At 34.6% G+C, this 69,334-nt stretch overlaps 9 protein-coding genes across 13 annotated transcripts; 5 read left to right on the forward strand and 4 right to left on the reverse strand.

Annotated features, from left to right (window-relative positions):
• The first annotated feature begins 3,395 nt into the window (after positions 1-3,395).
• Positions 3,396-4,601, forward strand: LOC107019792 (U-box domain-containing protein 26-like). The gene has a single exon (XM_015220164.1). It carries the CDS (start codon positions 3,396-3,398, stop codon positions 4,599-4,601), a length of 1,206 nt encoding a protein of 401 aa, XP_015075650.1.
• A 1,745-nt stretch (positions 4,602-6,346) lies between these two features.
• On the forward strand, positions 6,347-11,704 carry LOC107020765. Its single transcript, XM_015221257.2, has 4 exons — positions 6,347-6,795; positions 8,292-8,530; positions 10,924-11,113; positions 11,227-11,704. Exons 1-4 carry the CDS (start codon positions 6,415-6,417, stop codon positions 11,443-11,445), a joined length of 1,029 nt encoding a protein of 342 aa, XP_015076743.1. The 5' UTR covers positions 6,347-6,414; the 3' UTR covers positions 11,446-11,704.
• A 2,161-nt stretch (positions 11,705-13,865) lies between these two features.
• On the reverse strand, positions 13,866-26,588 carry LOC107018683 (carnosine N-methyltransferase-like). 3 transcript variants are annotated; one of them, XR_003578684.1, is made up of 19 exons: positions 26,394-26,588; positions 25,951-26,023; positions 25,820-25,863; positions 24,483-24,525; positions 24,113-24,325; positions 23,932-24,006; positions 22,361-22,432; positions 21,771-21,815; positions 21,594-21,673; positions 21,426-21,490; positions 21,281-21,347; positions 21,090-21,203; positions 16,389-16,462; positions 16,128-16,237; positions 15,667-15,764; positions 15,502-15,561; positions 15,324-15,392; positions 15,190-15,243; positions 13,868-14,229 (listed from the first exon to the last, which is right to left on the reverse strand). XR_003578684.1 is itself a non-coding variant. In XM_015219227.2 (18 exons), exons 1-18 carry the CDS (start codon positions 26,489-26,491, stop codon positions 14,173-14,175), a joined length of 1,401 nt encoding a protein of 466 aa, XP_015074713.1. In that variant the 5' UTR covers positions 26,492-26,585; the 3' UTR covers positions 13,866-14,172. The 3 variants fall into 3 exon arrangements, 2 of the variants coding, with proteins under 2 accessions (XP_015074713.1, XP_015074712.1); XM_015219227.2 differs by lacking the exon at positions 16,128-16,237 and having other exon boundaries at positions 13,866-14,229; positions 26,394-26,585; XM_015219226.2 differs by lacking the exon at positions 16,128-16,237 and having other exon boundaries at positions 13,866-14,229; positions 15,190-15,392; positions 26,394-26,587.
• A 3,260-nt stretch (positions 26,589-29,848) lies between these two features.
• LOC107018733 (DDT domain-containing protein DDB_G0282237) lies at positions 29,849-38,871 on the forward strand. Its single transcript, XM_015219293.2, has 11 exons — positions 29,849-29,999; positions 30,925-31,046; positions 31,145-31,317; positions 32,360-32,784; positions 32,863-32,908; positions 33,734-34,077; positions 35,025-35,449; positions 35,558-35,786; positions 36,015-36,176; positions 36,253-36,341; positions 38,384-38,871. The coding sequence occupies exons 2-11, from the start codon at positions 30,934-30,936 to the stop codon at positions 38,529-38,531; spliced, it is 2,154 nt and encodes a 717-aa protein (XP_015074779.1). The 5' UTR covers positions 29,849-29,999; positions 30,925-30,933; the 3' UTR covers positions 38,532-38,871.
• Positions 38,872-39,445: 574 nt separating this feature from the next.
• Positions 39,446-45,026, reverse strand: LOC107020835 (alcohol dehydrogenase 1B). Of its 2 annotated transcripts, XM_027917103.1 has the most exons (9): positions 45,008-45,026; positions 44,560-44,870; positions 44,168-44,303; positions 44,010-44,079; positions 43,815-43,908; positions 42,539-42,752; positions 42,055-42,196; positions 40,968-41,138; positions 39,446-39,845 (listed from the first exon to the last, which is right to left on the reverse strand). In XM_027917103.1, exons 2-9 carry the CDS (start codon positions 44,837-44,839, stop codon positions 39,654-39,656), a joined length of 1,299 nt encoding a protein of 432 aa, XP_027772904.1. In that variant the 5' UTR covers positions 44,840-44,870; positions 45,008-45,026; the 3' UTR covers positions 39,446-39,653. The 2 variants fall into 2 exon arrangements, with proteins under 2 accessions (XP_027772904.1, XP_015076834.1); XM_015221348.1 differs by lacking the exon at positions 45,008-45,026 and having other exon boundaries at positions 44,560-44,960.
• Positions 45,027-46,899: 1,873 nt separating this feature from the next.
• LOC107018664 (serine/threonine-protein kinase SAPK7-like) lies at positions 46,900-48,944 on the forward strand. The gene is made up of 7 exons (XM_015219202.2): positions 46,900-47,126; positions 47,194-47,424; positions 47,510-47,602; positions 47,676-47,768; positions 47,924-48,028; positions 48,121-48,219; positions 48,426-48,944. The coding sequence occupies exons 1-7, from the start codon at positions 47,007-47,009 to the stop codon at positions 48,750-48,752; spliced, it is 1,068 nt and encodes a 355-aa protein (XP_015074688.1). The 5' UTR covers positions 46,900-47,006; the 3' UTR covers positions 48,753-48,944.
• Positions 48,945-48,962: 18 nt separating this feature from the next.
• Positions 48,963-53,305, reverse strand: LOC107018665 (protein OPI10 homolog). 2 transcript variants are annotated; one of them, XM_015219203.2, is made up of 3 exons: positions 53,057-53,305; positions 49,818-49,950; positions 48,963-49,713 (listed from the first exon to the last, which is right to left on the reverse strand). In XM_015219203.2, the coding sequence occupies exons 2-3, from the start codon at positions 49,918-49,920 to the stop codon at positions 49,253-49,255; spliced, it is 564 nt and encodes a 187-aa protein (XP_015074689.1). In that variant the 5' UTR covers positions 49,921-49,950; positions 53,057-53,305; the 3' UTR covers positions 48,963-49,252. The 2 variants fall into 2 exon arrangements, with proteins under 2 accessions (XP_015074689.1, XP_027773131.1); XM_027917330.1 differs by lacking the exon at positions 53,057-53,305 and adding an exon at positions 50,030-50,100.
• Positions 53,306-53,668: 363 nt separating this feature from the next.
• Positions 53,669-59,126, forward strand: LOC107020234 (calcium-dependent protein kinase SK5-like). The gene is made up of 7 exons (XM_015220520.2): positions 53,669-54,484; positions 55,623-55,766; positions 55,885-56,037; positions 56,207-56,322; positions 57,364-57,531; positions 57,661-57,885; positions 58,685-59,126. The coding sequence occupies exons 1-7, from the start codon at positions 53,917-53,919 to the stop codon at positions 58,820-58,822; spliced, it is 1,512 nt and encodes a 503-aa protein (XP_015076006.1). The 5' UTR covers positions 53,669-53,916; the 3' UTR covers positions 58,823-59,126.
• A 1,415-nt stretch (positions 59,127-60,541) lies between these two features.
• On the reverse strand, positions 60,542-65,982 carry LOC107020233 (probable methyltransferase PMT26). The gene is made up of 9 exons (XM_015220518.2): positions 65,813-65,982; positions 64,058-65,142; positions 63,824-63,973; positions 62,905-63,175; positions 62,546-62,656; positions 62,282-62,456; positions 61,675-61,947; positions 61,067-61,261; positions 60,542-60,965 (listed from the first exon to the last, which is right to left on the reverse strand). The coding sequence occupies exons 2-9, from the start codon at positions 65,093-65,095 to the stop codon at positions 60,737-60,739; spliced, it is 2,442 nt and encodes an 813-aa protein (XP_015076004.1). The 5' UTR covers positions 65,096-65,142; positions 65,813-65,982; the 3' UTR covers positions 60,542-60,736.
• Between the last annotated feature and the right edge of the window lie 3,352 nt (positions 65,983-69,334).

Consider the following 69,334-nt stretch of genomic DNA (forward strand, 5'->3'; position numbering starts at 1 on the left):
TAAATTATTTTTTGACTTCTTTTATTATAATTATTTGAATTTCTTATTCTTATTTTATTTTTTTCTTTCATTCCTTAGTTTAAAGAATAAAAAATTAAACTTTTTTTTGTGTGTATTGTAATTTAATTTCGTATTTGAAGAAAAAATTTGGTCATCTACAATAAGTTTTACAAGAATATTAGTAAAACATAAATAAATTTGATTATCAAAATAATAATTATAAATAAGTCATTGAAATAAAAAAAAAGTCAAAAAAAATATGTTTGACGAGGATTAAATTTACTTATATGAGATTATATTTTTTAGAAAAAAAAATAAAAATTTAGATTAAAATTATTATTTTTTCATTTCCATTAGAGGAAAATGGTATATATGAGCCATTTGTTTACAAGTAGGGGTATATATGAGCCACTTTCATAACAAGGGGTATATCAGCTCTAAATGACAAAGTTGAGGAGTATATCAGACCCTTTTCCCTTGTTATAATCAAATTATTTGAACTTCAATCATATATTATCCCAAATATTAAATAAAAGAAAAAGAGGAGCATGAATGGGCTTGTAACTTTGAAACAGTAAGGCCTTAATAGTTGCATCCAAAATGGGCCTAAATAATAACTATATGAGTGAATCAAATAAATTGATATAAATTTCAAACAAAAAATATTGTATCATTATTATTACTACAAATATTTAAAAGCATTTTTTGGTTGTACATATTAGGGAGGGAATCTAAATATCTAATTCCTTGACTATTTTTGTTGCATCAGTAGAATTAAATAATTTTAAATCCAAATAAGTCACTATATTTCATAAAACAACACTTTTACTCGTAAAACAAGGAGTTATTCCTGCTTTTATGTCCCATATAAATATATTAAAGAATAATATTTATTAATTTCTAAGTTGAAGCCTAACATTATGCTGATCAAATTCTTAAATTATACAAAAATATATTATTTCTCCTCCCATAAATAATCTCATAGATCTTAGGGCTAAATATAAATTGTTTTTTTTTTCACTACAATTCCCTAGGCATCTTTTTAATCATATTATTCTATCCTAAATTTTTTAAAATTAATATTTCGAAGTAATTAAATAAAATTAGATTAACTTTACTTAATCTAATTTTATAAGTTAAATTTTAAACTTTTTAAGTGGCAGACAAAGTTGCACTCAAAACACACAAAATTTCTCTAAATGTAAAAAATGTTAAATATAATACATTTCTTTTCTTAGTTCTTTTATATATATTATTTGACTTTTTGTCATTTATTGTCTATCGTAAGTATTCTTATTTTCCTTGTTGTTCATTGATGATATATGTATATAGATAATAAACTTTAGACTTGTTAGATAACTTCTAATGATAACTTTATTTATCCGATAACAGATATGAAGCGATCTGAAATGAAAAGTGAAGATTCATATAATTGATCTTATTTATTTAAAATTGAATTATTATTATTATTATTATGTAAGAACTTAGAATACAAATCTTTATTAGAAGTCCAAATCTTGTGATCTGTGTATATGTGATTATGTAGTTTAACTAAAAAAACCAAGAGATAAATAGATGAGATCATAGATATGCACATGTTTTGTATTTGACTAATTAATAGAATCATGTACTCCACTCACTTTATATTATGCCAAAAATAAAATTAAAGGGGACAATATTAGCTGGAGTTGTTACATTTTGACTAAAGGAAAAAACAATATGCCTTGTTTGGCCAGTCAAAAATATACTGAAATAAGCTAGTTATTTATCATAAACATAATATTACTTCTTTTTTATTCCTAAGTATTAATTAATTATGGATACATTCAATTTTAATTTTGATACATGAATGTCAAAGTTAAAATCTTATACGTTTTTGCATTCAGCTTTCTTAGTTCTTCTATACCCAACTAGTAAGAAGAGAACTACATATAGACCATCACCTACAAATACTCCTTTTGCCCAAAATATTCTAGAACATCAACATAATTAAATTCATGTAATCAGTCGATAACTTTACATATCACACATTAGTTCAGTAATCGAAAAGAAAAGAAAGATATATAATACTTTTAATGGTACGAGACTTTTAAGAGAAAAAAATATTTTTTTTCTAATGAATTCATACGGTGCATAAGCTTTAGATACTGAATGATTATTATAATGATCCATGAGTATGCAGACAAAGAGATGCCTTTTGTTTATATATATATAAAAAAAAAATTAATACTTTTTAGTTTTGGGGGTAAAGGAGGTGTCACATCTTTCATATTCAAACAAGTATAATTTGAGGGGATTCAAAGTTCAAAGACATGAACTTTTGATTGAGTTGAGTGGGTCAGTTTGACTGTAGTGTTGATCTATTTTTATCAAAAACAAAACAAAACAAATGGTCCTACTCACTCTCTATTACTATAAAAATTATTATATACTATTAGTTGCAATCTACCAATCTTTCTTTGCTTTATTTTATTTTTTATACTTACATAGATAAGTGCTACTCTTTTCCCTTTTTTTTTTTTTGTTGGCCAACTCTTGTGTTTTGTATCTCTTTGTTCTCTTTATCATATTTCCCACTCACTTTTGGCCTATTACTCCTCATTTCATGTGCTTTGTTCCACTTCAAACTCACAATCTTTTGGCCTACTCCTCCACTATTAATTTTTTCAACTTTCTTCAATCTACAAATAGCTAGACTACACATATACTACTAGTTTATAAAGATTCATCTTCTAATCTCACATGTTCAAGAAAAGGTTTCATCTTTCTTTGCTAATTAGCTTATCCTTTCAACTAGTGAAAACTCAATGTTCCAACTCTTTTGTCATTTCTACACACACCCTTTGAATCTACTAATAGACTACACATGTCACATATTATACTAGTTTATATATGAAGATTGGTCTTTTATAATCTCACATGTTCAAGAAAAGTTCTCATCTTTCTTTGCTTAGCTTATCCTTTCATGTTCAACTATAGTGAAAACTCAATGCTCCAACTCTCTTGTCATCTTTACACACACCCTTTGAATCTACAAATAGACTACACACATCACATATTGTACTAGACTACTAGTTTATGAAGATTTGGTCTTATAATCTCACATGTTCAAGAAAAGTTTTGATCTTTCTTTGCTTAACTTATCCCTTCAACTAGTGAAAACTCAATGTTACAACATTTTTGTCATTTCTACACACACCCTTTGAGTCTACAACTAGACTACACATATCACATATAATCTTACTTGTTCAAGAAAAGTTTTGATCTTTCTTGGTTTGTCCTTTCAACTAGTGAAAACTCAATGTTTCAACTTTCTTGTCATGTATACAGACACCCTTTGGAGATAAACTAAAATCCCACTTCAAAGATTTCATTTTTACTTGAATCCTATTCTAATGAAGGAGCCTGAAATTGGAATTCCCATCTTGTTTAGGTGTCCAATAAGTTTAGATTTGTTTAAAGATCCAGTTACTTTATGCACAGGCCAAACATATGATAGATCCAGTATTGAGAAATGGTTATCTTGTGGGAATTTAACTTGTCCTGTTACAATGCAAAAGCTTCATGACTCTACTATTGTACCAAACACCACTCTTCGCCATTTGATCGATCGATGGCTTCAAATAAACTCTAGTCATGGTTATGATCTTGATTACTTTCAAACAGTTGATGATTCATTTGTTGTTCTTAAACACAATCTTCAGTCAAAGGAGTCTACATTGGAATCAAAAGTTGAAGCATTAGATAAAGTTCTTGCTTTATCGAAAGATCTGCCTTTCGAAAACTGTCCCCTGATTCAACTAGATTTCTTCCAAATGATTCTTGAATTAGCCTTGAAAGATGCAGATGAAAGATCAAGTTTTGAAGAAAATGTCATGTTTGTGGAGAAAGCATTAGTTTGTGGATTGAAGTTGTTGCCATTTAGTGACTTGGGAACACTCAACATGCTTAAACAAGATGAAACAAAGTTTACAGTTCTGTTCAAGAAAGGGAGTTTTATGATCAAGAGAAGCTTGTGTCATTACATAGTGGCAATTTCATCATCTTTGCAATTAAAGGAACTTTTAGTTATGTTAGGTAAATCCAAGATTCTTGTTCAAGAACTTGTTCATCTTATTGAGAACAAACTAGATGGTTATGAAGAATCAATCAAAGCACTTTCAGCATTATCTTCTGTTGAACAGAATCGCGAAGTAATAGCAAAAGAAAATGCAGTTAAGGCATTGATAACATATATTGTGAATGCTCCAAAGTGTGAATATAGAAGCTTGTTTGGACTTGTTATGGCAATGAAAACAATTGAGACATTGCTAGTTGCAGAAAGTGCAAAAGAGGATGTTTTGGATCATCCAAATGGTGTTAGTGAAATTGTGAAGATGGTATTTAGAGTTTCATCAGATAATGAAGCAAGTGAAAGTGCAATGAATTGTTTAATCATTTTGTGTCAAGATTTCATAAATGCTAGGGAAGAAGCTATTTGTTGTGGAATTTTGACTAAGTTGTTGTTACTACTTCAAAGCCAATGTAGTGAAAGGACCAAAAATAAGGCTAGAATGTTGCTCAAATTGTTGAGATCCATGTGCAATGGGGATACAAAATGAGTCCTCTACATGAAATTTACAATTGATATGCTCTTTGTCCTTGTTATTACAATTTATCTAAAAATTTATACTTAGCTTCTTTTTTTTTTTTTAAACAATGCCTTCGATTGAGGTCGGTCAGCTATATGAATTCTCATTGATCATGTTTTTGTAGTCTCAGAAAAAATACATGCTTTATAACACGAACTGCGCACAAAATGAATGAATACATAAGTTCACAAGATGAATGAATGCATAAAATCGAAGATTAACTTATTTGAAAAGGTCATCTTTTTTAGGAAGAAATACACAAGATTTTGAGGGACTTACTTTAAAATAGGTACGATTGAAAGACAAACCAAAATTTTATTCTCACGAGATAAATAGTTCACATATGTGTTGTTAGGACAAAATTTCATTATGTTACATTGTACATAGAGTTAGACTTACTTTAATACAAAATGATAATTATTTTAAGAATATAATTTAGAGCGAGAAAAATCCTTGTTTTAAATATATTTTATTATAATAGAGAGTATTGTGACTAAAATAAAATCTAAGTTCATTAAGTATATGTTTAGTTTAACATTTTCAAGACTTTGAATGAAGTTGCTTCAATTTTATTTTTTGAATAATTAGCTTATTGATTACTACTAATCAATAAATTAAATGTCAATCTAACAAAAATGAAAGGAGAACAAACTGCATTTTGCATCAAATATCTTTGAAAAATTCACACCATGTTGAATCCTTCTAGATAAAAATATTCTAAAATCTATTTTTGGGTCAAAATTTAATAGAATGTTCTATTAATTGATTATAATGTTGCTACTTTGATATTTCCACAGTCAAAATATTACAACAATGGATAAGTTTATGTAACAAACGTAAAATGAGTGCTAAGAAATTTGTTTTTTCTATTTTAATTGTTATTATAATAATAATTAGTATAAATAAATTAAAAGTGGGCCAATGCTTTGTTTATCAAAAAGAATATGTCACTTTTCTTTGATCATCATGAAGAAAAAAAACCAAATCCAACATCATAATGGAAGACAAAGAGTTGAATTCACAAAATGGTTGCTTAATTTTTACTTTATTGGATCGAAATTACTATGTATCTATAACTCATTTTAAAACTCAATTATGCATTACATTAAAAAAAAGTTACTTTTTAGTTTATTATAAAAATAGTTTAATAACTTTTTCGTGAAATGAAATTGAAGTAAATGACTATTCATAAAATTAAAATCTATATGATTAAAGGAACGTCTTCTTAATAAGGACATATACGAAAATAAAAAAATTAAATTATGATTTAAATCCTTTAACAAAGTATGCAATAGCTGGCAAACCACATAGAAGAGGTACTCAGCACTAAGCAAACTCCTTTTGCAGGCAAATAATTTCAAACTTAAGACCTCCAACATTAAAGTCTCAAGCTCAAATCATTGGATAACCAGGAAGACAACTCAAATCATTGGATAACCAGGAAGACAAATCTCTTGTTTTTTCATGTATCTTATGTTTAATTAATTGAATAAATAATTTTTTTATATTATAATAAAATATATCATATATAAAAACTATTATTAATATATATTGTCATATTTGAAGCAATTAAAGAAGATTTAGTAGTACAACATACATAATTAAATGATAAAATATGGACGATTTCAATTTCAAATTTTACTAATTAATCGAAATTTGAATTTGTGTCACGTAAATGATAGCATTCTAGTTTTCTTACTTGTTCCTTGTAACAATAGAGTTGTATCATTAGGGTTTTAATAGGGTTCAAACTCCTCCTTCGCTGTTGCTGAAACTTTCAGAAATGCGAGCTTTTCAACAAATCTTAACAAAATTCTCGCAAAAACCAGTTGGTAAATACTTCAATTTTGTGAAGCCATTTTCTACTGGAAATGATTGGAGTGCAAATTTCGGTGGCACTGGTTCTACGGAAGATTTGGGTTGGGATGAGGGTTCAAATTCATGGTCTACTGGGTTAACCAAGGAGCATTTTGATGGAGAAGTTGTGGGTCGACAAATGGGTACGGAACCCAATGCACGATCTGCACCCTCGTTTGGTTCAGCTAGATGGACTGATGAAGAAATGGATATAGTTAAGGAGCTTCATGCTGAGAATCGAAAAGGGAAAGCTTTTGTTGATGGATGGGATGAGAGGATGAAGGATATGAGCGTTTTGATGAAGCAGGTGACACACATTAATCTTCTTAGTTAATAACTAATATACATTGCAGTGTAATGCCTCATGCTTAGGGTAGACAATTACACGATAATCAGCTCTTAGTTGGGTAAGTAGTGCAAACATCTATTAGGTTAAATATTTCTTCCTGTAATGCTTTTGTATTTTAGGATTTAATTGTTTGTAGTTTTAGTTAGAAACTATAATGTTAGTATGAGTAATGTATAGTGTACAGGCTGATTAGTATTTAAAGATTGTGCTCCACTAGAATGATATTGAGAAATCCAGATACGGTACTGCGACTGATTATTCCTTTGTGCCTTCCCAAAATGTTGATCGGTGTACACCTACTGATTTGGATCTTGTGGGGAGTATTTGATAGGTGTTGGTGCCAATGCTAATCGGTTTAAAATCTAACTTGTAGTTGTATTTTCTGTTACTTAATATTTTCTTGGTAGTTATATGGAAGCTTTTCATTGCCTATGCTGGATAGGGAAGCGGTATGTTTAATAGTATTGACTATGTTATTCCTCTGAAAGAACTATACCAGCTATGCAATCGTAGATGTGTGTGTGCGTGCATCAAAACTATATCACCTTGTCTTTGTTCTGTATGTATTGTAGCTTGTGTTAATAATTTCCCGACTTAACTCTATAGACTAAAACAAGAAGTTTAGGCTGCCATTGGAAGTCCATCTGCACCAAAGTGGAGGAAAATTTTTGTTTATTGATCTTTTATAACGGTAGTGTCCTAAATAGCACATGGCATTGCTTGCACCTCGACTAATGCACTGAGTACAGTGCTGGAAAGGTCATTTTATGCACCCAAGGGATTCTATATGAAAATTAATGCCACTTATTTGCAGTAGATACTAATCTCTTCGACTCCTCAGAAGTACGAATAATATGATCCTCAATATTTGAGTGTGTTCTCCCTTCCATTCCATTCTTAGCATAGATCCAATCTTCTTCCTGTTCCTGTCAATTACTATTTTGGAACTCTATTTGCTTCCAATTTTCCCTGATAAACTTTTTAACGGAAATTAATGTATGTTAAGAATTCTAATTTGGATGTTCATTTGATTTTAAGGTCTTCTGTACCTACTATAGATTAATTTTCATGGAGTGTATATTTTGCAATCTTTCTAGTTTCAGCTTCAATATAACATATATGTTCAACTTTATAAATCAACTAGTCACTCCAAAAGTGGCAGTCGAGTCATCCCTTTTATTTCGGGTGAACCATCTAACATAAATTACTTTTTGAGAAATAACATATGTTGTAATATTGCAAACCATACTTTCTTGCTGTTGTCTTTCCCAGTCTTAATGAATTTATTTTCACTAGCATATAAAATGGGATTGGGGGAAAGTAACTTTTTCTTTTTGGTTATTCGGAAATGTTTCTGGCACAACAATAAGAACCCGATGAACAAATAAGGGTATGAAGTGGTAGTATCCTTCCCAACTATGATGGATTATCAAAGTTTGGTGTTATTGGAGCAGGTAATGGAGCCAGGTGCAAGGGGGTCTTATTTGAAGGATTCAGAGAAGACAGAAATGTACAAGAAGCACAAGGAGAATCCAGAGTTGTATACAGTTGAGCGCCTAGCAAAAGATTACAGAATCATGAGGCAGAGGGTTCATGCAATTCTATGGCTGAAGGAACTTGAGGAGGAGGAAGAGAAGAAGCTTGGGCGTCCATTGGATGACTCGGTTGAGCTCTTGCTTGATACATGCCCAGAGTAAGTGAATTAGATTCTGAAGTCGTTTCCTTTATAAACATCTGATGTTTATTCATAAGATATCTTGATAAAGTATATATCTTGATTAATTAAAGCTATTGAATCAAAACTAATAAAATTAAGTTCTTTATAAACATCTAATGTTTATTCATAAGATATCTTGTGTTATAAAAAATCATTTGCATACTTTATATAACTATATATGTTTATGACATAAACCCAAAATTAAACCAAGTACCCTATCAAAGCACCTAGGGTAAGTTGACCAAGTCTCCAGTGTGGATCCCATACCCACCCATGTCCTGTCAACACAAGTGTCACATGAATTTTGCAGAGTCATAGAAGCATAACTATTGAACCACGCTAGTCTTGACCGCAAAGGATAGATATCCCCCCCCCCTCCCCGCCCCCCAATGGATAGCTTTTTCTCACATTTATCAAGAATGTCTTGTGATATCACCTTTTGTTTTATCTTGCACCAAAAGGCAAACCCAAATAGACGATAGGAAAATTTTCAACACTACAACCTAATTCAGATTTTAGTAGTCTTCACTGTTTAAAAAGTGTATATTTAGAGCACTTTATCAAGCCTCCCCACTTATTTTATGTCATTGTTTCATGCCCAGCCAATATTACAAGAAAATTAGAAAAGACTTCAAAGAAACTTTTTGGGTGATTCCCCTCAAACTAAGTGAAACTTCTTTGCCTCATTTGCTGCATCCCAAAGAAAATATCTTTGCAGCCTTTCTAGCTTCCTATAACTATGGTGGTAGAGTTGAACAGGGACATGCATCATGTAGGGATACTCGATGCAGTGCTCTTAATAAGAACTTCCTTGCCTCCTTTGGACAAGTATCTTTTCTTCCAAACTGCTAACCTCTTCTCTACCCTCTGATTAAACCGATATGTCTCCCTTGTAGACAACCAGTTTGTACATGCTTATGAATGCAAAAAAATACATTTACTTGATTAAAAAAGAAGTTTGCAAGTATGTTCTAGTTTCAAATGAATAGTTCATAAACATGAAATCATTGAAAACATATTGTTGACTTACGATAGCATTAAGATGCATCACAATCATAAAACTAGTGTAACCCAAGAATAGTTTGCAAGTATGTTCTAGTTTCAAATGAATAGTTCATAAACATGAAATCATTGAAAACATAATGTTTTACTTTGAATTATTTATATTTTCAAGAATAGTTTGAGAATAACTATAGGGCAAAAGTGGAAAGTGGTGTTTATTTTATGTCCTAAATATTGTTCTTAATGGGTGTGCATTGCCTTAACAATTCACTTATTTTGAAATGGAGGGAGTATCTATTTAGATTTAGGAAATATTTTTGAGTTATTTTTAATATGTTAATGACATTTGATCAAATAGGTAGAAGGCAAATTTGAATAATTTCTAATAGGTTAAAGGCATTTTTGAAGAAGGGGCAAATTGGATCCATTAGGTAGAATGAGGACACTTTTGAACCATTTCTAATATGTTGAGGGCATTTTGAACCTTTTCCATTCTCTAAATAACCCAAGTTTTCTTTTTTTTTTTTTTCCTTAAAAAAAATAACCCAAGTTTCTAATCTTGTGTCACTATTAAAAGTATTCATTAATTTTATGAATTTTGTTTGAAAGGAGTAGTAATAATAAACTATCTAGGATTATACTTACCAAGTTCTTGTTAATCGATCCAATCTCAAAAGAGCACTATACCATATTGTTGTTTATTCCAAAATATAATATGAATGCCTTCTCAAAAAAAATATAATATGAATTTTCTTTTATGATCCCTACTATTCATAATATTTAAGGCACACTCAGGAGTCAGGATAGTATAGTAGACCTGGACTTAACTTGATTAAAGAAAAAACCTTCAAGAAGACCTGGAAGAACCTTCTGCTGCTTTATGTTTTCCCATAATGATTCTTCACTAATCACTAAACTCACGATTTTTATCTATTTGATTGTTCACATTCCTGGATCCTGGTTCCTTATTTGCTGGTCGTCGGATAAACACATTAACATTATTACCTATTAAATGTTGTTTATGCCAGTACAAAATTGTTTACTACTAACCTAGAGTATGTATGCGTCGCAAGCTAAATATAACTTAGAAAATCCACTAAAATAAATTTGGAAGAAGTCAACGTTTAATGGACGTGGTTGAGGGTTTCGTTGTCAAACTGTTATGCAGCGGTGCTTGTCTCACATCTTTCCTTGGACACAAGCATCTTTATCTTCAGTGATATCATCGTGAAAGCAAACACATGCATGCTTGCTGTATTCGAGCAATATGTTTGGGCTTGATCACCTGGAAATTGTCATGAAAATGGCTAGCTCTATTAGAAGAACTGTTATGATTTATGAAAATACTAATCTTGCTTGTTCTGCAGATTTTTCAATTCTCATGACAGGGAATTCCATGTTGCAACTCTTCCTTATAAACCCGACTTCAAGGTCATGCCCGAGGGTTGGGATGGGACTACTAGGGATCCTGATGAGGTGCACTATGAAATATCAATGAAGGAAGATGAGATGCTGTATCAAGAGTTTGTCCAAAGGATGAACTTTAACAAGATGAAGGTTAGCATGTCTAGGAACCAAGAAACAATATGTGTACCATAATGATGTGATGTATTGTTGCACCAAAATAAGATTATGATCTGTTTTACTAACTCTGGGCTACATGGTTTTAGATGGCGAAGAAAGTGAAATGCCACAAGTATAGCCGCAGGCGCCCTCCAAATGGCTGGAATTTCACTGTTGAGATGCTAGGATCTCGTGGCAAGCGTGGGAATGGTGGTGGCTGGAAGTTTGTTAGTCAACCTGATGGTTCCAGTCGACCCCTTGACGAGTTTGAGAAGATGTTTGTCAAGAGAGAAACCCCACGTCGAAGGAAAAAAATTCTCCCTTGATTATTGGCGTTAAAAGACATGTTTTTTAAATTGTTAGATTTACTCATAATTGACGCATTTTCATGCGTTTCTGGAAGTTATTTTTTTGGTTGTTGTTGGGCAATACAGTTTTATGAAAATGTCTTTGCAGTCCTGTATCCTTTGATCAAATTGATTAAGTTCAAAGTTGTAGTGGATAGTATTTCTACCTAACATTGTTTTGTGAAAGATTGGTCATTGCTTTGCCTACATAAACGTTCAATAACACGGGCTTATGCTTTTTGTTTTGTTGTTCAGCTAAATCTCTCACGAGCCCAATGCTACTTATTGATGATGACGACTCCGTTTAGTTGTCATTACTACTTTGTTAAGAAAAAAGATGTCAATGAAAATTAAATTCTCTTGATATGAAGAAAAAATGAAAAGGAAACTCATGCTAAACCTAAGTCTTAGAAGCAAAAAAAGTTGCCACCCAACAGGTATATCAGTAGCTGTTATTGGTTAGGAAAAGCCAATCAGTCACCGCTAAATAATGGTAAGGTTTGCCACGAATAGTATTATTAACCGCAGCTGAAAGTTATAATCAAACTATATTATCCGCTGCAAAAGTACAGTCGCTACGTTAAATATTATGTTTTAATGTCGATAATAGACACCATTAAAAAGATATTTAAGTCGCTGCTAATAGTATATATGTAACCGCCCCAAAATTATGTTTTGGTAGTCGCCGCTAAAAGATATAAAAGTGCTGCTAATAGTATAATTAACCGCCGCAACATAATAGTTTTAGTAGCAAGAGTCGCCGCTAAAAGGTATAACGGTCGCTGCTAATAGCATATGTAACCGCCCGCCGCAAAACTATGTTTTAGCCGTAATAAAAGTCGCCGCTAAAAGACGACATACAAGTCGCTGCTAACAGTATAATTAACCGCCTTAGCGGCAATAATAGTCGCCACTAAAGATATACAAGTCGCTGCTAATAGTATATGTAACGGCAATAAAAGTCGCACCTAATAGTATAATTAACCGCTGCAAAATTATGTTTTAGCAGCGATAGTCGCCGCTAAAAGATATCACTGTCGCTGCTAATAGTATATCTAACTGCCAAAATTATGTTTTCGTGGCAATAACAGTCGCTGTTAAAAGTATATGTAACCGCCGCATGTTTTAGCAGCAATAGAAGTCGCCGCTAAAAGGTATCACTGTCGCTGCTAATAGTATTTCTAACTGCCGAAAAATTGTGTTTCGTGGCATAAAAGTCGCCGCTAAAACATGTCATAGTCGCTGCTAAAAGTGTAATTACCCGCCGCAAAATATGTTTTAGCGGCAATAGAAGTCGCCGCTAAAGGATATAAATGTCGCTGCTAATAGTATATGAAACCGCCGCAAAATTATGTTTTTGTGGCAATGAAAGTCGCAGCTAAAGGATATAATGTCGCTGCTAATAGTATATGAAACCGCCACAAAATTATGTTTTTGTGGCAAAGAAAGTCGCCGCTAAAGGATAAATGTCGCTGCTAATAGTATATGAATCCGCCACAAAATTATGTTTTTGTGGCAATGGAAGTCGCCGCTAAAGGATATAATGTCGCTGCTAATAGTATATGAAACCGCCACAAAATTATGTTTCTGTGGCAAAGAAAATCGCCGCTAAAGGATATAAATGTCGCCGCTAATAGTAAATGAAACCGCCACAAAATTATGTTTTCGTGGCAATGAAAGTCGCCGCTAAAAGGTATCTGAGTCGCTGCTAAAGTACAATTAACCGCCGCAAAGGATATAAATGTCGCTGCTAATAGTATATGAAACTGCCACAAAGTTCGTGGCAGTCGCTGCTATTAATCATGTTTTAGCGGCAATAACGCTAAAAGTAGCTGCTATAAATCATGTAACGCTAAAAGATACATAAATCGCTGCTAATAGTAAATTTAACTGCCGCAAAAAGGCATATTTGTCGCCTTAAATAATATTATTCGCCGCTAAAAGATACATATAGTAAATTTAACCGCCTTTAAAGGTATATTTGTCGCCACAATAGTATTATCAGCCGCCAAAAGTTATAATCTAACTACCGCTACTTCAATGGCAACAATAAACGCCGGTACAGTCGCCAGTGTTAACTGCCGTTAAAATAATGGTTTTGTGGTGATAAAGTGGCCAGCAATAGTTGAATTAATCACAACCGCCATAAGTTATAAGAAAACCATATAAACTATGCTGCTAGTAGATAGGATTAACGGCAACAAAGTCACCTTAATATTAACCGCCGCTATAAGCAACAACTGATAGTTGTTTTTAAAAGTTATCATTAGTCGCAACTAATAACAATATAACTGCCTCCAAAAGTATGTTTTCCCAGCAATTATGGTTGACGTTAAAAGACTACTAACAGCAGTTTCAGTAAACTCTAATAGCTAATAATAATCGCCGCTCAAAGTAAGTATTATCCACAACACTAGTCTCATTAATAAACTTTACTTTAGTCGCCACTACAAGTATCACGAATATTTGTTTTGTACGTATCCTCTCATCAACAATATGAAGAACTTCTATCAATACACAAGTTTTAGGATGCTAGCAACAAAAGTAAATTTGAATAGTCATTCATGCCATCTCCATTACATTGATCAAAGAAAACAAAATCTTGTTTAAATCGTCCTCCTAGTCTCAAATATGCATGCCTTCAAGAGGATCAACGCGAATTCATTGCTATTCCACAACACAGGATGCAAACTATTTGTTGCTTAACTACAAAGTCACCTTTGTTTTCTTACGCATTGTCCAGAAGGCAGCATAATATCGATTCTGCAATGCAGAAGACAAAAGTTTAGTGTACATGTAATAACAATTGCACATGCAACAAAATAGGAGGATTGATGTATGATCCAAGCCCATCTCATGAATTGTCTGTTTTGGCCCAACATGCTCCTCAGATCCAAACACACGCATTACGCCGTACCATGTGAAATGGGTCACGTCTCCACTTTAGCTCAAACAGAAGACGTTTTTGATGTTTTAGACTTTTTGTAAGGATAACTAGAACCACAAGACGTAAGTTGTAATACTTTTGTTGGGGAACTATACCTGTTGGTATAGTATACCTGTGGATTGTAGAAGTAATCTTACCTTTATCAAAAAAAATAATTTGTAACTAATAAAACTTTTCCTTGAATGAATATCAGTGTAACCAAAGCATCTTTTGATGGACACTTCAACTTGAAAAGGTAGGTGCAAAACAGGTTGAACACTTCACCTGGCTTAGGCAACACTTCACATCACAGATGACAGTTATCTTGAAGACAGCACTAAACTACAACTATTCACTTAACTATAATTTTTTATACTCCTTTTATCCATAAAATTGTTGTTTGTTTACTTGGTAATTATTCTGAAATACATGTATAGTTTTTATCTTTAAGAAATAGTTACTTATTAGTTTTCTTCATTTTCACCTTCATTCATTAAACCCTCTGCTTCGAATTTCGATTGCGCTTAGTGCTGGAAGGCAAGAACAACTGTTTGGAATTGATACTCAATTGTTTGATTGACTGATGAATACAAGATAAATTTGTCAATTATTTTGCGGGGTCAAAAAACAGGAACTCATGATTTTCAGGCTTTTCGGTGTGTGTTGGTCCATAGATTTTGTGGTATTTGTCCGATAGACTCTATTGGGCCTCAAACTTGGACATGGAACATGATTTAATCTTAACAGGAGAAAATGAGTATGAATACCACATAGCTACAAAAAAATGTTGAACTTACTTGCATCATTGACCTAAGATTTGTAGTATATGTTGTCTCAATAGTTGATTCTTTCTGCATAAGAAAATGAAGCACTCAATTCTAACAAATATATGGTGCAAGCCATGACAACAATCAGACGAATCTGAGGATACCTCAAATATAAATCCATAATGAAGAGCGACCCTTTTCACATCCTCCAAGCTCAGATCAATAGACATTTCCTGGATTTTTTAGGGTGGGAGAGAAGGAGCAGTAAAACAAGTAAATCATCCATATTAAATACAAAATGTGCAGCTATTTTTTGGATTTATATATAGAGAGAGAGCTTACATCTTCTGGACTATACATATCTGCAAAATGATACAACAAGGGCCCCAGGTTTATCCAGACCTGCAAGGCAAGCAGATCATGCATCATAAAATAAATACACAAAAAGATGAACAAAAGTGATCAAATTTTTTTTGAAAAATATATTAAGCTTAGCAATATACTTACTCCACCATCTTTGAGGACTTTTGAGATAATCTCAACATACTCCACAATGTTATGGGCAGTGTCTAGGAAGAAACAAGTGACAACTGCATCCCAAACGCCTGCACATTAATATCTGATAAGGATAGCTTCTATCATAAAAAAAAATGTTACGATTTAATGAATAACAATGACTAGAATAACTGCAGACAATACATGATGAGAACTTAGCAAATTGCATTTGAACCAGTCATGCAGCCTCCCCCCTTTTACACACACACAACCAAGAAAAAAACCAAATAGATGCAGGATATTTTACTAGATAGCTGAGTTTATGGTGATCAATCGTAAGAAATGCATGCCTACAAAAGAAAGCAAAAAGCATATTATTTTCGCAACTAATTATATTTAGCATAAGACAAGAGGTCATGAACAGTCAACATGAGTGGTTCTAATGAGCTGAAAGATGAGGGACAAAACTTAACTTTAGGGCCCATTAAGATGCAGGTACACATATCCCAATTGCAGCTCTCATTTCCACAAGGTATAGATGAAATATCAAAATACATTATCCTTGTACGAGCTAAATTATAACCTAGGTCAGTACAAGAAGCATTAGATATTTTGTTTAAGGTCCTGAATCTAATGTACATATTTGTATGTATTTCTACATAAAACATCATTGGATAATTCCTCCGGATATTTTCTATCTCCTCAGACAAGAAAATGCCATCAAGCTACCATACCTGCTTGGCTTGGATCACTATAAACCTCAACAAAATCACCACCACACATGGAAAAGCCTTCAGTAATACCTGCACTGTTTCCAAAGTAATTGATCAGAAATGGGCCATATAGAAGCAAGCCAAGTGATGCAGAACTAAAAAATGAACAGCCGGGTTTACAGAATGAGATCGTATAACATACACTATTCTCTCACACAGCGTAATTCAACTTACTGCATCTAGCAACGATATACCAAGCAAAAATTTACTTTGTGAAAACCAAGAGAAGACTTGAGATATGGAATTAAATGATATCATAAGATCTATCAACTTCGGTAGGAGTTCCACTAAGGAGGACTTTAAAATAGCAAAATATGTGCAAACAATGACTAATTTTTATATTTCTTTTGAGAATATGCATCATTTCGGATCAGAGGTTTTTTTAATAACTAACTCCTTTACTCTTATAGTGCTTCCTCCAACCTAATTCTGCACTATGCACAACAAAGTTATGCTTGAACTAAATCATTTAGTCTAGAGATTGGCAGCATGGTCAGCTCCATCTCCTACTTCCTTTGTCTTTATCTTTGTCTATTGTTCATCATCGACCTTCTTCCCGAACTCGTTGACACTGGGACACCCGCCATGAAGGTCAATCCAAAGGGGGAAAGTAAGTGTTAATTAATAGCACACTGTTAAGCATTCTCACATATTTCATGTCCTTGTTACACACTCTTGTCACTGTTACAGGGAAGTTAGAAAGAGTTCAGAGGAATTTTCTATGAAACAGGTCAAGTAGGGAAAAAGAGTTTCACTCGATAATTGGGACTTGGGAGCACTATCACCACGTTATAGTGTTTGTTGGAGTTCCGCTTAAGGATCTAAGGGTCTTTAATATGGCACTACTAAGAAAGTGGTTATGGAGATTTGGGGTAGAGCTGAACGGTTTTTGGAGGGAGGTGTATGGGGTTTTGAAAGGGGTGGAGGATTAAAAGTACCCCACTCTTTACGGGTGCGAGCTATGGAGGAATATCTTGAAAAGATAAGAAGAGTCCAATGGGAACATACCATTTAGAGTGAATGAGGAGAATGGCGTGAGTTTGAGATTGGAGAGGAAGGAGAGAACCTAGTAAAGGGAAAAGATAGCATTACCCCTAGATTAGTGAATAAGGGTGGAAGAATATAATGAACTGGTTTACTAATCCTAAAGGGTTGAACCACAAGGAAAAGAATCTCTCAAGAAAACCATACAAATGTAAAGCTACATCTTCGACGTCGGAGATCGAGCAATACACAAAGTAAACAACTCCAAAAAGCTAGATTCGAGCCGAGAACTTTGCCAAAGAGCTGAATCCTGTTCTCTAGAGCTGGGAAGCAGCAAAACGACAAAAGTAGAGACCCAGAAGCTTCAGTAAAGCGGTAAGAGATTGAGTAACAGCCTTTAGCAACTAATTCACCAATCCCCACTCTACTATCACGATTATAATAATACCATCATTGTTACCTTGAACTTCTTTAACTCCATATTTCATCCACTAGACCACTACATTCTCATATTGTTTGGTAATAAGATCCCCCTATTTTTCTATTTTGGTCTCCTGAAAACAAAAGATATCTGTCTTCTAGTTCTGCATTAAATTCTTAATAAGATTCTTTTTGGTAATTTGTTACATCCCCTAACATTCCAAGATAAAAGGTTAACTTCCATTGATAAGTCGCTTAAAATCTTGCCCTTGCTTCTCACCCCTTCCACCTCTTTATTGAGTTCTGACTGCAAATTCTTTAATTCATTTTGGCAGTCCTCTTGCTCCTAGGTGTTTTATTTTACTGTGTTCTCCTTGCTTCACCATGATCTGTTTCCTTTCGTCAAGTTCACTGAGTAAGACTAGTGTCTCTTCCTCGCAATCTTCAAAAGCAGCTCCATAAGTGTTGCTCAGATCCAGAATAGGAGTTCACCCAATTGGAGGCCCCGACTTCAGCCTCGAGAGATTCTTGTGTCTGCATGGCCTCTGCTTTGTGGACTTGCATAAGTTGCAAATTTGTGCCATCTTGTTCTGCATGGATTGATGGTCCATCTTATACTCAACAATTCTCATGCCATCAGCTTCCTTCGACTTTTCACTCTCCTGGGGTTCCTTATTGCTTCCTGGTGGTTATGAAAAAGAGAAGAAGGAAAAGATTATGTGGCTTTGTTGATTTGTGGTGGCTGATTCCCAGGTTGCAAGGCTTTCTAAGAATTTCTTAACGGTTTCTTTCAGAGTCGAGAGTAACGTCTGTGAGAGGCAGACCTATTTTACATGGAGTTCTTTTTAAAAAACTGGTAAAGTTGTATTCCTCAGCATTAAGGACATGCTGGAGACCTCCAAAAAGTTGTTACGAACAGCCTAAATTATTTACAAAGAACCTAAGGCTGTTCAGCTTATTCTATAAAAATTTCTTTACACCAAAAATGAAATGCAGCAATACAGTTTCCTTTCACTTTCTGGATGCTGTTAACTTTGTTTTCAAAACATCTTCCATTCCTCTCCCACCAAATTATCCACCAGATACATGATGGAATTAGTCTCCACCATTTCTTCTTACTCTTACTACCCCCTCCCCTAATCCAACAGCTTAGAAGGTCTGATGCATGCTCAGGCATAGTCCATTTGATCTCTGTTAGGCTGAGACCAAGGACCATAGGACCATAGCTGAGAGGTGAATTTACAGTGAAGAAAGATATGACTGCTTGTCTCTCCTTTCTCACAGCATAGGAAGCACCTGGATGCAATGTGAAACTTCGTTCTCTGAAGTCTCTCATGAGTGAGGCATACTTTTCTGACAACTAACCAAGTAAAGCACTTAGCCTTTGTTGGTGCCGTATTTCCATAGAGAACTCCTATTTTCCATGGAGTTCTGTTCATTAAATGGAGCCTCATGTGGCTCATTAAAAGTCTAAATTGCTTATTTGCTCTCCTTTGGGGCCAAACAATGAGTTGGGTAACACTGTGTTCAATGACTCCTGCCAATGGTGTCCACCACTGAATCTTGACGGGTAAATTCTTCCTGGACCATTGGCCCTTCATGATTTTGTTCAATGGTACAATGGTGTCCACCAGTGAAACTTGACAGGTAAATTCAGCATCATTCCCCTTCATGATTTGTTCAACAGTAACTCTAGAAAAGCAAACTCAAAGAGAAAGGTGCCATTTCCCATCTCATATATGTTCAAGTCATGAGCTTGCTAGAACTGGACGATCGCCTGATTGCTGAGAGGATGTGGATCTCCAACGTGTTCATGGGAAGGGGTTCACCCCTCATCAATGTCTTGCCATCACTGACTTCTTCGTTAGACCATTTAAGGCTTGTGAGAGACTCTGTATATGGGAGATCTTTCATTGTTAAACTCAAACTTAGTCCTACAGCATTGATTGGAGGTCCCTGACTGCTTAAAAATCTACCAACCTTGTCGTCTAGAGAATCCCATCCTGCATTAAAAGCCGCTTCCAGAATGATAAGGACTGATCTTTTCCTTCCTGTAATGTACAATACTGATGTACTGACCAAGGCTACTGTAATTTCTAGAGCAAAATGTCTCGGTGACGTTGTCTTTCTTCTTCCACCTTCTCATAAAATTCCTTGAACCCTCAATGCTTCGTGTAATATCTGGACAATCCTCCATGCTGTCTCTGTGGAAAGAGACTCTCCTGATGAAATCCTCGCTTCTGTTAGTCCAACCAAACCATGAGTATGTTGTATGGGACGATCTAACAATATCGAAGGACTTAAACCAACTGCAAAATAAATGCAATCCTCCATCTGGAAAAGAGGATAAGGAGAAAAGAAAGGGAGAAGAGAGAGAGAAAGAGAATGACACTAGTTTAGGAGAACGGGGGATCCAGAGTGGGAGAAGTTGGTCGTGACCAAGAGACATCTAGAAGAGAAAGAAAACTGGAACGAAGAGTTCTGGGTTATGGCGGAAATCGGGTGGGAGTCTTTTCTGATGGGTAAAGGGTCAGTCTGATATTTTTTGTTAGAAATAGAATTTCCGGCAAAGGGGAAGTGCTTGGGGAAATCTTTTAAGGAGAGAGAAGGTTGACAAAAGGTTTTGGGTTATATCAGAAAACTGGTTTGGTTGATCTGAGAGATTTTTAGAGAAGAGAGGAAGTTGGAATAGGATTTCTTAAGAACTACCTCGGATTTGGGCCTGGGAGCATTACTCATACAGATGTCTTTCTTTCTGTTGAGAGCCATTAACTCCTCATACTTGAATTGTTTATAGAAGAAAACTACAATAACCAACTAAATGCAGAGACATTGACTCATAGAATTCATTTAAATACTTGAGAAAAATCAAAAGGAGATGGGGGGTGGGGTGAGGGGGAACCTATTCTAGCTCCTAAATATTCCAGTTTGGACCCTGCTATGCCTCAAAATTCTGAAACTTAAACTCATGTGAAACAAAACCAAAATCTAATCTCGACTTTATTGTGGCATATTATTACCATCCTGCTATTTGCAATACAGACCCTAATATGGTGTAAATAGTTAGCCTTCACCATGCCACCACATTCACAGATCTAATAATATCCAATATCAGATAATTTCACAAGTTGAACCCACAATTACCGTGAAGTCTTCAAATCATTACCAACAAAGGAGAAATTCATTTGATAAGCATGACATGATGTAATGATTAGAGCAGTAGAATACATAAGATGCTATACACAAGTTGATGGATACCTAGCCGGATGAATATCTGGAACAGAGACGGGACGAAGCTGATCATTGTCTGACACCGAATTGCAATTGCTGTGTATCCACGGAAAGATTGTCCATTCACCAGCAGCTTGAGTACTATAGATGTAACAAAGGTAGCAAGGTCAGAACCACAGATCTACATTCTTTAGGAAATGGCTGACCTAAAAACTTACTGATTAAGAATAAAACTGGAGCAGATCATCATGTAGTATGAAAATTCGTTTCCTTGGCTAGCAAAACCTGTTTTCAAGGTTCAATATTGGTTAAACAAGGCTCTTAACCAGACTATAGAAAGATTCCAACTCTAGGCTGACCTACCAAGACATGAAATTTCTAGTGCAAGTCTTCCAAGTCCAGCACCAGGAACCAAACAGGCTGGAGGACTACTCAAGAAGAACTAAGATTTTAGTATTTTCCAGTTGACAACAAAAATAACGCATAGCCTAAGAGTAAAGGCAATCGAAACTGCAAAAGGAAGTGACGAACTTTTCATTAGATCGATTAGGAAATAGGCGTTCAAGCTCTTCCAGAATGGGCCTATAACACTGATCACGTTCTTTTTGACCCTGTACAACAAAGACAGTAGCATTGATCTTCATTTTCTTTTTTTTCTAAAATAGTTTACTTGACAGAAAGTATAAGCCAATAAAGAACTGTGTCTACCTCGTTGGCCCAATCTCTTACAATGTTTCTGATGATACAACGAACCTGGAACAAAAATTAAACAAACTATTCAAAAAGCACACAACAAAGAAAAAGACAATTTAGCTAAACAATGAACAACAGAGCAATTTTGCCTCAATACTAATCTAGTTGACAGAAATATGAATCCTCTATATCCATTCTACTCCATTAGGGATTCCTTCCAAGAACAATTTTAACAAAAATTATATAACATATTTAGAGTACATCCTGAGATTGAGAATGGAATTTCACTGATTTCTAATTACTCTGACTTTTTTAGGTACAACATGTACAAAATAAATTTTGTAGCTGAGAAGAGACGTTTCTTTCCTCCCCGCATGGCTAAAAGTAGATACACAAGAATTTAATCTAACTCCCACATGATGAACCATCTGGAACGCAATATTCCACATAACTATTCTTTTTTTAAAAAAATGGGGGGGGGGGGACTGATAGGTGCAACTTTACTGCAGTAAATATAACCAGTTTAATAGCTCACTCTCCTGTATGCACCCTCTGGGACAGATACTTAACATATTTCAAACAGTACTACAAAAAAAAAAAAATACCTTATCTACATCAACCAGTGGAACATGCAGCTGCAAAGATGGGTCCAACCATTCCGGAGGTGATGAGGATACCTGAAACCACAGATTGTAAGGAAATATGTATTGGCATATCAAATTAACTACCTCAAGAGTAGGTCGTCATTAGAAGGAAGCCAAAGGACAAAGTTATACAAGAGAGAGGAAAGAAGATACTACTGTTCCTTTCTCCTTTAGGTGGTCCATCATGTGCAATAAGAAAGAGAAAAATAATGGTACTTAGTCTTTCCAATCAAATTACCAAGCATCAATTCAGAACCTTTACAGACTATATATGAGTACCTATTTCTTATGGTGTGGATCTTTTCCCAAGAAACCACTTAGATCAATTAGGGGTCATTTGGTAGCTGGATAAGAAACAAGTTATCCATGTATTAATTTCCGTATAACTTATATGAAGTTTGGTAGATAGATAGGGAATAAGTTATACATGTATTAAATTAATATGATGTTTGGTTGACAATTTAAAAACCCATATAATTAATATATGTATAAGTTGTGGGGAAATCTATGTATTAGTTTATGCAGGATAGAATGTGAAATAACTAATCCCCGCACAACTAGTACCTGCATGAAATAATGCATAGATTCACTCATAACTAATCCTCATATTACTAATACTTCGATAACTCTATCCAGCTACCAAATGACCACTTATTGTGTCTATTTAACTAACTGAAGCTAACCGAGATCGAGAGCTTTCGTATCACACAACTCCTGTGATGATTTTCTTCACTTGAAAGGATTTTGTACTTATTTATGTTGATTCCATAATCCATCGGGGATAGAAAATTCCATTCATTACAATTATCTAGTTAGCACTAGACAACCATCCCGTCTCATTAAAAAAGAGGGAATGGATTGACCATTGTGATTACAACAAGAACGTACTCGGTGTAATCATATAAATGAGTTTTAGGGAGGTGGTGTGTACTTTGACCTTACCCCACCATTGTGAAGGTAGAGAGGTTGTTCCAATATACTTTCGGCTCAAGTAAAGCATTTCAAAGCATGTATGGAAAGGGAATACAGTAGTGAAGAAATCATGATGAAAATAAAGGACAAAAAAATAGTAGCAACAACAAATAATACGATAACCTAAGCAAAGAAAATAATAGGTAATGACAAAATTGAAGAATAAGATAATAGGAGAGTAATAATAATAATAATAATAATAATCCTGAAAACTAGACAACACTCGACTACCTACTAACCCTCAACCCTAATCCTCGACCTCCTATCCTCCTATCTAGGGTCATGTCCCCAATAAACTACAGATATGCCATATCTTGTGATTAGATTTTTATTCTTTTTATCACCAACCTGGGTTTTTGATAAGGTCCCACCTGGTGTAATTCTTTTACTCAAAACTCATAGATAACATATCTTTGAGCCCTCTTTCTTTAATGACCAAGTGGCAGGAAAGCTTTACGCAACCTTCTGTAGAGGTGTTCAGGGTGTATGTGCATTTTTTTTGTATGTGTGTGTGGAGGAGGGGAAAGGGGGGGATTCGAAGTTTCAGGTAGGTGCTTTACCTTTCCATTGCAACAAGCAGAAGCATATAACGTGTCCTGGTCTGGAGGGCTCTTACAATCATCAACCTCTTGCTCCTGTTGTCATCTACAAAGGTCAACTCCATAGTAAAATTAAAATAAAAGAAACAAGGTAATCACCAGATATCAGAAACTTCAAACGACTTCATAGAAGTAAGGAGACCTTATTAAATGGTGACGGGTACTTCCCATTGCAGGTCTCTTTAGAGCTCGGTTCAGCCAAGCAGTGGCAATCTACTCCACCACTAGTTGACGTTGACTCACATAAGCAAAGGTTCCTTGATCTAGAAAAGTGATGACTACCTGACACATCATCCAGATGTTGGTCTTCACGAATATCAACATCCTGACTCATATCAAGAGGGGGCTCAAACATCTGCAAGTTAACAATTGGACCTCAACTTATTATACCATACAACCAAGCTGGTCTTTCTAGGTTTAAGCCCATGAAATGGCAGAAATTAATGATACCCCAATAGGATGGAAATAACAAATTGATACAAGAAAAAAGATGTTAAAGAGTCTCTCATCACCTTTAGCATCTCAAATATGAAATATGAATTTTCAGTGATGCACCTGCACCACAGAAAGAATGATTGGTGAGTATCACAAAAAGACATCTAGAGAGTTAGGAAGTGTTCCAACCATTGCAATTCTTACATATTAGAACACAAAGTTGTTGGTGTAGGACCATACGATAATATACGATAATATTATATTAGAAAAGTGAACAAAATTTAGCTGAAATGCAAAGGGATTCTTGGCACACATGCATATTTAAATGTAGACATGATTTGTCCCGGTGGGATGACTTGGTGGTTGAGGCATTAGTGTAATAACCTCCCAGGTTCAAACTCCAACTAGAACACGGAGTGTCCGTCCATCTACTGTAGCCTTAGCGAGCAGGTTTACCCCACACTTGTGCTTGAGGGGAATAGGAGGTTCACTGCACTAGTAAGGTGAATGCAACTTAATCCAGACACACTCATCAAAATGAAAAAGAAAGAGCCAGCATGGCTTTTGAGGCATCAGAAAACTGACTTTCCATCAACAAACCCCAACTATTTTTAAGTAGGGCGAAAAAAATCTTGCTAACTTCTCAGCCCTACACCACTAACATGCTCATACTATGTGATCAGATTGTCAGGTTCATGGTTTATGGAGTGCAGTAGCATAAAATTTAACAGGGTTGAACTTAAATTGAGACATATAACTAGAGTATGTGGCCACATAATTTCACTCTTTGGCTCTCTGCTAAAATAAGAATGTTTGTAGTATATCCTTATTTCATGTTGGTTAAGAAATGGATCTTGAGCCTAACTCAACCCCAAAAGTTAGTTCATAGGTTGAGGATTTTCCAAGTCCATATAAGAAGATCAATTACCCATCCCATATCCGAAGTGGGACTCTTAACACTCCCCCAACACTCAAACCTTGCTAATTAGAGCATGGACAATATAATATAGGGGGCCAACACCGGTGAACAAAGAATTGAGAAGGGTCTGGCCCTAATACCATCTTAAGGAATCAATTTTGAGCCTAACTCAACCCCAAAAACTAGCTTGTAGGGTGAGGATCGCCCAAGTCTTTGGGGCAAAGGTTTCCCTGAAAGACAAGGACAATTACATTTCTAGGAAGTAGTTCTGCTCACATCATCAACAGCTATATGCATAGCTAGTCACACAGCTAAAACAGGTCAGCTATGTTAGGTTACATTTCATCACAAATTTTGCAATAAAATAGAAGATTCTAGGAGTTTGACAAGCATAAATTTTTCAAATGTTTTGATAGAAATGGAAATAAGTTCATTGCATATAAAGTTCCAACTAATCCTAATTAGCAGTATAGTCAATTGATCATATAAATGTACCATCTAAGTTTCTGAAACTTCGCCGGAAGGTGAGACAATAGGGCCTGCAGAGCAGATAGCACAAGTATCATAAGGTTAGTACAGAAATGAAATTATCACTCACCAAAATATCTATCAGGGACAACAAATACCTTATGATGCGGCGGTAGTTTTGTAAGAGACCTTTCCCATCTTTTCACATCCTCCTCTGCAGCTTCAGGATAACTGTACAGAAAGTCACACAAGTAATCAGAATATATATTTTAAAATAGTATTATTCCAAGTGGATAAACTTTGTTAAGTCGTATTTATCTACCATTACCAAACCAAATGCAACCAAAGAGACATAGGTTTACGAACTACTGAGGCTTAGTGTTATACAAGAGCAAATTAATAAGTAAGAATACTACATGAATCATCTCCTCTGTATCAGGTCCGTATAGTTCCAGCATTGAACAATGAGATTAATTTACACTATAATAAGTTAATGCACATGGGAAAAGGAGGAAAAACGATTGGAAGCTAGATGATTATTAATACAACTAACTGTAGAATTGGGGGAAATGGGGTGAGGAATTGAAGAGAGTGTGTGTACTTGAGGTAGGCGCTGATGATACGACGGAGGGATTTAACTTCTAGAGCTTCTTCAAACTCCCTGCGCTGAAGTTCGTCGGCCGTTTCGATTTCCGACATCGCCGGAGACGGTGAACTCTCTCAATGTGCACTCTGCCGGAGACGGTGAACGAATTGTACCAAAAGAGGAGAAAATGACAAAAATGGTGTTTCAAGTTTGATTTATTTTATTAATAATAATCACCAATTTTGTTTTTTTGTTCCTTAAATTATAAATGAGATCTTTAAATTTATCAAAAAATATAATACTACTACTTATTTAAATATTTATATTCATTAAATTTGACCAAAGAGAAATCAATAAAATCTTAATCACTTTTTTAAAAAAAAAATACGACACAAAGAGCTACACTAAAAACTAAAAGATATAATATATATAATATAACAAAACCTTAAAAATCTTGCACTAAACGCTAGATAAAATCATAAAAAATTGCAAAATTAGATCTTAAAATATGAGTTTTAACTAAAAAAAAAATAACTATTATAATTTTGTCAAATTTATTAGACAAAGTTTGATAATATTTGACTGAGATTAAGAGTATTAAATTTTGATAAATTTAAAAGATTAAAATTGTTAATTAGATGATTAAGAAATTATTTTGAATTCATCCTAAGTATAAGAGACCAGTTTTATTATTTAGATGATAATATCGTAAATGAGAAAAAAAAGATAGATCTAATTTATTAATAGCCCCATTTTTTTTACTTTAAAGTCTTCGATTGAGGTAGATTCAAAATTGAATACATCGTGTTTAAATATTTTTTATTTTACTTTTGTAAAACGTGTAAATAAATATTATAAAATAATTTTTTTTTAATTAAACACTTAAAAATATGGAATTATTATCTAAATAACTATACAGAAGATAGCTAAAAAGAGAACATATATATATATATAATTTCTTTGGATAAGTATCCATAAGATTAATAATTATATATTTTCTAACCTTGAGTATTCGCATGTATACTCAATAATTAGTTTAAATAATAATTATTAAAATAGTGTTTTTAATAGTGAGAAACTCACTTGATTATCCAGATAATTTACCAACTGAAGATATTCAAATTCAATGAATTTAAAAGGCAACACTGATGTATTTTGTTTCTTGTTATATGATGTATCAGTATATACTTTTTATAGTATATTTATGATAGGATAATGAATTTATGTCATGTACATATACCAAAATAATATCGTGGTTTGTGACATAATTAATTTTAAGAATAAATAATGAACATTTAATTATAATCACACTTTACAGTAGTTGTCTACACCTCTTAAGAAACTAAAAATCATATAATAATTTACTATATCACACTTTGAATATAATAAATGCAAAGTTTTAAAAATGTAATAGAAAAATGACTATATAAGTTAGGAGTATAAAATTATCCATGAATTTCATAAAGTGAACAAATAGTGTTAGACGTTTATTTTTATTACAGTGGGCAACTATTATTGGACAAACAAAATATTATATTTTCTAGATAATTTACCTTAACCGCTATATTTTATTATAAAAATGCTAATCGCTAGCATTCCATTCTTGATATGCATATTTGGCAAATCATATGAAAATAATTAATGGTAATCCTATTCAGTTTTGGTCAATAAATCAAAAGATTGTGTCCCTCAAACGTCTTGATATAATTTTCGTTTTTGATTCAAATATCTTATTCTAATTGTTTGCATTGCATATAACTAATTATTCTTTCTGATTTTATAACAAAAGAATTGTTGCATCTCTTCTTTTTTGGGAATATTCTTAATTAAGATTATTTTAATTTTTTAGCACTTTATGATAATTTTCTTACTATGCAACAATTTGCAAATCACATAAAAAATATCAATCACATTAAATAAATCCTATGTAACGAGCACATTATTAAATATCATATTAAGGTTGAATTCGATTCAGATTTCCCACATGGGAGACCCATCTCCCAACCACTCATCCATGCCCTTACGGGCCGATGACGTATATATGAATAACTAGACAAATAAAAAATCTCTTTTAAGCTCTAAAGTATACTCTTGGGGTAACTCTCCCCCTAGCTCGGATGATTTTATTCCTAAATTTATTTCTCTATATATTTTATACACTCTTTTCAATATCCTCATTCATATATACACTTATCTTCAGATATGAGAGTTCTTGATTGGTCAATATTCTATTACATATAATATAGTCGGTTTAGTCATCACTCTATAGAATTTATGTTTAAGAATTGATTGATATTCTTGTCACACACAACAAAATATATGAGCCTTCATTTCATCCATCTCTGTAACGACCTAATCCACTAGTGATATTATTAGTTTTCGGCCTAGACCTGCACAGCTTTAAGATACATCACTAGTGGGTAAGACTTGCTTACTTATATATCAACATCTCTCATATGTTTTGCTGATATGATCAAACTTCTTGTGTAAAGCTGGGGTATTACAATTTCGTCCCGATTTGATATGTGACATCTCCTTTAATCTCCTTATTACCTTAGATAGCTGAACATTGATACTTGAAACTTATTCTCTTGGGAATGACCTGAGAGTCAAGTGTCACGTCCACGCCCGCTTCATGGGACATAGCAACGAACTTACATTCTAAGTACTTAGTTTTGGTCTTAATCAACTTGCAACTTTTTGATTCTAGGATCTGTCTCTAAACGAACAATATTGTGCTTATTTTGCTTCATGTCTCATTAAGTTCTACATAATCTGGAGATAACATGCACTATAAACATCATTTTTAATGCACCCCATTAAAATATACATCCTCAAAGTAGATAAAAAAAAACAAAAAGCATATCCACAACTGAAAAGTGTTATGCATGACCTCTCAGACTCCTGAATTTCAACATCATCATATATGTATCTGTAATCACACTAGAGTGCTTCATGCACACCTTCATTAACTTCCAGACATCTTCATAAAATCTCTACGAAGACTTTGTATCTCCTTAGAATGTTTTATATAACAATACTTCATACATAGCTAAAAAGATTGTGCAGCGTATTACTTTTTTTTTTTGAATATTAACTATATATTTGCACAAATAATAATGCATACTAAACTATCATTTTTATGGTTTTCGACCGGATGTCCAATCACATTGAAGCTCGATTAAGTTCAGATTCACGTCGAAAAATCTCGCTTTGGAGGTAAAACAACAAAGGAGACTCCATACGTAAAAAAAAACTTGAACTGAAACATTTGGTTAAGCATGAATGAGTATTTACAACTTTAACATAACCCAAATCAGTTGGTTAATGATGAAAGAGTTCTTGCCACTTCACCGTAACCCTAATCGGTACCTACTTCAATTGTGATAGGGGTATTTTTGTGAAGTAACCCATAAATAAAATGTAAAAATAGTACTAGTATAAATTGTGTTCCTAAGACGAGGGAATTGAACAACATATATATAGAGAGAAATAGAGAGTATCGGCAAACACGTCCCAAACCACCACCGCTTCCTCTCTCTTCCACCATCAACTTCCAACACTCGTAAAACTACCCGAATCTCAAACAACCCATAACCCCACAATCTTCTTCTGAATCTGGTAAACCCTCTTTTTCCTTCATAATTTCTGCTATTTTTCACGCAAAATCTTGAATACTTCACTGGCGGGAAATGTATTTTCTCCACTTTTTTCTTTGTTGAGTGAGATGAATGTATCAATATTGTAATTGGGTTTTTTGATTTATGCATTTTAATGTAATGCTTGCTTATTTACATCAGTGTCAGGTCCAAAAAATGTAGTGTATTTGGTATATATGCACGCACGAACTGTTAATTTATTCGATGCTGTTTTGGGGGTTTCAGTTTTTCTGATTTTGTAGGGTTTTGTGTCATGTGAGTTTTGGTACATGTAATTCTTGTATATTGTCTTAGCATGAATGTCATAAATGTCGGATCTTTATTAGAATACGGTAGTGAATTTATTTCTTGCAGCAATTTTGGGATTTTAAAAATCTTTATTTCGTAAGGTTTGTCTAATGTGGAATTTCATGTAATGCTTTTTGAGCTACATCAGCATATGTGCAAGAGATGTTGTGCAAGAGATTTTAAAATCTTTATTTCATAAGGTTTGTCTAATGTGGAATTTCATGTAATGCTTTTTTAGCTACATCAGCATATGTGCAAAGAGATGTTGTGCAAGAGATTTTAAATTCTTTATTTCATAAGGTTTGTCTAATGTGGAATTTCATGTAATGCTTTTTTAGCTACATCAGTAGTGAATTTATTTCTTGCAGCTATTTTGGGATTTTAAAATCTTTATTTCATAAGGTTTGTCCAATGTGGAATTTCATGTAATGCTTTTTTAGCTACATCAGCATATGTGCAAGAGATGTTGTGCCTCGGACTATTTGCATGTGGGAGCCGTGTGAATGTGTTCTTTGTTTTTGTTTTCTTTTGGAATTTTTATGTATTGATTTTTATAGGGTTTCTGTTGTGTTTTCTTTTGTTGTTTTCGTATATTGCAGGGACTGGAGATGCCGTTATTTAAAAGAAAGCCATTTGCTTTGGCGGAAAAACCAAAGGATTTGAAGCCGAATGAACTCGTGTTCCAAGTTCGGTTTACTAAAGAGATATTTAGGGATTATGGGTAACCCTTCAAAAGTCATGATTTTTATTGAAATTTATGATATTTTCCTTTTATTTGTGGTATTATTCTAATTAGAATTACTTTCCCGAAAAATGTAGTGAATATCTGAGACGAATAAACCTGTATCGCCATAGGGTGTGGACATGCAAATTGACAGGAAAGCATAACTTGACGTATGAGGAGGCTTTGGTTTCAGAGAAGAAGGCTGCAGAAGAAGTTCAGAAGTTCCCTGAGGAACTAGTGGCTCCAGTTCTTCGCGATGTGCAATTCAGTATGTCAATGCATCTTTTAGCTTCCTGAATGACATGGTTTTCTCACCTAACTAAAATTCTATTGGTGTTTTTACTGCTAGAGATGATCTTAGTTTTGCTCTCTCTTGTGTTTCAGTTGAATTACTTAATGTCCTAGAATTATGTTTTAAGGTTCTGATATCACGGCATTTCTGAATCCCAACAAGAATGGAGCGCAAAGCACTTCATTGACGTAGTTATCTTATCATGTTCATGTTTTAGCCTTGTGTCTGCTAGTGGAGAGCACGACTCCATGGTTTGCTGCTGGAATAAATGCATCTTGTTCCAGCTCCAAGGATCAAGTGACTAATCAAACTAGAACTAGGTTTTTCCAATTTAGATATACAAACACCAAGCTTATCATTGAGCAGTCCCAAACAGTACTTAAAGAGAGAACACTTATTGAACATAGCTGAAAAACAAGGAGTAACTCCAAATTGCTAGTCACACTTCCACATTCTAGATCATGAAAGTGCAAGACTCACCTGTCAATGCTCCGAACACTTGCTAGTGTAATTGCGTTATACATGTTCTTGCTTAAGTGTTGCTTCAGTATGTGGAGATCATTAGTAAATTTCGGTACAAACTGATGGTTTTGCCCCTTGCGTTCGTGTAAAAATTTCCAGCAATATTCTATTTCTTAAATGATCTAACAAGCTCGTTTATGTCCTCATTTTCAATGTAGTTAGCAACAACAACAACATACCCAGTGTGATTGCACAAGTGGGATCTGAGGAAGGGTAGAGTGTACACAAACCTTACTTCTACCTTGTGTAAACCTGTAAGTTAGAGAGGCTGTTTTTAGTAGACCCTCGGCTCAAGAAAAGCGTCATTCAGCATTACCCATAATTGAATTCTTAGTTTAGAATTATTAGAATTAAGGATTTTGCCAGCTACTGTTTCAAACAACTATGCATATAGATGTGATTGGATTTGCTTTTGTGTTGCAATTCTTGTGTTTTTTACATGTGCATTCTCTTGTAGTTTCTGTGTTGATGATTCTTGGTAATGACTGAATTGCAGGTATGCTCAGTTTAAAAGATCTTGGGGATGCTGTTGCTCAAAAATTACAGGGCTGTCTTTCAGAAGGTAGTGAATTATATGGAAGGAAAAACGATCATGTATATTCCTGCAAAATCGAGAGAGTTGTGAAGGATGGTGAGAAAACTCGTTATGAGGTTGCTTGGCTAGACAAATACGAAAGACTGCCTGAGGATACAGCCATCGATGAAGAAGATCTGATTAGGTGCAAACTGCGATTTAGTAGAGCTTTTCTGAAGTCTTTTATCAGAGAATCTACATATCGAAGTATTCCTTGGGTCTTGCATGAAAGATTGGCAAAGAAGCACGGGATTCCAACTGATCCTCCAGATGATCTTAAGGACCAATTTTTTATGCAGGATGGAGTGGTTGTTGTAAATAGGAAGAGAAAGAAAAGTGAAGATAGTGTAAGTGCTCTAGTAACTTTTTATATACTGTCCTGTTAATTTTGTCGCTTTTATGTACTAATAGTCTTGTTTATTCAGGAAACTAAAGAGAATGGCTTCCAAGCTCCCTACGAGATAGGAAGAGGTACTGCTGATAGATGCTGGCTTGTTATTATTTACTTTCTATTGTAGAGAGTTGTTTCTTCTACTTATTGGTACTTGCATTGTCTAGTCTGATCAAGGATACTTACACTGCACCCAAGGTGTGGCCTAGTGGCCAATGAAGTGGGTTTAGAACCATGAGGGCTCAGGTTCAAATTCCAATAGATTAAAAAACATTAGGCCTGGTACCTGTTGATACTGGGAGGTGACAAGTACCTCGTGGAATTAGTTGAGGTGTGTGAAAGCTGGCTCGGGCACCACGGTCATCAAAAAAGAGTCTAGATAAAGGATACTACCTCGTATTTGTGAATATTTACTTAACTAAGTTGCATGAGATCCTCACATTGTTACACATCTTGTAAATGTTACATTCTTACTTGAAGTTTAACATCTTAGGTATATCAGGTGCTGTGACACATTAGTTTTACAAAAACATGAATAAGTAATTTTTTATATGGAAAATCTTGAAAAGAAAAATTACAGATGTTGGACATCACTTACTTTTCCCTGACACAAATTGTTATGCAACAACTTGAATATGTGTTATGTTTACTTGAAAAGTTGAAAAGAAAAAAATGTTTACTTGGGAAGTATTATATCGGCTTAGAAATGTCATGTTTACTTGTAAGTGTTACATCTTTGGGATTTTATAATTTAACAGAATCATTTATTTAAAGAAAGCTACCTCTTATTGCACCTTTATCCTCACATGTTGGAACTGGTGGGTATGATATGGAAGCATACTTCTGCTGTCTATTTTCTCAGGTTCCATATAAATGATTTTTCTTCACTGCATTGACATATGCAGAAGACAAACTGAAGGCACAGTCCACTAGATATCCAATCGACGATCTTTTGGTGCAATACACAGAGTTCGATAAACAGTTGGCTGAACGCCCTCCTCCATGCAGGGAATTTAACGTCCCAATGGAATGTGTAGGGGATCATTTGATGGTCTGGGATTTCTGTACCTCATTTGGCAGGTTATTGCACCTGTCACCATTCTCCCTTGAAGATTTTGAAAGGGCTGTCTGTCAAAAAGGCAGCAATATTGTTCTCATAACCGAATGTCATTCAGCCCTTCTTCGCTTACTTTTGAAAGATAACAGTGAGTATTCCATAGCTGTACAGAAGAAAAGACCAAAGCTGAAGGTAATATATGAATCCTGTTATGTTCTCTTCCGATGGTCACGAATTCTCAACTTTTGAAAGATTTGTTTTTTGCTGACATATGATTGATTAACCTTTCTTTAAAAAACAACTCTCAAAGGATTTATGTTTTTTTCCCCGGACATATGATTGACTAACCTTCTTGTGTAACACAATCTTATGAAGTACCATATATTGTGAACTCTGATGATATTGATATATAATATCTTTAAAAGGCAAAATTGGAACTTGTCCTGATGTGAGGCAAGCTCCAAAAATCCTGGGGGGACTACTGGAGGGAGAGAGTCTTAAGGGATAATTCTCCAATGACTCGATGCTGGGTGGGTGGGGGATTTCATGCCCCTGCATGCGTAGTGTTTTGGATGTTTGCTGTGATTGGTGTATTTTCTTTCTTTAACTTTTAAGGTTTTTGACTATATCTTGTCTTGTATAATATGTTTATGATATATTTCTTGGAATTCGGTAATTTGTATACTGTTGAGTATCTATGTTATTTTACTAAGCATGTAAAATGATATGAATTTTATACTGTTGAATGTATTACCCACAACTAGTCATAATTTTTGCTACTTTCAATATAATTAATTTTTATAAAAATGTTTCTCATGGATATATAACCTCTTCATTATAGGCAAGATGCTCATGACCTGAAAATAATATATTGAAGCTCACATACCTTAGTTTATAACCAAAAAACAGAAGAATCAATTGAAGCTCACAACTGAAATTCGAATTTATGCGTGCACTTCTGATATTAAGATAAATTTATCAATGTATATATTTGCAAGTTGACTTGTAAATCAGAATATGTTTGACATATTTTACCAATGGTATATTTTTTCTCTTACAATGCGAGTAATTATTTTTTACATTTCTTTGTTGAACACTGATAATTGTCTTACCTAAACCTTCCCTTTTTTGCTTCCCAGATTACTTTAATCACCTGGACAGAGTATTTGTCCGATTTTTTGGAATTGATTGGTATTGTTGAATTGACTAATCATGTTGCAACAATTAAGAGGGGTCACTATGGCCTTCTAGATATTAAGGTCAAATTGGCAATCTTGCGTGAACTGGTCTGTCGAGTCCTTGAGACTGACTATTTTAAGGAGAAGTTGGATGAAGATATTGAAAAGCAGTATGCACTTGCAGCAACAAGGAGAGAGGAAATTTTGGAAGAATCTAGGAAGAAGAGAGAAGACCATTTGAAAATCCAGTCTAATGGGAAGGAAGCAACAAAAGGGCGTGGCAACTCCTCAGATACTGGGAGTGATAATCACCTCAGAGAGAATGGAGATATGCCAAGTAGCAATGGCAAACAGACATCTCCATCAAAACATTCATTAGAAAACAGGTTTACTTTTTTGTACTTGAAGTTTTTCTGGAATTTGGATGGTAACTTCATGATGTCAGTTTCTTATTTTCCGTTTTTCTCTGTCTCTTGTTGCTTCCTGTCTGATAGTGAGAGTGAGCCAACAATCTCCTCATTGAAAAATTCTAAGAAGAGAAAGGTTGACGTCAAGAATTCTACAGCAAAGATGAATGCTTCCTCTAAGATTGCTTCTGATAAATTGATAAAGGATGAAGGGAAGGAAACGTTAGAAAACAGGAGTATGGACCAAAGAGCTGCTCACAAAATGCGGAAGAATGAGATAAAGGAGCATCTTGAAAACAGGAGTAAGGAGCAAAGGGTGAGTACCCTCTCCTCTCTATCTAGCTCTCTGGTTCTCTTTCTTCGACACACAAGCATGTTGTCTCATGTTAAACAGACAAGTTGACATACTGAAGTTTTCTTACCTAGATGTCTGTTGAAATGGCTTCATGGTCCGCAATCTGAACAGTGCAAATTGTGACTCAACGTGAATATCTTTTACTTGTATTTGTTAAAGATGTGTTCCTTGTGTGTCTGTGCATTGCAGAAAGAATATCTTGAACGGGAAATAGAGAAAAGAGTAATACGCACCAATTCATTGGGAAAGGACCGAGATTATAATAGATATTGGTTTTTCCGTCGTGATAGAAGAATATTTGTTGAGAGTTCAGATTCTGTAGAGTGGGGCTATTACTCTTCCCAGGAGGAGGTATAGATACTGGAACACATTTTCCCTTATAGTCTTTTCTCAAGTTGTGATGATGTTCAACTTTTCCTTGTAACAGCTTGATGCTCTGATTGGATCACTGAATGTCAAGGGTGAAAGGGAGAGGGCTCTTAAAAAGCAACTCGAAAATCTCTACCACAAAATAAGGTGAGTTGAACTTCAGATGAAATACTTTAATTTGCCTGTATTCTTTAATTGGAATCTTTAATGGGACTTAGAAGGAGACCACATGCAATTGAACTTGGTGGTTGGTATTAGTCTCGACTCTTGTGGATTACAGTTACTCTGAGGTGAGCTGAACTTATAAAAATAAAGTGAGTTTAAACTTTATTTTATTTTATCTGAATTTTGGAGGCAACTTAGAAAGAGCCCATAATACTAAAATCATGTGAGAACTTGGTTGGGTGGTCTCTTTGTCATGTTTTAAGCTACGGAATTGCTATATCCTCTGGGCAACTGTTATTAGTCTATTGTCATGTGTTTTCTGCTTACATGTATGACATTTGCTGTTAATTGTGTTTAAACTGTAGCCATGATCTATTTAGAAACAGTAAGAGAGACACAATAAAACCCATTGTCCCTTGGTATTTAATACTGATACAAGAGAGGTGCACCTAAATATCATACATAAGCTTCATTTGATTATTCTCTCGAAACTCTAGTGCACTTATGCAGATGGTCTTGCAACTATATTTTGTTTCTTGCTTTTCGAGACACTAAATTTCCTCTTAACTAGAATGGTGTATCCAGAGGTAGGGTGACCCTGCACAATCTGCTGATATCCTCGATGTTCGTAAAGTATTTTTTTATTGGAGTTGATTTTCTATATCGAATAATACAAATAAACCTTATTCCATTGACTCATAAGGAGAATTCAATTACTGACTCACAACACTTGCTGGGTAATCGATGTTAGGTCGAATCACAATGACTTACTTTAACTTGCCTACCTACTTTCTACATCTTCCACAATCAGAGGTCCCTTTTTGGATCCATCAAAGTATCAATAGGAATAGGTCTACAATTCTTTATTCATGTCTCCTCAGGAATATAAGAACATACTTTTCTCCTCCTCAAAAATAATATAAGAACATACTTTGTGAAATGAACTTTATCTGGATTCATCAAAACCTCAATGCCTGAAAAGTAATATCAATTGATCTAGGTCCTTGGTCTGAAAATGTCGAAAAGGTTATTCTTCAAGTTGGTACTTTTCTTTTCATCATTATGTATGATGAGCATATCATCAACACAGATCACTAAATACATACACTACTCCTGAGGCAATAAAACAAATAAAGATCAGTCTCTCTGGGAGTCATTATCTCACTCCTTTTGTACCTTATGCTGTTATGCATTGTTGGCATTGTTTTCGTTGAAGCTAATCTCTACTTTATAGCTTCTTCTGTACAACTAGGCATTCTTGAGACTGTTTCAACTTTTAGCAGCTCCGATTGTTTCTCCTTCATTTTCTCCCCAAACTCCATCTACTTCTCCCGACTCCATACAACTTGCAAATCTCTAGATACAATCCATAGGCGGTTGGGGCATATGATAATTTACCCAAAAGTTAGAAAATGGTCTGTGGTTTGTCCAAAATGTTTGCATTAGGCTGTAAGTCATGTTAACCCAGGAAAGCATAAACGATCTACATTTCCTCGTCTAATAATTGTGTAAGAGTTTACTTTTCATTTGTTTCATTATGATGTCCGCATCCCAGTAGAGTTGGTCAACTCTGGGATTTCAGTATTTTGTTTATTGTTGATGATTAGTTTTTGTTGTCAAGGACAGTTTTATTGGTAAGGTACCAAGCTCGTACGGTGATCATACCAGACTCAACAACTAACATAAAACATCAGACAATCAAGTAGCCCATCCTAACAAACTCAGGAAGATAATTTATTGCCTAACACTTTATAATTAAAAAAATCATATATTGATCCACGTCATCTAATCTACTACAATTATAGCAAAAAATCAAATTTGCTAACATGTATTCTTAATTCTAGATGTATGTTTCTTTTTCCTTCAAAGTATGCATTGTTCCTCTCCAACTAGATGGTCTGAAGATGCATATGGGAATAGCCTTCCAAATCTGTTTCAGGACTCTTGAGGTCTTTTATCTTGCAATCATTATCTTCAAAGATTTTTTCTTCATCTCTGAATGTCTCTGGTTTAACTTATTACAGCTTGGAACTTCAAAAGAGATCGAAGGAGGCTCAGAAGGCAGAAACAGACGATGCTGATGTTCGGAGATCAACCCGTGTCCGTGCTCCACCAGGAGATAATCCTGCTCTTGCCTTCTTGAAGTACGTTAACAAGTGGAAAGAAGACTAACCTAGAAAGTTAAACTATGGCAACATACTCTGCTGTTCAGAATTGGTATTGTAGTCACAGCTAACCATCATGCCGAGATGAATATATAGGGGAAAAGAAATTCGTCCTGCATTTTGTTGAAATGACAGTTCATTTTTTGGCAATTGAACCCTGGGCAGTTGCAATTTGGTTCTTTTTCATTCCTGTGATTATGGTACAGATGAAAGGTTACTGTTCCAATTTTGTATATGATGTTCATCGGCTGGTACTAACATTAGTATCATGATTGTCCTTTTTCTGTTATAGCAAGTTAACTTTAATAATTTTAATGTGATAACTATGAAATACTTTTTTTTTGTACTGATAAATTTGGTAACTTACTTGCGAATTCTTCTCCACAAGAATTGGTGCAAAACTTGGCAATTGTTATTATTCTTCCTCTTAAAACACTCAAATTAGCACATCTTTTATATTTCTATGATAAAAACAATATGCACATACTAATACTATACATTTTTAACTATAAATGGAGAGACTGTAACAATTTTGTAACTACAGATTTTTATGTTTTCTATTCTTCTTTTCTTAAAACCTCAAATATTATTTACAAACGTTACAATCTCAAAGTTGAGTAAAATTAGAACACTCCATAATATGAATGTTAAATTAATGTAATACTTGAGGTAAATCATCCAATTTAGTATATCTTCTATGTGTTATATCAATGATTATTTATATTATATTATATTAAAAGTAAAAACACATACAAAACAAATATAACAAAGTAATGCACAATAAGGGAGTAGAAAGTTTATTTAAAGATTAATTTTAATAGTGACTAAATATTTATTTAGCAAAGCTTATCCTGTGAGGGCGTACATAAGGAGAAAGGCCATGTTTAATCTTTACAGAGTTACACTAATCACCATGAAGCGTAATCAAATTGGAGATTAAGCTATATTGCACCAACAAGATTTCTGAGAATAACGTCTCGGGAAACCCTGTTTCAAAATGAGTTTTATTACTTTCGACACATATTTACAGTTTTGCCTCATTTAACGCCAACAGTAACGTTTGCTAGCACTAGACCACCAGAAATAGAAGTTCACATGAATGTTAAAATGAGTGATGTAAATATCAAATTTACATTATTTCAACAACAGCGCGTCCAGCAATGGTTCCCTGATCAAGATCTTTGTATGCCTGTGGAGCGTCTTCAAATTTGCAGGTCCTTGAAACAGCAGCAGATAGATTGAATATGCCACTCTCCGCTAGTTTAATCAGCTTAGGGAGATCTTGTCTTGCTCTGGCTCCATAGGAGCCAATTACTTTTATCTAGCATCACAATATCAAACGTGCTTAAACTCAAATAAGACAACACAATAATGCTCAGAAAAATATTTAATAGTATTCCCTTACCTAAACACAATATGGATTTTCATGTTCCACTAGAAGAATAAATACCCAATATAATAAATGAAAGACTATTTAAACCTTTTTACTGAACTACAAACTTTACTAGTTCATATCAGTATGGCATTTACTAACAGATCACAGACTAGGCCTAGGCCAAACATATTTACCCCTTAATATCTTCATTCTTACAGAAGTTTATGTTTTGGAAAGTACAGAGAAGTAACTAGGGCAATCATTTAAATTATTGGATCAATGGTAGAAGAAGATAAAGAGGACTGCATAGTTTCGATGGCAAGCAATATTCTGTCAGAAGCTGCTATGATATTCTCCCACAAACAAGCTGATAATTGTGGAGAAAATTCGCCATGGAAATGTTATGGATACCAAAGCGCCTATCATGGTGGCCTCTTTTGGGTGGATTGTCAGCAGAGTCTCTTGTTTAACCCAAGATAATCTACAAAGGAGAGGCTTCACTTTAAGTAACAAGTGTTATTTATGTGAAAATGGATGGAATCTGTTAATCATCTGTTTATTCACTGTATAATTGCTAAGCAATGCTGGGAGCTGTTCCTGAACCGGTGTGGGGTTACCTGGGTTATGCCTTCGGATATAAGAAGCCTACTCGTCAGTTGGCAAGGGTAAAAGATAGCAGCGAATCAGAAGAAAATATGGAGGACCATTCCAGTATGCATATTCTAGACCATCTAGAGAGGAGAAATGGTTGTTTTGAAAACATATAGAATCACATCTCATTCATCTTCAAAATCTGTTTTCTATGGGTTCAGGAGGTGCTTAGGGGACAGTATGGCTCAGTACATGGGTTTCCTTAGATTTGCTTGGAAAAATGTAACTGGATGTTATTTCTGTAGGCATTGTCTGCTTCTGATACATCTTTATGTACCAGCTTGGTACTTCTTTAATAAAACTTTACCTATTTCTTTGAATGCTATAAATTTGACTTATCAAAAAGAGGGAATGGATCATTCGTGTTAGCAGATTGGAATTGAGAGGGACAAGCAATAAACACACAAAAGCACATACCTGTCGTCGCACTAGGTGGTTGATATCGACCTCCCCCTTAGCACCAGATAGTGTAAGTCCAATCATCACAGCTTTGCCTCCATCGCGAACGCTTTGCACACATTGCAAGAATGTTTGTGGTCTTCCCAAAGCTTCAACAGCTACGTCAACACCAGAGCCTCCTGTGATGTCCTGTACAAGTTGAATAGCTGATCATATTAGTTTAAGCAGTCGGTATGTTCTCAAATGCAAGCCAAACATTTGATCAGAAGAAGACTTAATTTTAACATTAAAACAGTGTTGTCAAAGGTGCACTTAAAGCGTGCTTACAACATTGAAGCGAGGCTCAAAACATATTGAGCCTCTTCACGTCGCTTCATGTGCATTTGTGGTGTCGTCATCAAGGTTCCAAGGCATAATTTCCCTTGCCATTGAGCCTGAGGGGTCGAGATACTAAAGCAAATAATATTTCACATCGTAAAAAGAATTCAATTTCTTCGTTCATATATTTGTCATTCATGCTTATAATTATTAGTCTCGGAACTAAACATGTGTATTTGTATGGAACCCATCTCGCCAATAACAAATAATTTAACACTACAAGATTTTACTCAAACAAGATTTGAAGACTGGATTTAACAAAATCCACAGAAAATGCATAAGCTAGAGATGAACATAGTGCAGAAACAGCCCTCTTGAATACACAAGTTGGCCAATGAATTCAAGGCCAAAATTCAAGAACTCGAGCAATCAGAACTTATAGATCTCATTTGGAATAATTTCACTGCTCAGTTGCACAACATTTCCTATAGTTATCTACAGCCAATGTTGCTCGGACTCCTCAAAAATGTAACGGGTGGGTGGGATTCTCCAAAAATAGTGTATTTCTTTTAGAATCCAAAACGGGAGTGGCATCGAAAGTGCAGATTCCGCACAACTTAATCTACAGCACAGCGCATACAGATATACTCTTGGGCCTTGGCCTTAATGTATATTAGCATACAAACCCACCTCTTTATCTAGAAATCAGAATTGAGTGAATACTATATGGTGTTTGATAGTTTAATTTGATAGTATGTACATAACAGGTTAAGGGAGAAGTCTATACCTTGATTGTCTTCACGGCATCCACCTTTGATGCATTTACACAATGAGTGGCTCCAAGGAATTTAGCTTTCTTCAATTTCTCATCTTGAACATCTACAGCAATAATCTCTGACGCCCCAAATGCTCTTGCTATTTGCAGACAGCTATGCCACATTTTCAGGTGATAAATCACAGCAGAAAATCAGAATAGAAGTAGCAAAGCTTAACTCAAGATGCCCATCCACAGGATAGTAGAGGTAAGAATGAATAAAGATGGAAGTATGAAGAAGAAACACGGTATAGTAAGGAAATCAGTTGCAAATGCATAAAAATGAAGAACAGAACTTGAATTGACTAAATTATTGAACTAAAATGGAGGTTAGTTAGACATATAGAATCCCACCAGTATTCAGGCTGCAGGTATAATGTGCCCATGTCAGACACCCTAAACATTCTGTTTTATTCATTTCATAGTTAAATCAAATTAAGACGATCCAAATTTTTACCTTGAGCCAACACCTCCTATACCAATCACAGCAATAGCATCACCTGGGCGCACCTCAGCAGCATGAGCCATAGCCCCATAGGCAGTAAAAACTGCACATCCTAAAATGGCGGATTCTGTGTATGGCAATGAATTTGGTAGAACAGCCAATGCATGTGCTGGAACCACACAGTACTCAGCTAGACCTCCCATGCTATACATATACACCGGCTTACCTGAAAGATCAAAATATGAATAGTTTTTTTGGAAGGTAATGTTAACCACATTAAGCAATTAAAAGTTTAAGACCACAGTAGAAGAGAAGAATCAGGAGTTGATGAATAATGCTACAAAGTTCCCATTCATATATTACTAGTCCAGCAATCATAGACAGCCTAAAAAGCCAATCTGATTATGTGCCAACTTAGCTGTTCAGATAGCCCATAACATTCATACTCATCATACATATCAGATAATCAATTGTCTCAACACAAACTAGTTGGGGAACACCCCGTGGAGTTTTTGAACACTTATATAACTTTTTACAAACGTTGAAAATGTTAATAGAAAGCATGACGGGGTACTATTATTTTTTTTTGATGACCGTGGTGTCCGAGCCAGCTTTCGCGCACCTCGACCAATTCCACGAGATACCTATCACCTCTTGACGGCATGTATTAGGTAACTCTGGCATGACGAGGTACTATTACAAGTAAACAGATATTTCTCAATATGAAACTTTCATCTACATCCTACAATACTGAAGAAGAACACTCATGCATATGTAATAAAGGTTCAAACTGTATTAACATACTCCTCTTCTGAGCCGTAAATTCTTCAATAGAAGTAAATTCTTAAGTAACATTTTCCTTTTTCTCTTAAACTTCGCAATATGGGTTTCGAGTATCTCCTAGACCACTGCCTTTCTTCTCATGCAACAAGTAGTATCTATGAAGGACTAGTGATACAGCAAGAATAGGGTGGAAACCCAAACTAAGTGTGTTCAACCTTCACAGTTACAATAAAAGTAGTCAGTTTGATTCCCAGATAAGTGAGACTTTGCTTCAGAAAAATTGCAAATGGAGACCTTTCTTTACTGATAACAGGACCATGTCAAGCCATCTGTTCAGCAGCTTAGAGAAACCACTAGCATAAGCAAAAAAGGTAGCAAATCGAACATTTGATGCATATTGCATTGAAGAATCATGCTTCACCTGAATGCTTGATAAGACCATATGTTTAAACTTGAAACTCAAATAGAAACCAAAAAAAATTGCAAGTAATAACAGCCTCCTTACCACTATTACGGAGGAACAGTCGCGTTTCCCCATCATAAAGGGTTCCCTTCGCTCGGTTGTAAGCAAAGAAATCCTCACATAAGTCATCTTGACCCTGTGTTCATAGATAATTATGGTATCACATAAATTGGCATGACTGCATCATGATATGCGAATATTGTAGGTTTTATAGGAAACAAATCCACATATTGTCACCTTAGAGCAGAAAGAACAGCTACCACAAGGCATGATGAAAGCTCCAACAACTTGAGATCCCACAGGAAACCTGAAAAATATAACAAATTCTTCTCACCATTTAATGGCAAGGAAGGGAAAACTATAGTATGTTTCAAGAAAACCCATAATTGTTTAACCTTTCAATGATTTTACTGTCTGAGAGCTGTCCGTGTTCAACCACTTCACCAGTTATCTCATGCCCCACAACACAAGGGCTAGCGAACGGAAGTTCACCCTTTATTACATGCAGGTCAGAGTGGCAGACCCCACAGGCTGTAGCAAACACATGAACAATAATTTTAGCTATCATATCCTTCTTACATAGATACCATTTGCATTAGCATGTTGCAATCAAGCTTATAAGGATAGATAAAAGTCTTGCTCAAAGGGGCAATGACATACATCAAATAAGTCCTTTCAAGATTGTCCAAAGATTGCAACTTTTGCACAATTTTCAACTGAATGGATGATGGGGTCACTTAATTACCACAGAAAGAGGCATTCAGCATAGAAAAAGAAGCCAATGTACCTTTAGTTTTGATGAGAACTTCATTAGCTTTAGGTCGAGGCATATGGAAATCTTCAAAGGTGAGGGGTTTGCCTGGTTCCCAAAACACAGCAGCACGCATATGAGAAGGACCACCGCTTAGATGGTAGTAAGAGGCCTCTGATGGTGCTGTACTATTCTTCTCCGATTCAAAACTTGAACAAAAGGATCGATTAGTGAAAGGGGTCGTTGATCTTGCTAAAAGTGCAATCTTTGATGATGTGCTTCGAATGGCGCTGCGAATTATGTGAGGGAAAGACATTGTTGATCCTCTCAACAATCTTGTTTTTCAACTGCAGATTCAACGATGGGAAGAGACTTGTTAGTATTTTAGTATTACTATGAAATTAATGGATAAACATTAAGATAAAATATTATTATTATTATGATTATGATTATATATCAAGAATGGAAGGAAAATATATGATACCAAAATAAGGATAAAGTGCCTAAAATATCACCATAATTTTGCAAGCTGAGTCACTTTTATAACACCTCGCAAATTTTACTAACATACCAAACACATTTGCAATGTCAGGAATATAATAGAAAAGTTTGAGGTTTTTGTAATTAGGAAAATTTTGGGATATGATGTAATTGTATGATATTTTTGTGAGTTATATAAAAAAGAAATTAATTATGTTGTTATTAATATTATTTTTGTCTATTTCTAATTGACATAGTTTTTTAAGAATCAAATAATAATAACTTTGATGAATATTTTATAATGTATTTTAAAACTTCATCTTTTAAATATGACTTATGCAACGATCTTCACTTCTCAACCTTTGTCTCATGCATTACATCACTAAACATAGCTCAATGTACTTAATTTTGGTCCTACTTAACCTAAAACCTTTAGACTTTAGTGTTTGTCTTCAAGCTTCAAACCTTTCTTTAACTTCATCACACGTTTTGTCAATTAATATTATGTCATCTGCGAAAAACATGTACCACAATGCCTCACATTGAATATGTCATGTCAATTTGTTCACTACTCAAAAGGCAAATAAAAATGGGCTAAGAGTTGATCCTTGCTGTGACCCCATCATGACTAGAAAGTGATCCAAATCACCTTCAATTGTCTTAACCCAAATCTTGAATCCATCGTATATGTCCTTAATAAACCTAGCGTAGACCACAAATGTAAGTCTCTCTTCTTGCCCTTGGAATCTTCTTACAAGATGCATGGCTTTTGTAATTGACCATCATGACATGAATGCAAATGGATTCTCGAAGATAATACACCCCTAGTCATCATCATCTCTATCATCCTCCCCCAAACTTGTTAGTAGCTTGATACTTTATAGTTATTGCAATTTTAATTATCGTTCTTGTTCTTGTATAATAAAACAATTGTACTATATCTTCATTCTTATGACGTTTTAGTCGTCCTAAAATGACATCGAACAATTCAATCACCACCTATACCTTCCTTGCTTGGATTCTTACAAAAATACACCAAAATGGAAGATGTTATATATCAGAGGACTTATAATGTCAATAATGCCCAAGTTTGAACAAATTAATAATGTAGAATAATAGGGATATGGAAGTTTTATTTATTTTATTCAAAATAGAAAAGAAGAGTAGGGGTAAAAGTATATATACATAAGACTTGAAACAGAAGCATAAAAAGAATATAGATAGAGATAGAGGCAGAGGCGGCATCTCTAACGAACTAACTTTGCCACAGACATAAGTCAGAAAATTAAGCTAGCTAATCACCGACTCATGAATGGAATAAGCTTCGAGTTTCTTGAGTACGGAATTATCTTTATTAGGATTTCGATTTAATGGAACTTCAATATATCATCAATTACAATAGATAGTGAAAAAACATAAAGCCTGCTGATGAGAGTAACATGATCATGTTGAGATGGATTCAAATAATTCATAGCTATAGAGTTATAGTATGAATATGACCGATTGACCACTAATAATAACAATAATTGCTTAGCAGAAAAGATATACTAATTAAAAGTCAAACCCACATCTGCACTTCCTTGGAGAGCGGCGTTTTTATAGATCCAAAGCAAAGTCTCTTCTAACTTTAATTTTCATCGATCATATTGACGTTCGTGAGGTATAAGTTATAGTAATAATTTTTTTAAAAAATATATATATATATATATTTTAGAGTTTAATGTGTTCTTCCCACTAGCTGATTGATTAATTAATTAATTAATATATTTATGGAAGTGGTGATGAGTGTGGAATCCCATACCATTACTCTTTACTCTTCCACGTGCTCTTCAGTAGTGTACATGTTAATAAATATTAATAATCAAGGGTAGGCTTGATGAACTGTAACTTACCTTTCATTTGTGTATATATATATGCGCCATGCCAGTTGCCAGATTTAATAAGTATCCCTATAAATACATGAGCTGATCAATCAATCTATTTACAACAATTTTCGAGTGAAGATGCAGAATTACGAAGTTGTGAAGGAGTTGGGATCTGGTAATTTTGGTGTGGCCAGGCTGATGAGGCACAAAGAAACAAAACAGCTTGTTGCCATGAAATACATTGAGCGAGGGCGTAAGGTATCTTTTTTCATACCTCTGTTGTGGTTATATATTATATACTAATCTATTCGTTGTTTGGTTGTAGATTGATGAGAATGTTGCGAGAGAAATCATAAATCACAGATCATTGAGACATCCAAATATTATTCGTTTCAAAGAGGTGCTATTAACATCAACACATTTGGGCATAGTAATGGAGTATGCAGCTGGTGGTGAACTGTTTGATCGCATCTGTCAAGCAGGGAGATTCAGTGAACCCGAAGCTCGATACTTTTTTCAACAGTTGATCTCTGGAGTCCATTACTGCCATAACATGGTACTTACTTTGTTTTTCATTTCATTCCTAATTTAATACTTAGCATCAAATTCGTCATCGTCTTTCACTATATATATATATACAGCAAATCTGTCACAGAGATCTGAAATTGGAAAACACACTGTTAGATGGAAGTCCAGCACCTCGTCTTAAAATTTGTGACTTTGGGTACTCAAAGGTACTACACTTTTATATAATCTAGCACAAATATATATCTCTCTCTATATAAACTAATAATGATCGAATTACAGTCATCTGTGTTGCATTCACGTCCCAAGTCAACTGTTGGAACACCAGCCTATATTGCACCAGAGGTTCTATCGCGCCGTGAATATGATGGCAAGGTAACATAATATTTTTTTTTTTATAAAATAATCAAACATTATTGGACCTTAACGTTCAAGTTAATTATTATTTCTTCACTGATCAACTAGTATGTCATTTTATACCTACTCTACCTGTACACTCTATTAAAAAAAGATGTTTTTTTTTTTATTAGTCTGCAGATGTATGGTCATGTGGAGTGACTTTATATGTCATGTTGGTGGGAGGATATCCTTTTGAAGATGTAGATGATCCCAAGAATTTCAGAAAAACTATTTCAGTTAATTATATTCTCTCTTTTGAAGATAAATTTATAATTATTAATCTATTTATTAATTAATATATGATTTTTTTTCTTTTAATTTTTTCCAGAGAATAATGGGCGTTCAATACAAAATCCCAGACTACGTCCATATATCTCATGATTGCAAACACCTTCTTTCTCGCATTTTTGTCGCCAGTCCTGCCAGGGTACTCTATGATTCATGCAATAAATAATCTTTTCATTTATGATTTATAATAATGACATGAACATGTATTTTTTCACTTAGACCTTATTGTAATAATAACATGTAAGACGCGTGTGTCACTTGTTCAACTTCAAACAAGTTTTAGTATCACATTCAAAATTGGAGGTCAAGGAATAATGTTACTAATGTATGATATATGTTGGGCAGAGAATCACACTAAAAGAGATCAAGAATCATCCATGGTTTTTGAAGAGCTTGCCAAAAGAACTTACAGAAACAGCTCAAGCAGTGTATTACAAAAGAGACAATCCAACATTCTCCATTCAGAGCATTGAGGAGATCATGAAAATTGTATCAGAGGCAAGAAATCCAGCACCTCCATCAAGGCCTGTTCCGCACTTTGGATGGGGAACTGAAGAAGAAGAAGAAGAAGAAGTAGAAGAAGAAGAAGAAGAAGAAGAGGACGAGTATGACAAACAAGTTAAGCAAGTTCATGCAAGTGGAGAGTTCCATATCACACATGATGATGCTTAAGTTCACCATTTCTGATTTTCATCTTCTGTACAACTAATAACAGCACTTGGCCTGTTTCCTACCATCAACAAACTTAACAAATATATTACTAGTATTCCTTCCTTGTATTGAGATTGCAGATCAAATGCTTCTATCTGAAAGCCTAATGGAAGGATATATGCATACTTCTTTCTAAGAAGACATTATACTTAACACTTACCAGAAATGGGGTTTTCCTAAATAGATATTCCTTTTGAACTCAAATCACTGAACATAATTAGCACAACAAAGACGAGAAAAGCTGAGTTTACACCCTTCTAGTGGAACTGAAATGACAAGATTGTAATTCATTTCTAATGATCAACATTAGTCAAAGGTTGTCGCCCAAAGTTTTAACCAAATACTGAACAATGGCATACCACAATCCTACAACAATTGACTCATCATATTCTCATCACAATCCTCCAAAGAGAAAACAGAGGAACCTTCATACATGAAGATGTCCTTACCAGCCATCCCAACTATAAAGCGAAGCCCTTCAAATATTCTGGATCTCGCTTTGCACGTTCTTGGAATTTCTTGAACCAGCGATCCAATATATCCATAGGCACCACCAGCTTACTGCCATCCACTCCACAAAATGACTGCATAAAATTGAATAAATTCTCGCCAACTTTCAGTGCCAACCTCTCAATTTTCTGCCCTGCAGCCACATCAAGGGAGGGAAGTGTTGCGAGATCCTCAACTGAAATACCTATCTTGGCAGAGATTGGAGTTGCATCAGCAGTGAGCTGCAGTTGCCCACCGGGCTCTGGCCAAGGAAGCGACAGCACAGCAGAGGGTCGAGTCAGTGTGACTGCACCACAAAAGAGGAAAGGTGAGCCAGGGGATTGGATATACACAGCGAGGGCCTTGTCTGGTGGCAGCGTGAAGTTGTTGAGGAGGAATATGCAGACTTCACGAATCGAATCATACGCTTCCCCTGCACATGTAATGCTAGAATTGTCAAGTGGAAAAGTACACACAGTCTTTTCTGATCAGTGAAGAATGATTAAATTATCTCCAGGTTTTGGTTATGGAACTCACCAACAAAGGTGTTCATGTCAAGGACCCAATGGGTGGGGTCTATTTGAGCAAAGGTGGAGATATCCATAGGGAAGCTTCGATTTGGGAACACTACTCCAAACATTGTTAATGACTTTTTTCCCTTGTGCTTTTCCTGAGGAAGAAGAAAGGAACCACAGTTAGAATATAGATTTCCGTAGCATCCAACGATCAGAAGTTTCGAATTGACTCACAGTCAAACACGATAAGAAGTTTGTCTTCGCCACAGAACAGCCGAGATTGTAATTTTAGGCAAAGACTACAAAGTAGTTTGAAGTTGCTTACTTTGTGCTCAACACAAAAACACTGAGCAAAGTAATACTTGCCCAACCTTGAGATAATTTTTGCAAATGCACAATGAAAAGAGCAAATCTCATATATTCTTGCAAAACAACCCCAAAAAAGAGTACCATCTGATACTGCTTGATGGCCCAAACTTACTTACAGAACTTAAATCAAATAATGCCAGAGAAGAAAATCAGCCAGCAATCTCAGATCTATGACACTAAGCAATCAGAAAGCAAAATGAATCATGAAGGGTAACCAGTTGGATCACCAACTACATAACACTAAAAAGCCCCAAAGGTTGACATAATGCCTTCTGTTTCTTGAGTCCCATAATCAGATTGCAAACAAAAGCTACAAGTTAGTACACAAATACAGTTCAATTTACAGTCGTTAGTAGTAATCTTGATCCTTGTTCAGTTCTCAACGCCAAAAACATCAAAGTATGTCGAACTAAGACACAGAAGTATAAAACCAAAAACATGCAAATAACACAAAGAAATAAAAAGGGAACTCCTGAATCGGCATATAGCTTTGTGTTGACAAGCTGGATTTTCCAGGAAATTGCAAAAACCATGCAAACTCTTCTGCCTACCGAGTAAAACTTCTGAAGAAAGTCAAGCCCTTTAAGATGGACTTCAAGAAAAAAAGCTGGCTAGTAAACTGACCACATCCGGTTCAATTTGCATGTATCTCGATAATTCCACCAGGTACCTGCTGGTTCCCACCAACACAAGTACCGGGTAACTATGCCAGCTTATGCAGCTTGGAAGCAATAGTTTTATTCGTCCTGATCTCCAAGGTTTACACCCACGTTATACACCACTTCTTCAAAATCCACATTCCCTTGTTCAAAATTCAGGTACAAACCTAGCTCTAGCACAAACATCCATAACTTGTACCACACTATCCTAGCTCCATGAGAAGTTATTTATTAAAAAATTGTCATAGAGTAGAACGTCCATTCCCCAAGAAATCTCTTTCACAATATAGACTAAAACTGTAAGCAGGAAACAAAAAAATACCAGCAAACATTTTATATAGCACCATTTTATATATGCAAGACGAGAAATCTCAAAGGCAGCTGAGAGGTTAGTTTCCACCTTGAACCGTTTTAGTCAATTTAAAAATGAGTTTAGCTTGTAAATGTTGATGGGGTAAAGATCAGTAACCCAAAAGATTTCTACAAAAATAAAGATTCTTTGTAGGAATAATAATTAAAATCATTCAAGATATACCACCTTTATAATCTATGCAAGCTAAACTACCAAGTGGAACATTCACCCTATACCAGATAATGATGAAACTTACTCAGCCAAAACCCGCAAAATTTCCAACATATCCAAATACCATAACCACATGAGGTGATCAATTCGATCGGGCACTCACAACATATTTTCATTATTCAAATCTTTGAAAACACGAAAAAACCGTTGTTCAACTCTTTGGCGGCATAAAAAAATAAAGCTCTGCCCTCGTTATTTTTTTTTTTTTAAGAACCAAAAAGATTTGTGCCAAAATAACACAAGTCATTTGATGTGGTCAGAAGCAAATTGAAAGTTAAGCAATGGGAAGCTATTTCGAGACAGACTGAGAGCTGAGCGACAACCTTGTTTGACATGCTTTTTCCTTCCAAAGTGAAATAATCACTCATGAGCTAATCGCACTTGACATCCTACCTCACTCGATTAAGCTTTTCTTCTTATATGCAGAAGGTTTTGCTCTCATACAGCGGGTTTTCCACTTCATTCAGTTACATTAGGGCAGACACAAAGTTGATCTAGATATGATTCTTTTTTATCGCTACCTTCCTGGAACTACCTCCTTACTTAGATCGTTAGTTCCCCAATTCAAACTCGTAACAGTTGGATTGCCTGGGTATGGAACTCTAAACTACAAATGTGATCTAGAAAGAGTCAAATCTAGTCTTTTGTCTTTATCCTTCATGGGTCTCAGCAAACAGACTGAATCGTGTGCGAGAATCTTTCGTAAGAACAACTGAGTGTAACCGGCCTGTAACCCAAAAGAATTAGTTTTCTCTAAAAGCGGACTTGAAAAAAAAGCAGGCTTTGACTTGGACAATGAAGTAAAAGGCTTGACTTTTAATGTTTTTTAGGGCTCACTTGAACGATTCGTTTTACTGAAAAAGGAGTCCATATATAAAGATATTTATACTTCTTTTCAAATACGGAAATATGAAATTCATATTCATGTTGCAAGTCAAGGCCCTGAGAAGAAGTAACTAATGAAATACTACATTTAGATGCTCATTTACTCTGCAATTTAGACAAAAATGGAATTGTGACGCTGGGACGTCGGGTAGAGATGGGTGATATTTTAGTGGGTAATTTAATAGCCCAGGTCGTGAAAGAATCTTTGTACGCCCCGGAAGATTGATTGTTAGGAGCTATACTTAGTATCCAGGTATCTACTTCAAAGAAACACCATAAAAGTAAATCAACCAACTACAGCCTCAATCCCAAATCAGTTATATGAATTGTCTGTATCTATTCATTTTACTTTAAAAAAATTGACATTTAAAACTTTTAAGGCAGATTCTTGATTAAATTATGCTGAACTGACATACAACACCATAAAAGTAAATCAATCAACTACAGCCTCAATTTTCTATACCTATTCAGTTATACTAAAAAAGGTTTGATCTTTAACACTATTAAAGCAAACCCTTGACTTAATATTTCTAACACTGACATACAGCACCATAAAAGTAAATCAATCAACTACAAGCTCAATCCCAAATCAGTTAAATGAATTGTCTGTACCTATTTAGTTCTACTTAAAAAGGGTTTGATCTTTAAGACCTATAAGGCTAAATTCTTGACTAAATTAGGCACTTATTTCTAACAGTGCATACAACACCATAAAAGCAAATAGATAATAGCAAAAAGAAAAAGGAGGATGTTGGGATAGTGTACCAAAAGTTGTGAATTAGTCCAGCGATGATAGCAATTCCAGAGGCTTGCAATGAAAGAGTTCTAAGCTATGAATGGCCGTATCCTTTTGTTTTCAAGATTAAAGGAAGGTTTTTTTTCCCCTTTAAATTTCAGAAACAAAGATTGAAGACCAAAAAAGAAAGTGGAGATTACTAGTATTTGCATCGACCAATATTAATTTATATATTTTCATGTGGAAGAAAGAGTGAGTACACATCTTGTAAAGTCTAGAAAGGTCTAGAACGTTTGGCTCAATATGAGGGGTAACATTAAGACAAATTTCATAAACCAAGCTATTCTAAGTGCTAATTAATCAATGAAATGATTATGGCAATAAATATATACAGTAAGTTGTTTGAGGTTAATTTTTAAATATATATGATTTGATTGGAGAGATAATTATATTTAGGAGTAATATATTAATATATGAGTTGATCAATAAGGATTTGATATCAGATTAGTAATTATCAACATTATTGCTTCAATCATTTTGTGATTTTTTATTTTATTTTCATTCACCAATATGTCACATCAAGCAATACAATTTTTTTTGACTTTATTTAAGACATTTAAAAAAACAACATAGATATGCAATGTATCTGTTCGACATTTTAAATTTTTATGAGGGATATTAAAGTCATCATCAAAAAGAGAAATGAGAGTAGACTTGAGCATCTGAGTCACCAAAGCATATTTCTGACCAAAGTGTCAGAAGTGCACAAAGGGAGAGGGAATCTAGAGAGGTAAAATATTGCCAAAGAGGAAAAAAAAGGTCTTGATAATTAGTAAAGTTTTCATTTTTCAGCTCTGAGAATCAAGATTCAGTTCAGAGGACCACATCTATGGATTCCTCAGACCTCACCAAGACAAAAACATCATCTTTATCAACCCCATCTAAGCATTTTTGGGTTCTTCCTTACAAAACTCAAAGTCTTGAGAGTCTTTACACACTAGGCAAAATATTGGGTCAAGGTCAGTTTGGAACTACCTATCTTTGTACTGAAATATCAACTTCTAATCTTTATGCTTGCAAGACTATACCAAAGAAGAAGCTCATATGTAAGGAAGATTATGAGGATGTTTGGAGGGAGATTCAGATAATGCACCATCTATCTGAGCATCCAAATGTTGTTAGAATAAAGGGTACTTATGAAAATGCTTTATATGTACATATAGTTATGGAGCTTTGTGCTGGTGGGGAGCTTTTTGATAGGATTGTTGAAAAGGGGCAATATAGTGAAAAAGAAGCTGCTAAATTGATCAAAACAATTGTTGGGGTGGTGGAAGCTTGCCATTCATTAGGGGTTATGCATAGAGATCTAAAGCCTGAGAATTTCTTGTTTCTTAGTTTTCAAGAAGATGCTGCCCTCAAGGCCACTGATTTTGGCCTTTCTGTTTTCTATAAGCCAGGTACATTCCCCTTTTTCATCAACTAAGGGATTTTGGTTTGATCATCTTTTTTCTGATATTTATTTTCTTGATATTCGTCTCTAGGTTGAGGAGTGGAAAGCATGTCTTTTCTTTTAACTGCTTGATTGTTAGCATAGTCCTTGATCATAGGAATTCATGATTTTTCACAAACAAATCAGTTATTAAGTAAATGATGATTCATGATGCCTTTAAGTTTGCATCTAGACTGAGAAACTGTGATTCTTGTAATGCTCATGATGGGGAAATACTTCTTTTCTTGGGGACAGTTACCATGGGGATTACCTACTTATCTTATTCTTATGATAGCTGAGATGCTTCTCTAATTTGACCACTAAGGTTTTAGCTTATTACTGATATTATCTTTTTTTAAGAACAAGATTGAGTCTTCTTTGTTTATTATTTGAATTATATGGAATGAAATGACGGAAGAATAGGTATTCGAGTCTTTATGGGTATCCCCACTTTTCGTTTCTTCTCCTCAACTTTTGGATCTGCAGGATTTGCATTATAACAGTAGTTGTGTATGTACAGTTCTAGAGAGTACTTTACCGAAGCAAAATTGTTTGTATAAGTGTCCTTTTTCTTATTGTTTTATTACTAGTGTTCCCGACTGAATAGTACATAGCTTACCAAGTTTGTGACGGCCGGACAATGTATTTTGAGAGTGTTCTCGAACATGAAAATGATAACTTTATCTTTTATATAAGATGACATTTTTAACTTCAATTTGTTTACTGGTCCTTCTGATCTTGGTATGGGTATCTCTTCAAATTGTCTCGTCCCATTTTCCTTTTAAATGTGATTGTTCCATTCAACTTGGTCTTGCTGAAAGAAAATTTTACTTCGTTAATTTCTACTACTATATGTTTCTGGTGAGGTTCTGTTTTATTTCAGTCTCTAACACTTAGCTTTTGCTTTCACTTGCTGATATGATGTTTTCAAATGTGAAAGCCCAGCAATCTTCCTGACATTATTCTTGCATCATATTTTTTTCCTGGACAGTTGGTCACTACATTTGTCCTGCATGCTGATTTTTTGTTCTACTTAATTTAGGAGTACTTGACCTTTAATGGTAAAGGTAAACATTTCTGTTCCTTGATGTTTTTATTGTTATCAGGTGAAACATTCTCTGATGTTGTTGGAAGTCCTTATTATGTTGCCCCAGAGGTTTTATGCAAGCATTATGGACCTGAATCAGATGTATGGAGTGCAGGAGTTATCTTGTACATATTACTTAGTGGAGTTCCACCTTTTTGGGCAGGTATTGTAATTGCCAGGTTCATATTTCTATGGGTGTTGAGAAGGAAATAAAGGGTGTTGTAAAGTTTGTCTTTCATGCTCATATTATCTAATAATTCTTATTGTTTTTCTGATTCCAGAAACTGATATGGGAATATTTCGTCAGATACTGCGAGGCAAACTAGATTTAGAATCTGAACCTTGGCCTGGAATTTCAGATAGTGCAAAGGATTTGATACGCAAAATTCTTGATAGGAATCCAAAGAGGAGGTTAACTGCCCATGAAGTTTTGTGTAAGTCCTTCTAGTTGTGAAAACTGGGACTTATTTGGCTCTGGAAAATGCTGTTACCCTCTTAGTGTCATTGTTCATGAAGTTGCATATTTCAAAAACATGTCCACAAACACGTTGAAACAAAAGGGATTTTACTATGAACTTACATTTTTTGTTTCCTGTGACTCAGGCCATCCGTGGATCGTGGATGACTCAATGACCCCTGATAAACCTCTTGATTCTGCAGTTCTTTCACGCCTCAAGCAATTCTCAGCAATGAACAAACTAAAGAAAATGGCTTTGCGTGTAAGCTCTTGAAAAGTTTGTTCTCCGCTTACATGTGTCTGTACTCTCCTTGCCTGGAACAACTTCTGCCATACAGTTTTATAGTGTTCCAAGAACTTCAGCTTTAAAGAAACTTAAATTGGATCTAGATGCTGTTTTAAAAGAAAAGGGAAAATGCAAAAAAGTAGTATAGAAGTGTAGGAATATAGGATATAAGTGTAGAAATATGGGTAGAATTGAAAATTATTTGGGGGATGGGAAGTATGGAAGAAGTATGCCACATCCTAGAAGCTGTTAATGCAGATCATATTCATGTAACATCTATATCCATGTATATCGTCATTTCTAATTAAAGAATGCAAGTAAATGAACAATAACTACTACCATGCCACAATGATGCACTAGTTGGGTTCTTTATTTGAATCCTTTATACACATTCCACTCTCTGAATTGTTCCACTTTTATCGGATGTCCCCAAGGGACTATATACATCCCACTCTAGTTGAGTTCATCTTATTCCATTACTAAATAATGTCCTTTAAGACAAACCAGTGATAGTAGTATTATCTACACCACACTGTACAGACATACAAATCTCTAGGTTTATCTTGGATTCCTACATTGTTTTTATCAAGTTGTGTCTTTCCTGAATATAGATACCAAATTGCGAGATCATAAACTAGTTACCATTGCAGTGGTCCCTTCCCATGGTATAAATAGTTGGTTTTTGTGCTGATTCAATCTTCTCTTTTTTCCCCTGATAATTGCCTTTCCCGTTATTCTAATTTTCTTATTTGTAGAACCATACCTCCTTGAGAGAACATGTATTCTGTTAGTCTGTATCTTATATATTTCTTGCAGCATCACAAAATGTATGTCAATTTGGTCCTAATTTACCAAAGGAGAGAAAGGAATGAGAAAAGTTAAAATGGGAAAGGAGCAAACAATTTATCCTCTTGCAGTTTTATGAAGTCCAATCACTATCATTCTAATTTCATGTCCAATGTATTATTGAGTTATACATTTGATTCTTGTTTTACTCATTCTCTTGTTACTTTGTAGGTGATTGCCGAGAGGCTATCAGAAGAGGAGATTGGTGGTCTCAAGGAGCTATTCAAAATGTTAGACACGGACAATAGTGGAACAATAACCTTTGAGGAACTAAAAGAGGGTTTGAGGCGAGTAGGTTCGGAACTAATGGAGTCTGAGATCAAGGATCTTATGGATGCGGTAAGAATTATCCTCATTGGGTTTTTGTGTGATATCCCACCTTGTCTTTCTTCCACTCACTTGTGCTCATGTGTGTTATAACTTTCCGCTCATTTGACCACATAGATCTAACCATGTTTTATTTAACAGGCAGACATTGACAACAGTGGAACAATAGACTATGGGGAGTTTATTGCTGCTACTGTTCATTTGAACAAATTGGAAAGAGAAGAGAATCTATTATCAGCCTTCTCTTTCTTTGACAAAGATGGTAGTGGCTACATAACTATCGAGGAACTTCAGCAAGCCTGCAAGGAATTTGGTCTAAGCGAGCTCAATCTTGATGAAATAATTAAAGATATTGATCAAGATAATGTAAGTTCTATTCTCTTATGTTTTTTTTTATCATGCACATATAAGAAGTAAGGGTTGATTAAGTTACATAATGTCTGCCAATTTATTAAAAGACATCCAATGGAGTTTATGAAGATTCTGTGCGGCTTTATCGATTGTCTTGAGGGTCGGATGCTCTAAACCTTTCACATGATATAAAGGCAACCTTTTGCAAGCTTATTTGCACACCCATAAATACACATCAAAAGTCTGCTGGGGAAGCCCAGATCCACTCGGATTGGTGTTTAGTTATGTAGTTTCCAACATCCAAGAGTGTTTATAAAGGTGTTGATTTGCTTCATCGCAATATATGATGAAAAAGGTTGTCAATGGTCAAAGTAAGTGATGCCTAGTACTATTACAAACGCTCTCCCATTGCATAAAGGAAGGAGAAAAATCTTTACTATTACAAACACCTTCCCATGCCTAGTCTCATTTTGTGCTGCCTGTACCAGTGCTGAAGATGAGTTTACTGATTTACACTGTATTTAGTAACATAAGAATCTGCCATGTACCATTCCAGGGAATGGTCTTTGTGTTGGTATTATGTTCAGCTAGATAGGCTGTAGTTCTCTCTCTCTCTCTCTCTCTCGTTAAAGGTTTATTTTTTGTTTGAATTCCTATCAGCTCAACTGGTTAACTTAGATGTTCAATGATTAGTTGAGTCCAGTTCATTTCTCAATTTCCAACTCAATTTGTGTGCAACTTGTCCTTCCATCTTCTGTTAATTCTTAGTGTCTGTTCCTGTGTTTTCCCCACTAAAAGAGCTTGCAAAGTGCAGGATGGACAGATAGACTATGGGGAATTTTCTGCAATGATGAGGAAAGGCACCGGCGGAGGCGTTGGAAGGAGGACCATAAGAAACACATTGAATTTAGGAGAAGCACTTGGACTTGTACAGAGTGAAGAAAACGTATGACCAACAAACGCGATGTTTCTAATTTCTTTTTGCCATGAAGGTCCAATTATATGACATTTACTGCTCCAAGGCTTAGGTGTTGAACTTGATCCCTTTCCTTGCTTTATTGACGACTGTTTTTTTTACCTTTATTTGTCCAAGCTTAGAACAATTTTCTTCTAAATCTGCTTCATTTTCCTTCTAAATGTCAGCCTTTGTGCTGATTTTAATTTTGGATCGTTTTGAATTCTCATTGGAAGGTGATTTTTAAGTATCTGAATACTGTGGAACCTCTACTGCTATAGAAATTCACACCTCAAGAAAAGAGTATCAGTCTCAACCATATTATCCCTTTCTTCTTCAACTTAACAATGACAGCAGTGATTGCCTTCCCAACTCGTAATACTTTGGCTTCAAGTTCGTTTTCCTCCTGATTATGTAAGATAGACAATGATTTAATGAGGATATTGCATTGTATCCTCCTCTTAAAAATTAGAGAATATTGACTCACACCATAATGAAAAATGTTAAACTGACCATTGATGCTATGATACCAACTTGCTTGTGTGTTTTTTTCCCTGATCAGATCTTAAATTTCAAAACCAGTGCAGTGCATGTTTTCGTCTTACAGAAGCAAAAACTAGGAAACACTTATTGCTTAAGTTTGTGGCATTGCTTATTAAGATCAGAACATGTACACACATATTGCTCAAGACTTGAAAGTGACCTTCAAAAGCATTCAGATTGATTAAGTTATTGCTTATAACACTCTGCTAAATGTAGTTGAAGAAGCTATATATTATATGGAAATAAAACTGTATGTACCACATGAAAGAAGAGCCGTACATTCCATCAGATGATATATTATTCAACCCTATAATGCTATCTTAAAGTTTATCCTTCATTCATTGTGAGATTAAGATAATCATTCTCATTTCCCCACAAACTGAGCTCTATCTTTTATTATGGAAATAGATAATACTTCCCCTAGTATGTACATTTCTGAGAGAAAATAGGACCCAGTCACAAGCAGAGTACAGAAGAGCCAAATACACAACCACACACACATGTATAGGCAAACTTCTTACTTGATGCCAGCTATCCAAATTAAGCACATGTTGAGAATCAATGTAGGATACTTAATCTTACCTTGAAGATGGTTGTTGTCGATCCTCTTCAGGTCTCTTCGGCTACATCTATCTGCTAACCTCTCACCTTGATCTCTTTGAAACTCATGAATGAAATGCATCATTTACATTCAAAATAGGTAGGTTCTTTTGGGTATGTCAGGCAAGATGATTACTACTTATAATAATATCCTGTTATTGCAAACACTAGCAAAATCCATTCCTGAGACACTAACTAATCAATTTTGATGCTTGTTTTGAAGTATAGAAGTCGTTTATACCATCCACTTGATGGGTATTTTAAGTGTTATCTTCATCGTCTATAAGATAATGTCTGTGTGAACAAAGTTGGTGCTGTAATGTCAAGTCTCAACGGTAATAAACTGAACCTCAGGTAATGAAATGTGTATCAAATGTAAAGTGCACAATATTTCTATGTTTTGTAATTATTTGAAAGAGTAGAGACACTAGAAAGTGCAATTTTGAAGACTAATAAAGCAGATATTCCTCAACAATACAAAGTATAGGGAGTATTGGCCTGTTGCCCAATTCAATCTGAAAACGAATTTGATTGTGGTGCTTTTGAGATTTACCATCGTTCACCTCCTCCATATTACAAAATACAGAACCTCAAGGCATTTACTATCCACAAATATTTAATGATGATACTACTAATTTGCTAAGGAAATGGTACGCGATAGCCTGACAAGAATAAAGTTACAAGAATTTAATCAGAAAACTTTCTAGTCACCGTGGCATGAAAGCCTCTTGAACGGAACACAACCAGCATCCTTCACATGCAAGGCAGCTAAGCAATGGCATAAGTTAGTGTCTCGACGTCCTTTGGTCGCCACATTGTTTTCTGGCAATACAACAATCCTTCCTTGTCCTTGGAATAGGTCATATTGATTTCATATTGCATAGACTTGAGCATACTTTCTAACTCAGTTATAGTCTCCTCTTTGTCACGCACAATGAGCTTCCCTCCTGGTCTCAAAATGCGGTCAACTTCAGCAACTACTGCCGGTAAACCACACCTAGAGATTCAAGAACCAAAGCACTATCAGATCACAACATAGAGAAACAGAAAATGAACGGTGCTGACTTAAGTCAGTAATTTTAAAGGTTAAATGTTTACTTTGTTTTAATCTTGGAGAAGAGATGGTCTGCATGGACAAGATCGTACGATCTGGGGTAAGTGCTGAAGGATTCACACCAGTCATGATAAATTCCAAAAAGACCTCTTTCATAAATAATTGGTAGTGTATCTGGAGCATCTACTGAGACAACGTTCATAACCCACACATTCAAGTCTCTTAAAGCAGCTGCAAATCTGCAAGGGGACAGAAGTTTAACATCACAAGCCACTGAAGACGATGAAAGATGCTATAGAAATAGTCACAACTGATGAAATCATTACTGAGATAGCACCAACCAGGTAGAATATTTTAACCAATGTGCAGAGCGTTCCAACTAATACAGCATTAAAGATGATAATATCTCATGACTATTGCTGCTTTTGCAATGAAAACGGGGTTTGTTTCAAAAAATATGGTGTTTGATTTTTTTTAAAAAAAAGTTCAACCATGATGAAAACATATGCCACCTGTCTGCTAGTCCATTAAAATCATAAAATCTACATCAGCAACAAGCTTCAACCAAAACTTCTTTGCTAGATATATTAGGCAGAGAGATGGATAGAAGATCAATAGACAGGAAACAAGTAATGTAGCACTCGGTACTTACCCTCCATAGATAGCACGCATGTCCATAACATTCCGCACAGTAGACCAATTTATCCCCATTCCATTAAGATATGAATTTGTCACCACATGTTTCCAGTGTTCATAATCTGCAGTAAAATCTTCCGGAGCTGGTTTCCCATATACTCCAACCTGGGAACTCAATAACCAGTAAGGTGATTTCGATAACCTGGCTGGCCATGGTTCTGGCCATTGAGATCCACGTTCCGATGTGGCAACAGGAGCTTTATGCATGCAAGCTTGTAAAGGCACATTCCTGAAGAAAGCATCCATTCATTAGATCATGTTAAGCATAGATGCAATATCTCACTGCAACTATATTAATAAGGTAAAACTTTATATAAGTATCACTATCAGCATCAAGAGTATGCTATACATCAAAGGGAGTTCTTACAGGTTCTGTAGAGAACTAATTAAGTCAAAAATCGCACTACATTTCTCAATACAAAAACAATTCCCACAGATAAGATGGAAAATAGTTTCCTGCATTTGTACCCGATAAACAAATAGACAGCCTTGCAATCCAGTACCCAACCAAATAATTGATATTAATACTAAAATTGAAGTTCCCATCACTCTGAGAATAATACCAGGCTGCATTTGGATCATCAGATCCTTGACAAATCGGGGGAGCGTCTTTTGATCTTTGTTCATAGCACTCATTGGAAGTAGGCTTGCGATATACAGCAACCCCTACTCCATTGACTCTATCTTTGGTTTTTGAAACAAGATCCCAGCACATTGCATTTGTCAACTTCTGCATGGCTGTCAAAATGCCAAAAACAAACAGTCATTCAGCAAGACCAGTTAACCAAGTTATGGAAGAGTCAACTGAATAAGTTAAAGCAAAGTACCTTCCCAGATCTCAACATCTTCGGGAAGCTTCTGGTAGACAGGAGTAGCAGACCACACAAAAAGTCCACCAGGTCGAAGTACACGATTCAGCTCCAGGAGAAGTTTCCCCCCTACAGTTTGTTGGATCAAATAAGTCTAATCTATTAAGTTACACAATTTCATCAGTTGTAAGATGAAATAATAGAGATGAACTGATTGCGGATATAGAAATATTTTTGGCGCTGGAAGTCCACACACCCAGAACTACCTATGTTCTTCTCAAAGGTTGCCTACTGAATAGAAGAACTTCACACTTAACCCTTTACTACTTTGAGCAATGAAAAGGCATCATGAATGAGTAGAACGCAAAATCAAATACCTTCAATATGCCAGGGCACTCTACAACGTGCACAATGAACAACGTCAAACACTCGACTAGGAAAGGGAAGCCTCTTTGTACCCATAACAGCAGATATAGCAGGAATACCCCTCTCAAGAGCAAACTGAACCTGAGCTTCATGTTCATCTTTAGGAGCTAAAGACATGGCCAAAACATCTCTTTCGAAAAGATAACCCCCAAAGCTTGCAACCCCACATCCAACATCTAATATAACCCGAGTTTGCTTTCCCCAGGCAATTTCTGGAAAAGACTGCAAAAATAATGTAAAAGTGGTGTGAAATAGCATAACTTGATCATTTGATGAATTCAAAACACAATTCTCTGCAAGAACCAAATACACATGATATTTTTTACAATGTGGGAAAATATCCTACTAAAGACCTTATCATAATATTTTTGATATTTGAGAATGTGGGTATTGAAATTACCATTCTAACATTCTCATTCTCACAGTCACTCCTAACAAAACTCAACATTCTAACAGCTTAAGTATCACAATGCCATGCAAGGATATTAAAGAGCTTAATAGATTTGTTGATACACCAAGATTGTTTATGGGATCTTTGTGCAGAATTATTATCCCCGGGTTCTGGTAACAATTCTTAATACATCAGTTCCTTTCTTTTTCTTTTTTTTTGTGTGGAATCAAGTAGTCAGTTCTATTATATACAAGAACCTGTCGCTTCGGAATCCAAGACACCACGTTATAGTTAAGGGAAGTAGAAAGAGGCAAGACAGTATAAAAGAATAAACATTGAACAATCTACTAAATAGAACAAGATTGCACAAACCAGATACAACTGCAAGAACTGATATAGTATAATGTGTGCCCTCTAATGATTTGAAGAAAAACAGACGCACGCACAAATGCAGAGCAAAGATAAATGCAAGTGCTAACCTGCTGTATGAAATCAATATAGTGCAGAGCGCCATGCTTGAACTGAGTTCCCCCACCAGGGAAGGTAAGGTATTCACCACTAACTTTTACCCAATTTTGATGTCCTTTAATTTCTGCAAGCTTTGTATGGGGAACATTGTGGTACCATATCTGCAGAAGGTAATACTGTTAGCTTCAAGAAAAAGGAAATATGATATAATCAGTTCAAACAGAATTCCAGAAATGACGTATCACCTTTTCCCTACTCGTAGGCCACTCAACTGAATGTTGATATCCTTCAGGAAGTGGAACAAGACAAGTCGGAGGATTATCTGGGCAGTGTCTCTCTCGGTGTTCATAATGTTTTGTACTTCTGAGGTTCCTAATTGCTTCCAAATTATCAAGGCAAGGGATATAATCTGGCCCAGCAGTGGAATTGCAGAGTTTCCAAATGTAACTACTTTCTTTATCTGACTCCGAAGACTTCTGCATTTCCTTTTCATTCTTTGATTCCGACGCCTGAGTTAAAAATGCCCCATTTTGAGTTGTAGTTTCATTCAAAAGGTCCGACTGAGTCCCCGAACTCAATACGGCACTTGAAGACAAGTCCTTCTTCTCACCATCAGCCTTCTCATCAGAACTTTGGCCTACCTCCTGATCCTTTTTATCATTCAGTTCAACTGAGTTTTCTATTGATTTTTTCTCATCAGAACCTTCTTTGATCTCTTCTCCGACAGATTTATTTTCATTTTTCTCCCCAGCCTCAGAATCCTTATCATCTACTTTGTTTGGCCCATCTTCCTTTTTGTCATCTGAACCATCTGTTGCCTTCTCGGATTGAGTTTCTGACTCAGATTCTCCAGCATCTTCTTTCTGTTCTGTCGATTTCTCTTCCTGTTTCACTTCTGAAGTTGATTCTGTCTGTTGTGGATTAGAAACATTTTCTTCTTGACTAACTAAGGCATCCCCTTTTGTTGCATCCTCAGGTAAATCACCCAGGGTATCCTCAAATTGTTTTGATTTTCCCTCATCCGTTGGATTACTCTCACCACCAGCTTTATTGTTACTCTCATTGCCACCATTGTAACTCTCTTTACCTTCGGTTACCTGTGTTGACAGGTCAGTCTTTTTCCCCTGTGAGGACAAATCTAGATTTTGGTCTGGAACGACAGATGATGACGTCATCATCCATACCCCAACTAAACATAGAGCTACAAATACCACTATAGTTACAGTGGAGCAATAGTTTGATGACTTCCTTCCATCTACTCTAGAGTACTTTCCTAATGCCATTTTTTCCGGTAACTTCTATCAGTCCTTCACAAATTTCCTCTATCCACCTGAGATACAAAATAAGAATAATAAGATTAAAATCTTTGAATCACTCTTGTGCATTTCTGGCAACTTATCATGTTAGTAAACCAATTGTCAAATTGAACTTTGTGTCCACTTAAAAGTTTAAGTGGTGGAGGTTGAATATTGATAGTAGTACATCTTTTTTTAATTTTAACAGCATATTTAAGACCACAGGGTTCGAAAGCCAAAACCAGAAAATTGAAGTATAGAATTACTATATAAAGACATTTAACATTGAACTATAACTCGACATGGTCATTAATTATCTCTTGCTTTCAATCAGAGTAGTGGAGTACTGATAACACCAATAGATCTTAAATATCAATTCTTATATGCTGAGAGATCTGAGATGAAACTGACAAGTTTACCATCACAACGCTGAACCTCGAGTTGCTACACAATTAATAATAACAATCGTAACATGTCGATGCAAAGCAACAATCTTGTGATTCTAATTCAATCACTGAGCAAATCTAAGGAAAAAATGTATAAACCCAATTCGATAATACAAATAACAGCTGACCCATCTCAAAGAATTGCACAAGTAACAGAAAAAGGAATCAGATCTGTCTGTATAGATCAAGATTAAGATCAGGAAAAATTGAAAATTTACGTACAAAAAAAAAAGGTGAAAAAGAAGTAATACCCATGTACCTTTTAGCAGCTCCAAGAACAGATCTGAGAAAAAAGGGGAGCAGGTGTTAGAAGTGAACCATGTGAATTTTGTAGATACACAGGAAGTGAAAGGGAAATGGGGATGAATAAATAGGAGTGAGAACAAGAGAAACTCTTTAGTAGTAGAGTAGGAGTGCTATAGCAGTAAAGGAAGTCTTCACCAATATTTTATTACTAATAATTTTATCTTTATTATTAACAAGACTATACAATGATTAGTTTTTTTAAATAAAGATTATTATGATATTTTCAAATGGTAAATTATAATAAAACCCAATAAATTATCTCATTCTTTGCAAATTTATAGAAAAAAATTATGACTTTGTGTCTTGTCTTGATATTTATTAAAATTAGGAGAACAATTTAGTATAATAAAGAAATAATTTTTTAGAGTAATTAGTATATATGATGAATAAATGTTTTACCTCAAATGAATTAGAATCTAAAAATATTTTTAAAAAATTGATATAATATATACAACAATAATTGAACATGAGGTAGTTAATATTATAATTTATATAACTTGCTTAAAATTATTTTAACTAATGATAAACTAATAGTAATAAATAAGTATATGTTTTTCAATAAATTATATAATGACCTATATGTTATGTAAAGTTGTTGGATTATACATAAAAAGAGAAATCAAGTAAATTAGATATTTCAAAAATTATCTTTGCAATTTAAAGGAAAAAAAAGCAATACCATGAAATTGAAAAGTCTGAAGAGAACCAAATGAAAGGACATAACGGGAGCCGAAATTATCGAAATTTTTGTTCTTGCAGAGCTTGCTCAGTGATTGCATTCCTTTTGGATTAGGCATTTTGAGAAACACAATTTTGATTGACATTAGATTTAACATGTTAACTAATCCATTAGGGTGTTTGGACAGTGTGGAACGATTGAATTTTGCTGAAAAATTGACTATATGAACAAGTCCCATAAGTGATACGTCAACTAAGAAATATTGAATTTTACTTTTGTCTTATAACTATTTTACAAAGGTAGGGTCATTATATAGGAAATTGATCAAAAATGAAGTTCTTAATGTTGGAAGAAAGTTGCATTAATGGTCTTCCTAATAAGAGATATATGCCAGAGTGTATAATATTTAGCACACAAATTAAAATAAAGGGCGAGAAATTTATTGATAAAAAACATGAGACGGAGAGAATTGAGGAGTGAATAAAATGAAGAATGAGTTAGTGTCTATTTATTTGTGTCATAGACTTAGTTCTAGAAAAATCTTATAATTTATAGTTTTTAGAAAAGTTATGTAACTTGTGGAGGAAATTTACCCACTTGAAAATAAATATTTTGACAAGTTTAAAAATACAATTAATAGACATTTAAAATGAAATATATATGAAATGACCATATTACCCTTGATTGTCCTCAACTTTACATTTCTATATAATAGAAAAATACCAAGTTTTGATCCGACGACTTCAATTTTAAAATCAAACTTACATCACTTCGCATATTAAGTTGAATATGTTTGAAATCAAGCAAAAGTATAAACTTGATTATATTCAATGAAGAACTACTCTGTTATGATCTAGAAATTTTATAGTCTACTTAATATTGTAAAACTAAAGTAAAACAAGACAAGAAATATAAAAGATGATAACAATAAAAATTGGGATACATGAGATATTTTCTTATTATTCCAAGCATTTATCAAACCTTCAAGTGTCTACAATAGGATCCCTTATGTCTCTATTTATAGTGTAACATAGAGGTATACAAAAGGTTAGTTATAAACATGACATTAAACAGAAATATAAAGAAGGAGGTTATGGAGGTGAAAGGTTACAAAAGTAATTATTATAAAGGTGGAGGTTCTCTTCGTAATGAAGGGAAATAATGTATTAACTTCTTGGTGTAGTGGATTATCTTCATAATGGAGGGAAGTAATGTAATCATCCACAATATATTATTTTACAACATTTAGACATTTATAGTTTACTTTAAATGCATATATATCATCCTATTCATTTTATTTGTAAAGTTACTTTTTAACATCTTTTAAATATATTAAAATAAATTTTATTTATTCTTTAATTACAATTTAATACATATTATTAATTTTATCAGACTTATTTCTTTTCAGGTATATTAATTAGAGAGCAATGAATTTTTATGTTGAAGTAGATATTTTTAATAAGCATAATGAATATAAAAAATATTAGAAATTAATTAAAATAATAATAAAATAGAGTAATCAATAGGTATCGCAATAACTCATAAAAGAAAAGAAAGTGTATCGTACTAATAATAACTAATGATGTTTCTAGAACTATTTAGTTTTCTTATTATTATTCTTGGTAGATTTTTGTTAGCACGGAATTATATTTTTATACTTCATATGTAGAAAGATGTTTCTAGAATTTTTGTTTTTCTTGCTATCTTTTTAAATAGTTTTTTGTTAGAATAAAAAATAAAATTATTTGTTAGAATAAAAAATAAAATTACATTTTTACCCTTGGTCGTCCTACCACTTCATATATAATAGAAATTTTGCAAAATTTTACATGATTATGAATTTCTTTTTAAAAAAATATTATCATTATTAGACAAAATAATCAGGTAGACCCTTGTACTTGAATAAGTTTGTATCGTGAAACCTTCTACGTATCACTTTGTTAATTGAACCCTTGAACGCATCATTACACAACATTTTAAACACAATTTTTGCTACTCAATTGTGTGTGTATCACAAATGTCTGATACGTAATTTAAAAATAATTATAAAATAGCACACGTATAATATTATATTTGATTAATGTAGCTACTTTTCTCTTTCCAATATTTATTTCTCTTTGGCATAGCTCTCTCCAATCTCCCTTTCCACAATCTCACTTCGTCACTTTTACTCATCTTTCTTACCCTTTTCCTTTTTCCAACCTTTTCTACTCTTTTCATTAAAGTAAAAAATGTTGATATGATTTCTGATTGTTTACAATCTCGTTGGGGTTCAAAGTTGATTATAGGTTATGTTGGATTGCAGTTTTGATGGTAGCCGGTGGCACTAAGGAGAGTGAGGTCTATTGGGTTGTCTAACTGTTTCTAGTTGTTCACAATTGGCGGCTTTTTGAAAGTTGAAACTTATTAACGGAATTAGTTTGGGGGTTTTGATGTTGTTGTTGCCAGTTCTCGTTTATAGTTGCGGGTTGAAGCTTGTCGGAGATGGTGAGAACGAAGGCACTTTGATCGGAGAAGGTGAGGAGGACGAGAAAAAAACAATAAATCTGAATTTGGTTTGGAACTGAAATAGAGGGTCAATGTCAATATTTATTTGAGTTTTTTGTTTGATTTTCAACTTATCTAGGTAAGTTTTTTGATTTATTTTTAAATTTATTTGTTGTTTAGTCTAGATTTGATCTCTGTTTTGTCTTTGTTTAGAATTTGGAATTTTAGTCAATTATATTGATTTTGTTGAACTTTTTTGGGGATTTCACCTTTTTTTTTTCCCTAATGCTAGTGTAAGATAGTTTGGTA

Source organism: Solanum pennellii, chromosome 5, assembly GCF_001406875.1.
Source record: "Solanum pennellii chromosome 5, SPENNV200".
Taxonomy (NCBI): domain Eukaryota; kingdom Viridiplantae; phylum Streptophyta; class Magnoliopsida; order Solanales; family Solanaceae; genus Solanum; species Solanum pennellii.

Excerpts from the sequence above, each read along its gene's own strand:
- LOC107019792 (XM_015220164.1), top strand. The coding sequence starts at position 3,396 with ATGAAGGAGCCTGAAATTGGAATTCCCATCTTGTTTAGGTGTCCAATA.
- LOC107020765 (XM_015221257.2), top strand. The coding sequence starts at position 6,415 with ATGCGAGCTTTTCAACAAATCTTAACAAAATTCTCGCAAAAACCAGTT. Across the intron at positions 8,531-10,923 it reads TTGCTTGATACATGCCCAGA|ATTTTTCAATTCTCATGACA; the intron begins GTAAGTGAATTA and ends CTTGTTCTGCAG. Across the intron at positions 11,114-11,226 it reads TGAACTTTAACAAGATGAAG|ATGGCGAAGAAAGTGAAATG; the intron begins GTTAGCATGTCT and ends ACATGGTTTTAG.
- LOC107018683 (XM_015219226.2), bottom strand. The coding sequence starts at position 26,491 with ATGTCGGAAATCGAAACGGCCGACGAACTTCAGCGCAGGGAGTTTGAA. Across the intron at positions 22,433-23,931 it reads CTGCTTGTTGCAATGGAAAG|GTATCCTCATCACCTCCGGA; the intron begins GTAAAGCACCTA and ends CTGTGGTTTCAG. Across the intron at positions 15,765-16,388 it reads TAGTGATCCAAGCCAAGCAG|GCGTTTGGGATGCAGTTGTC; the intron begins GTATGGTAGCTT and ends ATTAATGTGCAG.
- LOC107018733 (XM_015219293.2), top strand. The coding sequence starts at position 30,934 with ATGCCGTTATTTAAAAGAAAGCCATTTGCTTTGGCGGAAAAACCAAAG. Across the intron at positions 31,047-31,144 it reads GAGATATTTAGGGATTATGG|TGAATATCTGAGACGAATAA; the intron begins GTAACCCTTCAA and ends CGAAAAATGTAG. Across the intron at positions 36,342-38,383 it reads AATCTCTACCACAAAATAAG|CTTGGAACTTCAAAAGAGAT; the intron begins GTGAGTTGAACT and ends AACTTATTACAG.
- LOC107020835 (XM_027917103.1), bottom strand. The coding sequence starts at position 44,839 with ATGTCTTTCCCTCACATAATTCGCAGCGCCATTCGAAGCACATCATCA. Across the intron at positions 44,304-44,559 it reads AGTTCTCATCAAAACTAAAG|CCTGTGGGGTCTGCCACTCT; the intron begins GTACATTGGCTT and ends TGTTTGCTACAG. Across the intron at positions 39,846-40,967 it reads ACCACCTAGTGCGACGACAG|ATAAAAGTAATTGGCTCCTA; the intron begins GTATGTGCTTTT and ends TTGTGATGCTAG.
- LOC107018664 (XM_015219202.2), top strand. The coding sequence starts at position 47,007 with ATGCAGAATTACGAAGTTGTGAAGGAGTTGGGATCTGGTAATTTTGGT. Across the intron at positions 47,127-47,193 it reads ACATTGAGCGAGGGCGTAAG|ATTGATGAGAATGTTGCGAG; the intron begins GTATCTTTTTTC and ends GTTTGGTTGTAG. Across the intron at positions 48,029-48,120 it reads ATTTCAGAAAAACTATTTCA|AGAATAATGGGCGTTCAATA; the intron begins GTTAATTATATT and ends AATTTTTTCCAG.
- LOC107018665 (XM_015219203.2), bottom strand. The coding sequence starts at position 49,920 with ATGTTTGGAGTAGTGTTCCCAAATCGAAGCTTCCCTATGGATATCTCC. Across the intron at positions 49,714-49,817 it reads TGACATGAACACCTTTGTTG|GGGAAGCGTATGATTCGATT; the intron begins GTGAGTTCCATA and ends TTACATGTGCAG.
- LOC107020234 (XM_015220520.2), top strand. The coding sequence starts at position 53,917 with ATGGATTCCTCAGACCTCACCAAGACAAAAACATCATCTTTATCAACC. Across the intron at positions 55,767-55,884 it reads AGTTCCACCTTTTTGGGCAG|AAACTGATATGGGAATATTT; the intron begins GTATTGTAATTG and ends TTCTGATTCCAG. Across the intron at positions 56,038-56,206 it reads AACTGCCCATGAAGTTTTGT|GCCATCCGTGGATCGTGGAT; the intron begins GTAAGTCCTTCT and ends CCTGTGACTCAG.
- LOC107020233 (XM_015220518.2), bottom strand. The coding sequence starts at position 65,095 with ATGGCATTAGGAAAGTACTCTAGAGTAGATGGAAGGAAGTCATCAAAC. Across the intron at positions 63,176-63,823 it reads ATATTGATTTCATACAGCAG|TCTTTTCCAGAAATTGCCTG; the intron begins GTTAGCACTTGC and ends TTATTTTTGCAG. Across the intron at positions 60,966-61,066 it reads TTCTCCAAGATTAAAACAAA|GTGTGGTTTACCGGCAGTAG; the intron begins GTAAACATTTAA and ends TTGAATCTCTAG.